The sequence below is a fragment of the Castor canadensis genome, chromosome 6 (assembly GCF_047511655.1).
Source record: "Castor canadensis chromosome 6, mCasCan1.hap1v2, whole genome shotgun sequence".
In the NCBI taxonomy this organism is placed as follows: domain Eukaryota; kingdom Metazoa; phylum Chordata; class Mammalia; order Rodentia; family Castoridae; genus Castor; species Castor canadensis.
This window is the reverse complement of record NC_133391.1, coordinates 117,264,476-117,336,564: the sequence shown is the minus strand read 5'-3', so window position 1 is coordinate 117,336,564 and position 72,089 is coordinate 117,264,476. Positions and strand designations below refer to the sequence as shown.

General features: G+C 42.5%; 1 protein-coding gene across 1 annotated transcript; it reads right to left on the bottom strand.

The window, feature by feature from the left end:
• Positions 1-59,000: 59,000 nt before the first annotated feature.
• On the bottom strand, positions 59,001-70,975 carry Enc1 (ectodermal-neural cortex 1). The gene is made up of 3 exons (XM_020155170.2): positions 70,579-70,975; positions 65,387-67,201; positions 59,001-61,572 (listed from the first exon to the last, which is right to left on the bottom strand). Exon 2 carries the CDS (start codon positions 67,186-67,188, stop codon positions 65,419-65,421), a length of 1,770 nt encoding a protein of 589 aa, XP_020010759.1. The 5' UTR covers positions 67,189-67,201; positions 70,579-70,975; the 3' UTR covers positions 59,001-61,572; positions 65,387-65,418.
• Between the last annotated feature and the right edge of the window lie 1,114 nt (positions 70,976-72,089).

The following is a 72,089-nucleotide window of genomic DNA, read 5'->3' as shown; positions in this document are numbered from 1 at the left end:
CCCTCGATACCCGGCAGAAACTATTTTGCCCTTATCCCTAATTTTGTTGAAGAGAGAGTATAAGCAATAATAGGAAGGAACAAGGGTTTTTGCTGGTTGAGATAAGGATAGCTATACAGGGAGTTGACTCACATTAATTTCCTGTGCGTGTGTGTTACCTTCTATGTTAATTCTTTTTGATCTAACCTTTTCTCTAGTTCCTGGTCCCCTTTTCCTATTGGCCTCAGTTGCTTTTAAGGTATCTGCTTTAGTTTCTCTGCGTTGAGGACAACAAATGCTAGCTAATTTTTTAGGTATCTTACCTATCCTCATATCTCCCTTGTGTGCTCTCGATTTTATCATGTGCTCAAAGTCCAGTCCCCTTGTGTTTGCCCTTGATCTAATGTCCGCATATGAGGGAGAATGTACAATTTTTGGTCTTTTGGGCCAGGCTAACCTCACTCAGAATGATGTTCTCCAATTCCATCCATTTACCAGCGAATGATAACATTTCATTCTTCTTCATGGCTGCATAAAATTCCATTGTGTATAAATACCACATTTTCTTGATCCATTCGTCAGTAGTGGGGCATCCTGGCTGTTTCCATAACTTGGCTATTGTGAATAGTGCTGCAATAAACATGGGTGTGCAGGTGCCTCTGGAGTAACCTGTGTCACAGTCTTTTGAGTATATCCCCAAGAGTGGTATTGCTGGATCAAATGATAGATCAATGTCTAGCTTTTTAAGTGGCTTTCAAATTTTTTTCCAGAGTGGTTGTACTAGTCTACATTCCCACCAACAGTGTAAGAGGGTTCCTTTTTCCCCGAATTCTCGTCAACACCTGTTGGTGGTGGTGTTGCTAATGATGGCTATTCTAACAGGGGTGAGGTGGAATCTTAGTGTGGTTTTAATTTGCATTTCCTTTATTGCTTGAGATGGTGAGCATTTTTGAATGGGGAATTTTAAAGGCCTGTGTTTGCAATAAGATCCATGATTTGGCTTCAGTCAGGCCAATTGTTCCTTGCTGCTGCTGCAAGTACAAAGTGCAATTCAGATAAATGTGAACTGATATTGAATAAATATATATTTGGCATCAGTTATATCTGATTAGCCCAGTCATACATAGTACAGCTAATGCTATCATGTGCCATAACCAAGAATCTGGCATAGTCTCACCTAATAAGGTGTTGCATTCTTTACCTAGAGGATTTTTTCTAAAAAGAATTCTATTAAAAGTATGATTTACCTCCTTACCAAAGAGGAAGCACTCAAATCACTGCCTTGCCCAGGGCTGTTCAACTTTGGCTCTTCCATTTAGAAAGCAAGAGTTTTGAGACCTCCTTTTGCAATGCCCTGTTTAATATGCCCATGTGGAAATTCTCTGGCATCATTGAGAAGGGCTCATTTTCTTCCCCATGCTCCTCTCACCCAATGTAGCTGTTCCCTCTGACTTCCTTATTTCAAGTCAAATAGGTTTCCTTTATAGAACCTTAAAAAGCCTTCAGTATCATAATTTATGTTGTGAAGCTCCAGAAGAGAGGAATGGACTAGCATGCTCTCCAAGTGTTTGTCCATGACACCCTTTTCTTCTTCTATGAATCAACTCTTGGAACAGGTGTGCTGAGCTATACATTATGGGGAAATAGTCAACAAGCCTGGACACTCATAATCGAGTTCAAGTTCTTCTTACCTTTAGTCATTGCCAAGTCTGTCTCATCTCTCCACTCTTTTCTCCCTTTCATTTCTACCACCAACATTCCACCTAAGAATCCCCCTAGTCCCATCCCCACCCCCCACCCTCCAGCTAGAGCATTTGCCTCATTCATTCATTCTTCAATCCAGAAATCACTTACCAATGATTGTGCTGTGCACTAGGGAAGCAATGGTGAATAAAGAGCTGTGGTTCCTGTCTTCATTCTTCACATTGCCTCAGTCCCATAAGCAAGGCGGAAAAAAACATATATCAAAGAATCTCTCAAAAAGTGTAAAATGACAAGTGCGATCAGTGCCACAAAAGAGAGGGGCGTGGTCCCATGTGGCTCTCTGGGGTGGCTCCTGAGGAGTAAACTGAAAGCTGAGAGATCATAGGAAATAATTAGGCAGGTGGTAGGGGGAAGTTCACAGGACTTGCAAGCTAGAGCAAGGCAGAAGTGACCTGGGAAGGAAGACTGAAAGATGGCTATGGTAGAGATGAACAAAAGGGCTAAAGTTGAACTTGGAACCTTGAAAGCCTGGTGAGAATTTTTATCTTTAGCTTTTAAGATTGGGAGTGATTTATCACCATTCCTATTTTGAAAAGAGAGCTTTGTTTGCCCTGTCACCAACATGGGGCTCTAGAGAGGCAAAGATGGATACAGAGACCACACAGAGGTCATTATAGCAAGTATCTAGGGGAACAATAATGGATGCCTGGACCAGAGAGGGTGATGGTTATGGAGAAATGTGGACAGGTTCTAACGGTACTTAAGAGTTAAGAGCAACAGGACACTATATTAGGTTATCTGTGGCTTGGTCTCATCCTCACAAGAGATGTTAGATTCCTTAAAGACAGAAGTTTGTATCTAGCTTATTTCTTGGTTCCTCACAGCTAATTGCAGCTCCTGATTCTGGTGGGAGAAGCCATTACACTTGTTGAACTGATTTACATCAAATGTTTGCATACACAGAGCAGAGTATGGGAAATCCAATTCAAATCAGTACAAAACGAAGATGCAAAAAGGAGTCGGGACAAGTCCCACCCTGCCAGACAGTCCCTAAGGAGGGCAGGTTGAGTTGGGCACTACTGAAGAGCATGTCTGGGCTTAGCATGGGGACACAAAGGCAGCTCTGTCTCTGCCTGCCTTCCACCTGGTGGCACAGGTGCAGAACCGCTCTGTGTCAGGAATAGCATTGCATGATCATTTTCTTAACAGATTAGGGAGAGAGCCACACCTTTATGGGACCATGTGATTCCACCTTAAAGAGAGAGAGGCTTGGGGGCCTTATTTCAAATTAGTATTTTATAACAAAGAACAATTGCTGGGTTGCTTCCTGTGGCAATTATTGCTGTTAGATGTCAATGGCTGTGCCCAAAAATTGGAGAAAATAAACAAATGAACCTAAAAACAATAGTGTAAAGAGGCTTTGATTAATCGTTGCAGTTAAGCACTCTGTGCAGACTTCCAAATGAAATATCATAGTGACCCACTTCTCTTATGCAGACTGGAAGTAAAAAGACATTTGGCCCCAGCAATAAATAGAATTGACTTCTGTCAGAAATGCTAAAGACAGTTCTAGACTTGGGGTCCATCCTGGCCATTTTTTTCCCATTGCTGAAGTAATTCTATACCCACACAAAAGCCTCCTTGTCCTCACTTGTCTCTTCCTTCACTCTAAGAATCAGTGTTCTTCCCAAATCTTTGTGACTGACGCCATACCATAATTACAATCCCATCTGAAAGTTTTCCAGAGTGCAGTGGGTCCAACCTAAGTGACAAGACTCATAAATAGGAAAAGTTTTTTTTTTTTTTTTTAAACATACCATGTTGTAAACAGTTGCAATGCTTTGTAAGATCAGACAGTACAGGCTCAGGGATGGTTTGGGGGCTGTGAAATAGTAACTGGTCTTGGTGTGAGAGGAAGAAAAGAGGACGCCTGAGGGGAATTGCTAAGTCAGGAAGTTAGGGCTTTTCTTTTTCTTTTGCTCTACATTTTCATTAATTTGCTGTGTGGGGATCTGCAGAGGTCAGAGGCCTAATTATACCTATGGACACCACATAATAGCAGCATTGACAAGGTGCTCAGTGACCCAACAGGGAACCCCTCCCCACCAGCCGGAAAGTTCCCAAGCTAGTCAAGTCAAAAAGTCCATGGGCTATGAATGACATTATGGAATTATGGCTGGGAATTTTTAGGTGTGATAACGATATTGTAGATGTGTTAGAGAGAGAGAAGGCTATACCTCTTACTGATGCACACCACCATATTTACAGATGAAATCACAGGATGTCTGGGGTGTCCTCAAGATAATCCAGTTAGGGGAGAAGGGTGGGAAAATACTCAAAGCACCATCTCCTGTGTTGATAATTGAGGGGTAGTGGAGGGATGGGGGTTCAGTATACCATACTCTAGTTATATGTATGTGTTTGACATTTTCCATAATAAAATTTTTCAAAATACCACGGGAGGTTTTTTTTTTCCTTTTCCAGATAACCCTAAGAAATCCAGAATTTTGTCACCCAGAAATCTCTTTCCTTGAAGGCAAGAAGCCGATCTAAATGTGCTGTTACATATGCTCTTTGTGTATCTTAAACATTAAATGTCAAACTCTGCCTCCAAAGGAGGAAGGGGACGGACGCTAAGTGGAGACTCTTCCTCTATAAAAGTAAGGGTCACATCAACATTTTTTTCCTCACTGCTAATTGCATATGCTACAAGGCCTGCCAGAGATTAGCCAACTGATTCGTTTCAGAAGAATTTTTTAAAATTCTACTACTGTCATCATTGAGCACAAGGTACTATGGATAATCAACTCTAAACAAATAAAATAAAAATCTGGTTCCAAATTTTATGTTCAAAATAAAACTTGTATACACAATACTCCTCAAAAAAAAAAAAATCTTCCCCTGTTTGGGGCTCCGTTAAGGAATTCTTCAGCCCAGGACTCTGGCCCTGGGAAGCTCCTTAGAAGACCCACTTCTCAGTCCCCTTTGTGTCCTTTCCAGAAAGAGGCTGAAATCACTTTTCTGGAATTTTCCTCCTACCCTCCACCCTCTGGTTTCTTCTATAGGACAACATTCTCCCTCCCTCCATGAGGATGGAACTCGGGGCCTCCATTTAAGCCACACACTCAGCTCTTTCATTATTATTTTGTTTCTGAGATAGGGTCTCAGTAACTTTGTCTGGACTGAGTAGCTGGGATTACAGACGTAGACCATGATGCCTGGCTAGGACAACCTCTTTTATAGCCTCTTACTGCCACTGTTTAACCCCTGTCTGCTGAGAGGTTGTCACCAATCAAATCAAGCAAGATCAAAAAGCATTTTCTTAGCACCATCTGTGCACCAAGAATTTCTCTGTTTCTAGAAGAAGACAGAGAAGAGAGAAAAAGATAAAAGAGGAAGGAAGGAAGAAAAGTAGGAAGGAAGAAAGGAGGGAGGGAAATAGATGAAAGGGGTGAGGAAAGAAAAATAGGGAGGGGAAGGAAGGAGGAAAACAAGAAAAAAAGAAAGGAAGGAAAGAAGGAAGGAAGAAAGAGAGAGCAAGAAGAGAGAAAGAGAGAGAGGACTTCCATATCTGCTCACATGAGAAGATTTTTTTCACAGAAAATACCTTCTTCTGGTTGGCTAATACAGAAACTCCAAGAGAAAAGGAACAATGCCCCCCAAGTTTAAAGTTCTTCTTTCCTTTTCCTCTTCTCCATCTCCTGAAGCCACATGGCCTATACCTGGACCCACAATGGAGGTGCTAATGATTAAGTCGGCTCAGCAGGTGACGAGATAGTTCTAAAAGCCCCTTTGTAAAGTCAGCTAGGGTCATTTGTCCACATCAGATGCAGAGGGAAGCTCTGCAACCACCTCCAGTCCCCTATAACGCATTCCCAAATGGTCCAGACTCCACAATTTATCAAGAAAAATGGACCGTTACCTGGTAAAGTCCTTCCTGAACAATGGGTCCAGATGTGGACTTGAAAAATGTCCCTGTGTGTGTTTCATTTTCAAAGTGTGTGGTGAAGAGACTTAGGCATGACTTATTTGTTGGTTGGATATGTGGTGGAGTAGAGGAAAAGGGGCAGAAATTATAGGACAATTTAAAACATAACAGATTTTGCTTGGCACTCCATGCCGGGAACTTGAAATCAAATACAGTAGCAAAGTCATCTGTCAAGGGTAACTTGCTCTGATGTCCAAGAGAACCTCCTTAAAAACCTATAAGTCATGGAAGTAAGAAATAAATGGTATTTTCATACTTCCATTCTTCATGACTTGGGGATATGAGATGCAAGGAATGAGATCTTGGGTTGTAAATCATAATGACTGGCTGTTAAACCAGAGACAGACAAGGCCCCTGGGTTCGTCTGTATGTTGGGCTTTGCGCATTTCCAGTTTTCTCTCTTCCCACTCCCTCTCACCTCCCCACTGCTCCACACCCCCACCCCCCAGGCTTGTTATTCTTCTTCATTTATCTTGGTGAGGATGACATAATGGGAAATTGTTAAGGCTTGAAGGAATCACAAAGAAATGGCCAACTGAAAGATTAAATGTGGCCCTGCTCCCCTTTTTGGGCTTGTCATAAAACTTATGATAAATAGGGGGTGGGAGTTGGGAGGAGGAATTGAATCAAATTGTCCAGTTTCTTTCTCATGCTGAAAAAATATGCTTACTCATAGACATAAAATGATGGCGATGATGGTAGTGACGATGGTGATGATGATGCGTATGAGTGTTAAAGAGGGGCTGTCTGGGGAAGCCTGTAGGATGGGGGAAAGGAAAGGGTAGTGGGGGTTGAAGAGGATCAAAGTACATTATATACATACATTCATATAGATTTATACACATATATTTGTGAAGATAGCATGATGAAAGCCACCATACAGTTTGCACAAGGGCGGGGAGGACAGGGTGAGGGCTAAGGGAATAAAGCAGAGGGGTGAATGTGTGCGAAGTGCGCTGTACGTGTGAGTGGAAGTACCTCAGTGTACCTCCCTGGACTGTTGATGTACGCTAACGAAAATTATTATTAAAATCTTAAGGTATCTGTGAATAATGGGCTCCTCATTTTTCTTTGTTTGTTTGGTTGGTTTTTTTGTAGACCTGCATAAAAGAACCTCTATGAAAACAAAAGAGCAACCACTTTCACAAAAAATACCTCAGGGTGCCATATAACAGCACACTACCATACTACTTATGTAATAACATGCTACTTATATTTATAAGACAGAAGGCATCACAATTGTCAATTCAAAAACATTTTTAAAATACTTACTAGAAAACAATTCACCCATGTATGAAGTGTATATACATGCATTCTGCTGTATCCTAAATTTTTATGACAAATATTACTTTATGATCAGAAGGGCTCATTGTTAAAATAAGAAAAATACAACAGTTTGCTTGCTTATTTGTTTGTTTGGTTGGTTTGTAAAACTGTCTTGATGGTGGTATCAGCTTGGAAGGTCTTTGACTACATGATGGCACAATAAAAAAAGGTAAATTCCAGTTTGTTTATGTTTTCCATACCTAAAAAAAAACAGGTTCATATAACAAAAGAAAAACAAAGAATTGGCTTTATGCTACATAAGCCAGCACAAATGCAGTCTTATTTAGTGAAGTGTGTGTGTGTGTGTGTTTCCATGCGTGCACATGTGCATGGATACACACATATGTAAATGTGTGCATTTGCATGTGTGTGTAGATGTGTACATTAGAGCACTGAGGAGACAAATAAGATGTTGCATCATAGCCCAGTGTTGTGGTACACGTCTATAATCCCAGCACTCAGAAGAATTCAAGGCCAGCCTGAATTACAGTGAGACCTTGTCTCAAAAAAAAAAAAAAAAAAGTTGCATTACCCTTACTGAGGCTCTGGCTTTTTCCAACTCATGCGGCAGGAGCGCATGATGCCCTGGGCTCAAAGCTTCCACGATGTTCTAGAGGATGTGCCCCTGGGGACTGCCAGTGTGCATCTCTTCTCCACTCCGTTCTGGACATGATCAAGTGCAGAGTCCAGCAGGAGCTGGGGCAGGATGGAAGAGTAAGCCTCACTTCCCACAGTGTAGGAGGGCACATTGCCATTCCACCTCCCAGGGGCACAAGAAGAGATGGCTGATTCCATCTGAAACCCTCTCTTTGCAGAAGGAAAAAAAAAATGTCATTTTAGTCAGGAAACTGACACTTTGATTTGTATAGGTTCTGGCAGGAAACCGGCAAGTTTTTATAAATGAACAGTGGATGCTGTGGCCCTTAAAGTGACCCACAGTTATCAGTCATTCACAGCCTCCATGTCCAAATGTGGCATACCCCATGGGCAGGAGCCCTGCAGAAATTTTATTTTTATGTGTGATTATTCAGGTCCTCTGAGAATAGCAAGAAGGCAAAGGGAGCCAAATCATGGATGGAAAGATATGGAGGTAAATTAGGATACAAATGAACCTGAAGCACAAGCTGGTAGATGTATGCAGGGTCACTCTCCAACTTCAGTCTATAGAATTAGAGTCTCCAGTCGCCCCCCCCACCCCATTACACACCCCTCCCGGGAACAGAGTAGCCCCAGGCCCATAGATGACCAGTTCTTTCCTCAAGATCAGGAAGATTCCAGCTACCCATTTTTCCTATGTCTCAAGTCAAACAGCAAAGCCAGCTTTCCTTCTCTCCTTGCTCTGATTGCTATCCACATCATACTCACTAAGATCACAAGGGATTGGCTAGTAATCTTAAACTCTGGTTTATTACTTTGGAGATGCACACAATGGCCAAGATGACTAGACTTTCCATGTCAACCTTGCACTCCTTCTAGTCCCAACGAGAAAAATCAAAATAACAGGACAAGCTTGCTTAATGAGGAAAATTGTTGCCAGAGAGTTGGACTTGAGGAATGTTTTTACCAAGATATTATAGCTTGGGAAATTGCCTTTCTCCTCTAAAGAAATGCACCTGCTACATGGACCAGCTTGGTTTCTCATTCCCTTGCATTTACAGCCTAGAGAACTTCAGGTCCATCCAGATCATCATGCTGAAGAAAGAGTGATTTGGGGATTTGGGGATTTGAGGCAAGAGTGTAGGGAACTCTAATCATGACAATGGTTAAGAGTCCATTCATTGGATGAAGAACCAGATTCCACCACTTACCAGCCCCATGACCTTGATCTAGCAAAATATCCTCTCTAAGTATAAGTTTCTTTACCTATAAAATGGATAATAAAGTCGCTGGGAGTTTAAATGAGCTATGAGCTACAAAACAATACACAGTGCCTGGCCTATAGCATGTGTTCAATACATGTGAGCTATTATAATCATTATATTTTTCATCTGCTGTCTTGATTTTGCCATTTCTATCATAAACACTCTCCAGCTTGCTTTGGATTTCTCTATTATGCAATGAACCATGTGTTTAAAAAAATGGATCCCACTGAACCTCTACACAATCAGAAATTTCCTTACCAAAAGTAAAAACAATTTTAATAGCCAGTTGGAAAAGAAAGAAGGGATGTACCTTAACACAGTATGGCTGGTGCCTGGGGACTTGGGTGTCTCACCTGGTGGCATGGGGACACAGGCTACTATCCTCTGAATAGAGCCTCCCAGAACCTGGGACCCTCCATCTTCTCAACCTCTATTAGCTTCTGAGAAGATTACATGTGATTTAAATCCACCATTGTCTGGTCTTCAGCCACCTCTGTCAACTAGAGCAGGGAAAGCCAAGCTTTCCCAGGCAATTTTGGAACTATTCCTTCAGGTATCTCTGTGTGCTGTTTGCTGTCTTTACTGTTTAGTGTCCAAGACCCTGTAAGCCATACGCTCCTAGGACAGGACTATTTTGAATAATGACATACACTTCAGCTGCAGAGGAGCACAAATTCACCCCTGAACGGGACTCAGGAGGAAATGATTATGAAAATAGAAACAGAAACCAGAATCTTTCTTTATCACAAGCAAAATGGAAACACCTTAGCCAACATGTAACTTATTACTGCCTTTCCCTTGGTCTCATAAAAATAAAAGTCTACATCACATGGAACCCTATAAATTATAAAAAGTACAATTTTTATGTTTTTATGTATCAGTTTGAACAATAAATTTAAATTAAAAAATAAAACTCTTCACACCTTTCTATCCAAAAATTCTGCTTACAAAGTTAGTATTGTAAGTATATTCATTATAGTGTTGTAGCTAATGATATATCAGAAATCTAAGTAAACTATAATAAATTATGACATATATACATTTTTACATATCATCTAGGAATTATAACATAGACTCTCATGTAGTGACTTGGAAAAACCTCTGAGATGTATTCAGGGAGAAAAAAATCAAGTCACTAAGCAAATACAACCCTATTTATGTTAAAATATGTACATACATGCACATGACAAAAATATGAAATATTCTTTATGTATATAACTATTTATAGATGTAAATGCATAGGAAAAAAAGATAGGAGTTGCCCTGGTTTGCAGGAGAGAGGCAAATGGAACAACTTGGCAGGGGGTTTTCATTTTCCTGTATTATTGGAATATTTTACAAGAACAATGTATTGTGTGTTACTGGAATATTTAAATGTGAGTTTATTTTTTAACTCAATCAGTAGGAAATTTCACGAACGATATCATCTCACTTAAATGAAAGTAGCATGTCTAGTCACAGCAAGTCATTGACGGCAGGAGAATTTTCTTGACATTTACCAGCCATCTCAACAATAAAAGACCATTTTGTTTGGCACAGAAGAAGAGCCTGAGGCAAAGGTTAGGCGAATCAGCAGACTACACATTTTAATGAAATTAGGCTTAACCATGTGGTTAAATTAACGATAACCCATCACCTGTTGAGAGCCACAAATTATTTACTAAATTTGAACCTACCTACCATACAGGCAAAGATTAATTTGCCAAGCCCAGCAGTGAATCAACCCAAATCACTGCTTCCCCACTAACAGTGCCTTAGTGGATAATTTTCCAGTTCTTTTACATTTATAAAATGGAAGCAAAGAACATAAGTCACCTCTCCCACAGCAGGGTAGCCAACTTGCAGTACAGGAAGATGAACAATTCACATAAGGTTTTCATAAACTCAGAACTGTTCATTCAATATCCTGTTGTGGAGCACAATAAAAGTATGATTGAGGCTATAAACACAGAGATAACTGTTGAATTACAAAGTTTATATCGATCAACTTATTTTTCAGCCACTCAAGCTGCAAATGCACATATATTTTCAAAGATAACTCTTCTTGAAAAATAAGATGATAAAGAGGCATTCTGTATGGAGTTCACAATGAAGTTTGAAAGACAATGGAAGCTTTGCTACTACCACCACCACCACCACCACCACCATTCCTCTCTCCCACAAAGAGCAGAGGGATGAAGAGGCATCAGTTCTATGGTGAGTAGTCTGCTTCTGAAACTCATTTCCCTAGGACATTGAGAAAGCTTGAGGGAATTCAAAAGACACATGGGCACCATTTCTTTTATTGTTTCCAAAGCATTTTAACCTCTATTATGTGGTTCCTACAACCACCCTGAAGAATAACTAAGCAAATAACGGTGTTCCCATTGCACAGATGTAGAAATTATGAGAACAAATCTGAATTCAAGATTACACAGCTAAACACTGACAGAACCAGGGCTCTCTCTGGTTCTGAGATTGGTTGACTCCACATCAAATGCTTAAGTAAAATATCAATTTCCTAATTAGAAGAGATACGTAATTCTCCTTATTGAATCAGGTCTTATACAAATGATCTCCTGCCAAGGGTGGGCCTTCAGAGGTCTCTATCCTGGACTGCCTGTGGCTGTCTTTTGCAGGCCAGTCTTCTGCTGCAGCTTCAAGTTGTATTTTTGAAAAACTGTTATTACCCCCCTGCAATGTTGCTACCAAAATCATTTCAGGGTCAAAACTTGTGGGCATCAGAAGCACATTAGAGAATGGGTGCGATCTGCTTTCTTATTTTAAGACCTAGATATTGGGGCTGGGTATGGTGGTGTACATCTGTAATCTGTAAAAGAGGAAATGAGATTGAGATTCAAGGACAGCTTGGACAAAGCTAACTTTAGGAGCTTTGTCCTAAAGAGCCTAAAGATATGAGACCCTATCTAGAAAACAAACTAAAAGCAAGAGCTAAGGTATGGCTCAAGTGGCAGAGCACTTGCCTAGCAAGCATAAGGCCCTGAGTGCAAACCCCAGCACTGCCAAAAAAGAAAACAAACAACTGGGCACAGTAAGTCTCTGAGTAAGTAGTAACTTGCTTTACCTATTAGCTTTTCAAACTTTCCCACCAAGGTGATAACCTACTTTCCTAGACGTGGGAAATGGCAGCTTCCTGACATTTGAGAGGACTGTAGAATCTGGTGACATCACTCTTTATCTTATTCGGTGGTTGCTTCTCCTCCCCTTGCACAAAATGACTCAAGGCTGTTATTACAGGATCAATGACCTGAAGATATGGGAGTAAAACTCCCCTAGAGAATTCAATTTAAGAGACTTGGAGCTTCCCAGGAATCTGAAAGAATAGGCCTTTAGGTTTTCATGGCCAGCTAGAGTCGGTGAAAAGGTCAGGAATAAAAGGTTATTGACCCCGGAAACTTTCTTGAGAGGAAGGGGGCCTCTGGATTGCAGCCCCTGGGTCCCTCCAACTCAGGGATCACAAAGGAGCTTGCAGGTCACTAACTCTAGAGAAAATAAAAGTGGGGAAATGACTGCAAAATCGACTCCACATTTTATTTGATTTTTATTGGAGTAAGTTAGTAGGTGATGCTCTGCTTTCAGAAAGAACATACGAGCTTGGAACAAGTTGTATCCATTTGCCTTGGGTTTTATATCCTACATTTATGTTCTTTTAATAATTCCTGCATTGGGACCTCTTGAGGTTCCCACAGTTCAGTTCCAAGGAAGAAAAGCACTGTGTATCTTGCTGGTTTGCTATTATCCCCTAAAAAACAACTCCCATTGACCTGTACCTAGAAAACATAGCAAACATAAAATCCTTGCTTTGATCAAGACAAAATGCCAGTCATCCGAAACTGCATTTGACAGAGTGGATGTGCAATAGGAAGTGAACTAGCAAACTCGGCCATGTAAATTGGAGAAAAGGAAAAAAAAAGAGAGAGAAAAAGAGTTCACTGATCAAAAAGCCATCACAGCCACTAAGATTAACTGTCTCCAGACATGACACTGGACACCCTTTTGGAAAGTTTAGCTTGTAGAAAGTGCAGTTGTTTATCTCCTAAGCATGTTTGAAAAGTACCACCTCTCAGAGTAATCAGGAGACTGTGAAAAATGCCACTTTCCCTCAGAGTTACAACCTGGGGTTGTGGCAACCAGTTCTTGGCAATTTATTACCAAGCCTGAGCCATTAACATGCAGCTTCACACACTTATTGGAGTTTGACACTGGTTGAGCTTGTTTTTCTGGTCCCCTGGGGCAAAAAACAAGCAATAGCCAAGAGTAATTTCACATTTTAAAATGTTCTTTCTTCTCCCAAACCTCTTCGCAACCATAATGGAATATGTGAGCACATATTCAGAAAAGGGACAGAAAAGAGATTGGACACAGCTCAGCAGCCAGCACTTCACCTTGGAACAATGGAGCCATTGGTCATGGACAGGTGACCACTAATGACTGTACTGAGACCAGAGAATGACTGAATGCCCAGGCCTCTCAGCAGCCGTTAAGTGGAAATGACTTGGGAATAAGTTAGACCTCAATCCGGTTACTCTTGAAGTTATCTTGGTCTGCCAGTCTCAAACCTCTTACACTCGCCTATGCCTTTGGATGGCTTCTGCTTTGTGGCCCATGTCCGAATCCACGATGCTCCCTTCAAGACTAGAAAAACCAAAGGGAAGAAGTAAATATATGGCTTTTATAGCACTACATCAATGTATAACATTCATATAGATATAATTCCCACATCAGCTCATCTAGAAAACTTCATGAGACAAGTCATTATTATAAGCGCTCATATCATTCTTCCTCCCCCTTTATAGTCTTAAAAAGAAGTAGCTTTTAGGCAGACAGGGTGCTGCACATCTGTAGTCCCAGCTACTCCTGTGGCTGAGTCAGGAGGCTCATTTGAGCTCAGCAGTTGGGCTGTAGCCTGGGCAACATAGCAAGACTTTTTCTCAAAAAAAAAGTTGATATTAATCATATTTTTCTGGTGAACAATAGTTTCTTTAAACCGCATTGAAACTGGGCCACATGGGGTCCCAATTATAACTAGGTTGTCCTTGAAACCAGTGGTGGCAAAAGAAATTTCAGCTAGGATCCTGAAGTGGTGGCTGATTAGGGCCTTTTTTAGCAAAGACCACTTTTGCCAACATTGATCTACCGATGAGAATAACATCTACATAACCACTATCCCTTGATGTACTTGAAAGCACAAGGTAGACCAGACCGGCAATGACCATATCATTACACTGTTGAAGTGTTCAATCAACTGGATGGCTGCCTCTGAGTAAGCAAGGGTCTCGATGATTAATGGGGATTTTCATTTTATCTGAACACTGTTGGCCAGGGAGGGATGGTCATTGGATCTTTCAAGTGTCAAAACTCTGGTAGGTCTGGTGCAAGGCATGTTGATCATCCCAGCAGAGAAATCATCATCCATCTAATATAGATGATGGAGACGGCGTTCCAAGCACTCCCCAAGTACAGCACCTTGGCATTTGAGAAAACAGCAGAGGCAGGAAGTCTCCTCTCACCTTCTGCCTCAACCTCCTCTCCCAAAGCAAGGCATCTGAGAGGTGTTCACCCTGTACCTGGAAGAAAATCCTAATCTCAGAAGATGCAAGGGTACAAAGAAGAATCTGAATAACCAGGCCTTTCTAAATTCCCCTCAGCTTGTTACCACTACATTATATACTTTGTCCAACCATACTTCTGCACAACTATCCATTTCTTCATCAAACTTAGCATGAAAGTACACAGGTTCCCATTTTTTTGGTCTACATTTTGTAAGGCTCTCATGTCACTTGAAACTTAAATGAGTTTGTATGCTTTTCTTTTGTTATTCTGTCTTTTGTTGTGGGTCCTATTCTTTGGGCGTTGAATGTCCCCCAAAGGGCATGTGTTACCAACTTGGCCCCCCAAGTAATTTGGAGGTGGTGAAGCCATTGAGAGGAAGAGTTTGTGGGACAACCTTAAGTCATTGGGGGTGAACCCTAAAGGGAATAATGGGACCCTAGCCCTTTCCTCTATTTTGTTTTTTCAATTTGCTTCCTGTCCATAAGGGGAGCAATTTTGCCACATGCTCCTGCCATGTTGTGCTGCCTTGCCAGAGCACCAAAACAATGGGGTCAGCTGATCAGAGACTGGAACCTCCAAAACTTGAGCTAAAATAAACCTTTTCCCTTTATTAGTTGATTAACCCAAGTATTTTGTCATAGTGATGAAAAGCCAATCTAGGGGCCTCAGCCATGAGCCTACCAATGGGAAGAAATTATTTTCCCCCCAAACTGGGATGGGTACTTTGGACAAACGGGTGGCCTTATAATACAAATCACAGTATTCAAGATACATGGCAAACTCAGACTCAGACAAGAGTCAAGAAGATGTTTTTGACACCTTGAGTAAATTTTATTTTAGTAAATGACTTTTAACATCCTCTTCTCCACAGGACAGAATTATTTTTAGTAATAATCATGAAATAAACCTAACAATAGTGGCCAGAAAACAAATACAAGCAGTGAAAACTTTCTTTTACTAAACTGCCTATGTATAATCATGCTTGTAAATAAATAAAATAGCAAATAATAAAATACAGGACTAAAGGTATAGTTCAGTGGTAGAATACTTACTGAGTATGCATGAGACCCTATGTTTGGTCCCCAGCACTGCAAAAATTAAACTAAAATAAAATATCTATTAAAGAACAGCAAAGGAAAAATTAACATATTAATATTTTCTAATTTACATTCTTTTTTTTTTTTTGAAGACAGAAAAAAAACTGAAACCTACATATTGGTCTGTTTCAGTAATGAATCTTTTTTTTTGACATGTTTGCTGCCACTTAGCAGTATCAGTAATGAATCTTGCTGTTCATATTGTGTTTCACTGTTTACAATCCTAAAACACATAAAAATTCCAAGTGATCACGTTTCTCCATGTTTATGACCACTATGGTATCACTTTTATGTTAAACCCACTGTTTAAATGCAAAAATATCTGGTACCACAGAGGTAAAGACACAAACTTGCACCCTAGATGATTCTAAATCATTACAAATATTACCTGTGTTGGAGGCCAACTATATGACTAAAAGTCCTCAGAATTAAATTGCATGAAAAGTACAATATGTATTAAAGAACAATAATACAATATACACACTGCAAATTTACCTTTAAGCTTAGTATAATTATTAAAAATCAATTGCTTAAGACTTAGACCCACAGAAGTTGTTTGTTTAAGTAAATAGTTCATCACTGACTTTGTTCACAATGGCCAACCTATGGTGATGGTAAAAGACAGACTAACGTTTGCATTTCTTTCATTATTCCTTTTTCAATTCTCTACAAACAATAGACCTCCTTATTTCTGGCATGTGAAGAAAATGGCTCCCATCATCCTCTCCTTAAAATACAGCTCTTCAGCCTCCTTCTGGGCCTAAATTGTCTATTTGATGAAGGGAGCAGAGCAGCAGGAATCTCCAAGTAGCTTCAAGATGTAGTTGACCTCAGAAACTGGATGTGCACAATAGGAATTGGGAAGGTGACAGTTCATGGGGACTCAAAGCTCTCTTCACTTCTCTGCTCATGAGAATTGGGTGTTCAATGTAGTCCAGATGGTTCACAACCAACAGAGTAGGTCAGGACTCTGGTGACAGCTCTTTGATCTCTCCAATGAGTGTAATGAGTGTGTGTGTGTGTGGTGGGGGGGGGGTGACAGGCAGGTGCCAGTGTGGAATGTCCTTCTAGCAGGGTAGTATCATATCAAATGATGACTGAAACCTATCAAAGTTCTTCCAATCAATCAAGCATACTCACATTATTCCAAAATTGTGGTTATTTTATGAAGTAAATGTTAATTCTGGAAAGACTTCATCTTGTCTTTTTCACAAAATGACTTAAAGAAAGGAAAAGGATAAATAAAACGATGTGAAGGAAAATCATTTCTTTTGCTTCCTTTCCTTGAGTTTCTGGTGGCCACTTTTGAAAAACATTCACAGATTTCCCAAGTGATGATGTAATTATAGTGCTTCAAAAATTACATGCTCAGCAGGTGCCTGGGCAGCAGACCTTGATTTTTCATTATTATAACTATCATTTATGGGGCATTAACTATGTCCCAGCACTGGGTTAAGTGACATCTATAAAAGTAATAATAATAATCGGTCTTTCGGTGAGCTTTACAAATAGATAGTTCCCCATCACAAATAAGAACAACAAGCAGGCAGAGAATAGTTTGAAGGAATTAGTCATCGTCCCAGCTATAGTTATAATCACATCAAGTATGTCAGAGTCAGGAAATACCACGAGGTTAAGAAGATTACAAAGGACGAAGATGACTGTAATTACTTGCCTTTAAGTGACTAGTATAATAGGATCACATAATTCATTTCCATTACTTAAGTTCCTGGCTTAGTCTCTTTGCGTACTACAAGTCAGGAGTGACTGCTCCACTTCCCTTTTGGCTAGTCCAAGATCACTGTGGAGGCATGGGGCATGACTTTCAATGGCTCTCTTGCCACACTGCCCTCTGTGACATCAAAGACTGGAATAGGACAAGTGTCTGATTTCTCTGGGGTGTGGAGAACTTTAGGGAACACTTCAAAACACAGTTGTTTTTCCAATGATGATGAACTTATACAGGATCCTGCAATAGGAAGAACACAGGATTTGGCAACAGATCTGAGTTTAAGTCTTCGCTTATATCTCACTGAGTTTGGATCTTAGTGAGGTCACAGCCTCTCAGGTTTTCTGTGAAATAGGGATAACAATACTATCCTCCCTGTCTGTAAGGGCACTTGTGAAAATGACATGAGATGATGCAAATAAGCCAGGCATCTGTGGCTTGAGTCTGTAATCCTAGCTACTAGGGAGGCAGAGATCACAAGGATCAAAGTTCAAAGCCAGCCCAGGCAAACAATTCATGAGACTCTATCTCAAAAAAAAACCCAACACAAAACAGAGCTGGTGGAGTGGCTCAAGTGATAGAGTGCCTGCCAGGCAAGTGTGAAGCCCTGAGTTGAAGTCCTAGTACTGCCAAAAAAAAAAATAGATGCATATAAAAAGGTAGTTGAGATAGGCCACAGGGGCTATAAAAGAAAGGTCACCATCCTCACATGTATTCTACCTGACACTCCAAACACATGCCAATGAACACCATCTGAGGATGGAGGGCAATAGACAACGTCACATTTAAAACTTAAATTTGCAAGGCACGGCTGTGCACACCTATAATCCCAACTACTTTGGAGGCGGGGCAGGAGGATCACAAACTTAAGGCCAGCTTGGGCAGACTTAATGAGACTTTATCACAAAGTAAAATGTTAAAGAAGTATTGGGATCAGAAGTGGGAATCATGGTTAGGGGTAAAGCTCAATGGTAGAGTGTTTGTGAAGGGAAGGAGGGAGAGAGGAAGGGAAGGAAGAAACTTAAGTTCAAAATATACTTAATTGTAAAAAATGATTTCAGACAAAGCAAATCTTGATTTTTTTTTTTGTTTTGAAATTGTCATTTATGAGAAACGATTTAGTCACTTTGCTGTCATACAATCTGTTTTTAATCTTTCTCTCATATCCCACTGGACCAAACACAGAAACTGGGAGAAGCTGGGCAAGCAGTAGAAGGCTGGACCAGATGCGTGCTTTGTCTCAGACCCACAGCGCACAGATCTGAGGGCAGAGGTGTAGGAGGGAAAGAAAGGGAGAAAGAACAAGAAAGAGGGTATTTCTAGCCTAAGAAAACAGCAGGACATGGGCTCAGGACCTTGTATTCTAGACAGGCATCATCAGTTCAATGTCTGTCTGAGCCCGCCATCTTTGCAGCCTCAACACTACAGCTCTGTGAGCAGAGACCAATCAGAAAGCCCACCCTTGGGCCACAGGACTTGGTGCACTTTGCACAGTCCCAGGTCTGCAGGGCAATACCAATATCAAAAGAGCGTGTTTGCATAAGTTGTGGCAAGGCTGGCTTCACAAGGAGAGATATTTGCTTAAAACCAAAGCTTATTAGATCGATTAGGAAGTGATTTGCAAACCCTGTCAACCACTCAGGCTCTCATTGTTTTGATGTTTGTGTGCTTTGGTGGTTTGTGTTCATTTGCTTGTGTGATTGGAGGGGGGCAAGCTATACTGCTTAAGTATGGGAAGGGTCTCTCATTAGACAATTCCAAATAACTATTTCAAGTAATGGATTATTTCAAATAGTTTAAGATAAGATGAATCTTTGATTTGAAAGGAATAGGCCATCAGTCAAACTTCTGCTTGCAGGACTTTTGACCCTGTCCACATTTTCTGATTTTCACTTCGATACCATAAAAATTATCTTGCTTGGAAATACATGTTATACAAGGGGAAAATAAGTCAGGAGATCATCAAACATGGATTCTCTGTCAGTATTTGGTCAATACACACCCCAGGAGCCAAACAGAGTTGTGTACATCCTGGGAGCAAGATTTTGGCTTCCCTCAACCTCCTCACCTTCTTCATCAGGGGAAGAGAGAGCTACACACTACAAAAGAGCCTGGAGACCACTAAGGCTAAACTCAGCACCCACCTCTGGGGAGAGTCCTGCTGAACACTTCGAAGAAAAGCACAGCCTCGATCTTGTCCCAGAGTACCTGTGTTTGCACACAGCCCACTAGCTGTTACCCTCAGGCAAGTTCTCAGTCTTTCAAAACCTCAGCTTCTCCCTCTGTAAAATGGGGTTAATCGTAGTACCTACTTCATGATGTAGTTGTGGGAGCCACTAGTTTTTGCATGGAAAGTAATTAAGACAATGCCTAGGTTATTGCAAATGCTCAATAGCCATTAGCAATTATTATTTTAAAAATACACTACTCAACAATTTTTTTAAAATCCTTTCTCTGCCTAATCTCTCCAATCAAAGAGCAGTAATAAAGAAAAGGACTTCTGTGTTCACAGAAACATTGAGCATGTAGGTGTAATCCTAAAACTCAGGATGACAGAAGTAAACCCAGACGAAATAGCCTTGTTAGGGCAGATACTGCAAGGAGGACATACAACCCTGGATTTTCCCACTCTGGGCTCTGATACTGACTTTCAATGTCTTGGAAGATCTACCACATCAGGCATCTCCATACAAAATGACCTCAGAGTTCTTTTAACTCCTGACCTTATGAAGACAGCAAAAGATTTTGTTAGAAACAAAAGAGCACACACTCTATTGGAATTATGTACAGTTTGCTTTGTATGGTATGTATGATGTGTGTGTGTGTGTGTGTGTGTGTGTGTGTGTAAAATAAACAAAAGACACACAACTGCTTTTGATCTCAGTTTTAATTTCCCTTTAGCACAAAACCAATAGTGAATGCATCCCTCATGTTGAAGGGTACTGGTCTAGATATAAGGCCCCTTCATGTTTCCCAAGCCCTTTGTGACAATGGCTTCCCTGCTGTGCACGGCCTGCTTCAGGGTCACATTCCCAACCACATACAGTTCTTGGTCTTTGCTGCTTGTTAGGCCCAGAAGTGGCGCAGTGTTAAGAGTTTCTACTCCCAATAAACACTCTGTCTTACTGTATTGTTCAGCAAAGTGAAGGCCGTGTGTGTGTGTGTGTGTGTGTGTGTGTGTGTGTGTGTGTGTGTGTGTATTACTTAAACCTGCTTAGAGGGAGCTAAACATGGATCTCTCATTGTGCAAAAATATGGGTGCCTTGATACTTCCTTTGGAGCTCTCTTGAAGACCCTTTTGGCACAGGAGTGAGATGTTGCTGGTTCATTTTAGGGGGCCCAATATTGTATGAATGGCTTGCATTTCAGGCAAAATCTTTCATAGCCCTTTCCTTTCCAAGCTTATTGCAAGAAGAAAACCTTTCCTAGATCCTTGCTCCAGATTCTCAGCTGGAACCAGATCACACCCAAGCTTTCCCAAGAACCTCTGTGAAGCCCAAGCCTCCCAGTTTTGAAAACCCTTGACTTTAAGGGTCTCCCAGCCTCAGATTTCACTAATGTGGGAAGCAGGTGGGTTAATTTGATTAAGAAGCAATATTAGTGTAGAGATTTGACTACCTGCCCTGAGCAAGTTTGCCACTAAAGACATCAAAATTTAAGCTCCAGGCCTGGGGGTGTGGTTCAAGTAGTAGAGTGCTTTTCTAGCAAGTGTGAGACCCTGAGTTCAATCCCCAAATAAACAACAAAGAAAAAAAGACTGGGGGTGTAGCTCAGTGGTATATCACTTGCCTACCATGTGCAAGGCACTGAGTTTGATCCCCAGCACTGCAAAAAAAACAAAATCTGCACTCCACCCTTGAGCTTAAAGCCATAAAACAAATGCCAGGCTCATCCCCATTTTCTCTAGTAGGATCTGCATGTGTTTCTGCATAAATAATTCCCACAAAGCCTATGTGGCAGAATTGTGAATAAACTAGCTTTTGGGGTAACATGAAGGTACTTAAAGCAAAGGACCCATGCTCTAGAAAAATTATACTTCATAAAATTGGCATGAAACTTTGGAAAAATATGCATTCCTCCCTCTGACCTCTACATCCCACCTTTGGACTCCAGGATCTGTGGGACTTGGGTTAGAAGTGGGAATCAGGGTTGGGGACATAAAGAAAGTATTTACCAGCCAAGGGAGGAAGACAACTAACCTCCTCCTGTCCTCCAGGTGAGTCTGCACACTGTTTTTGTACTTGGTTGATTTTCCATGGAAACCAACTATGAAAAAACTCAGCTCAAGTAGCAATAGGTGTGCAGAGCCAGGAGTTTGGGGGGAAGCACCACTGCAAAAACCTGTAGTACAGGTCACCTCCATGATCCTTCTCAGGATCCTTTTTGGACTGGAAAGCTGGAACCTCAGCCATCCCCTGCCCAGAGCAAAGGCTTAAGCCACCGTCCCTGGAAACTTTCACTTTCAGATTACCACCAAATCAATTGCATTCTTATGAGGCATGACCTACTCTGTCTCCAGTTTGCAACTAGGTACTATGGGAATTGGGACATTTCCCGAAAATGTGTAAGACAGGTCTTGAATCTCAAGTAGTAGATTAAAATCTCCTTGGTGGCTACAAAGCAAATACTCATCATTTTCAAAACAAAAGCAAAACTGTGGTCAGATGTTCATCCTGGTCTAAGTCCAGGATGAAGTCTAAGTCCAGAGTGAATTGTACAGGCAAGTTTGCGACATGAGCTGAGGGCTGATAAACCTTCCAGAGGTGGGACGTCAGCTGGGCTTACTTTATGTTCCTTGTAACTAGTGTCCTCAAAGAACACTTTCCTCTGCCCCGCCTCCACCTTAATCCTCTGGTATTCACCACTCAAATATTGTCTTAGTAACCTGTTACTGATTAACATTAACCAGTCAAACAGGATAGCATTGATGCCACCGCTGGAACTCACATCTCTAGCTCTGGGCTGCTGTCAGACCCTCACAGAGTTTCAAGGTCAAAAGGGACTTTAGAGGTCACCAAGTCCAAACCTCCTTTCATTGCTAGGAAACAAACATCTGATGACGAAGACATGTTCTGCAAACTTCCTGGGAGGGCAAACCTGGCAGCTGTGGATGTCTGATCGAAAGGACCAGCCTTGTCCCTATCATCTCAGGAACTGTCAGAACATAAAACACACCTGAACAGACACAAGTAACACCCAGTCACCTCAGAGATTTGGGCCACCATAATGCCAAATTCTATAAGGACAGCTGCATATTGAGTTGTGCCTTAAACCAAGCCAAACACCAGAGCAGCAGCCATCAAGCATAAATCTCTCTCTCTTTCTCTCTCTCTCTTTCTCTTTTTTTTTTTTTTTTTGGATTGGGTTTGATTTTAGTTTTTGTTTGTGTTTTGTTTTTCTTCACTTTTTTTTAAATTATTGTTGTGCTGGGGGTACATTGTGACATTGACAAAAGTTCTTACAATATATCATAATTGATTTCACCCCCTCCATCATTCTCCTTTATCCCCCTCCCCCATTCCTGTAATAGTTTCAACAGGTCTTGTTTTTCCATTTACATCCATGTGTATACAGTATTTTCACCATGGTCACCTTCCCACACCCTTTCCCCACCTCTTCCCCTCCCCCCACCAGTACCAACCCCTGTTCTGCCCTCCTGTTCTCCATTTTTGTAAAAAAAAAAAAAGACATTTTTGTTTGTTTAAGATAGATATACATTGGTTTCCTTGCATCATTTCCATGTATATATGTATTATAACTTGAATTGGTTCAAGTCTATTTTTCTCCTTCCTACATTAGTCCCCTTTTTATGGTGATTTCAACAGGTTTCAAGCCTAAATCTCATAAGATGGAGGTGTGGCAGTCTGTATCCAACTTAAAACTCCTTGAGGGTGAGAATCAGTTTGTGCCTCTCTAAGACCTACATCATGCTGGGTACTCACTACACAGCTTAGTGGGACTTTGTTGAACTAGACAGAATTGCATGAACTGAATTGTACTGGATGATACAGAATTCATTATCTCGAGAGACCTATGAATCACAGGAAATGTGACAGTAGCTGGAAAGGAATATAAGGAAGAATACAGCTACCTTCCTCCCTCCCCAGCCACCTCAGGATCTTCGGTCCTGATAAAGACATTGATTCCATCTGGAAATAATATTATAATAGCCCACAATATATTAAGACCTTTATCTATGGCATGCACTGTGCTAAATTCCTTATAAGGAATCCTCACAGCAATCCCCGAGGTAGGTTCTCTGTGATCCCCAACTTGTAGGTGACAAAATAGAGACTTAGAATAAATTAAGCTATGATCAGTAAGACCAGAGATGGCATTGGATTTCATGGAATAAGCAGAAATTAGTGAGTTTCAAAGATTAAGTAGGACTTTGACAACAATAGTTAAGTAGAAATAGGGAAGAAATGTGAGAGTACATTGCCAGTGGGATAGGAAGACCAGCACAGAGTGATATCACAAAACCTAGATAAGGTGAGACTTCATTTAGAGGCTGCAGCAGAGTTGCAAAGGCAGGAGGGAGGCAAATTAGATGAAGATGTTGATGGAGTGGCTCAAGTGGTAGAGTGCCTGCCTAGAAAGACTGAGGCCCTGAGTTCAAACCCCAGTACCACCAAAAAAAAATCTGAAAAAAAAAAAAACATAGATGAGAACTGTACTTTTCATGGAATTTGGCAAACAAGAAATCAGAATGGACCATGATGGGAGCAATCACAAGTGGGTTTTCTATGATACTACAATGGTAGACACATGTATTGTACATTCTCCCAAACTCATAGAATGTGCAACACCAAGAATGAACCCTAATGTGAACTATGGACATTGGGTGATGATGGACACCTTATCATATCATAGAAAATAATTTCATTGCCCAAAAAATCCTCTATGGTACACCTATTTTCAAGAAAAAAATGAGTCTTGTATTTTTACTTTTTTTTTTTATCTCAACCAGCAAAAACCCTTGTTCCTTCCTATTATGGCTTATACTCTCTCTACAACAAAACTAGAAATAAGGGCAAAATAGTTTCTGCTGGGTATTGGGGGGGAGTGGGTGGTAAGGGAGGGGGTGGGGGCAGGGGGGAGAAATGAACCAAGCCTCGTATGCACATATGAATAATAAAAGAAAAAAGAAAAATGGCAAGACAAGAAAACTTAGAGAATTTCAGCCTGTTAGGCCAGTGCCCTACCACTTACTACCTGACCCACACCCCCATCCCTTTCTGCTTTAGTTTATTTTTTAGATAGGGCCTCACACTCTTGCTGGGGCCTTCCTCAGACTGAGATGTTCCTGCCTCCACCTTCTGAGTTGCAGGGATTACAGGTGTGCAGCTATACAGCTTGCAATTCAGCTTATTTTTGCTTTTGTTGTTCATTTGGTTGATTGAGGGGGTTGTTTGTTTGGGTTTGGTTGTTTGCTTGTTTGTTTGTTTCGATGATACTGAGGTTTGAACCTAGGGCCTCGTACTTGCTAAGAAGGCATTCTACCATTTGTGCTATACCCCCAGCCTTCAGCTTGGTTTTCAGATAGAGTCTTGCTAACTTTTTTGCCTGGGCTGGCCTTGAACCATGGTCCTCCTCTTTCCAAGAGTGTGCATTCTGTGTCAGGCTCTATACTAGGTGATTTGATGCTTATTCCATCATTTAAAAGTCTCAGATGCTCAACTGGCTACGGAAGGTGAGATAACAGCCAGATGCCATCTGGTCCCAGTTCTGTGAGGCCAGAGTTCAGGGCATTCAAGGTACATGTGCTCAAGAACCCTGACAAAGCAGGCAACCCATTACCACCTGCCCGTGGAAAGTTCAGCATGGTGGTCTGTCACCCATTAGGCAACTTTAAGTCAGGTGACTTCATCACAAAACAATATCTTCTTTTCTTTCATCTTGCAGGAGAATAAAAATACAACAAAGTACCGTAAGGGTATTTTGGTTAAGCACCTATGATATGTGAGGCTGTATCAGTTTGCTTTTAAAATCCACCGCCAAGAGCAAACATTTAGCATTTCTCATGATACTGTGTCATGAGGTAAAAACAAGAATTGAGTACAAGGACAGTGGTGGCATAAAGATGCTCTGAGGTAGCTATTTCTGCTTGAGGAGTTCAGGAAAGGATCTCAAAAGAAGCATTTGATAGATGCTTCAGACCCAAGATGGAAGTTCGTTAGTGCTCAGGAAATCATACCCCAGAGTATGGACACTCTGATAGACTGATCGCTTGCAATTAATGGCAACTAGAAGCCTTGGAAGTTGCTTTAGCATCAACATCTCTCTAACCACTTGTTTTTCCCTAACCCCCCAGGCTCAGAGAGGGGATTCTCTTGAAATTATCTCATCTACCTAAAGTCTGGACTCAACAAAAGGAACACAATTGCCTTCCCATCTCCTTCTGAGATTCTCTCAACCAAGAAAGATTTAGCCCATATCACAGGATAGAACACCGAGGAATGTCACAAGAGACTATTTGTTCTTCTGCCCACCCAACTTCCAGAATCATTTACAAATCTTTGTCTGTTCTTTGGACAAAATTCAAAATTATTGGCTATTCTTTAAAATTACCTACATTCCTCTTTTCCCTCTCCTCTCTCAAGAAGAGGATGTAAGTCTCTGTATCTCACTGGGTTATTGAGTAATCACCTTCCCATGATGCCCTCATGCATGTTAATGAGTTGCTAGCCCTTTGCTCCTGTTAACCTGTCTACTGTCAGTTCATTTCAGTAAACATGTAGAAGATGGGGGGACTCAGCCTTACAAGTTTACCAGGCAAAGAAGGACAGCAGGTGTTCTTAGAAAAGAAAATAGTGGGTCAAATGCAGAGCAATGTGAAACAACACAGAGGATTTTAGGAATAGTCCAGAAATTAGTGTGAGTAGAGTACACTCTGGGAGCCAGTGTATAACAAAAGAAAGGGTGGGAAATGGGAAAGTCCAACCTTGATGGATGGTAAACCCCATTAAGGAGTCTGAATTGTACGTCAATAGCAACAGGGAGCTTAGAAAGGCTTTTAAGTATGGACCTGCCTGACCTAGTTTATCCTAAAAGATGGCTCTGGTAATTCGTGGGGAGAGACTGGTTTGGAGCATGGCACTCAGAGGGGAGGGAGCTTGTGAGGGAGAGGATTAGGTCAGAACAAGCAAGAAAAGGACTGACCAGGTAAGGCAATGACACTGGAGAAGAAGGAGACATTTCTGAGGACAATTTTGAAGTAGATTTGACAATTAGATGCTAAAAGTCAGAAGTGAAAGAGAAAAATATGAACAGTATTACCAGTAACTAGGAGAAGATACAGGAAGAGGAAAGCAAAGTCCAAATTAATACTCCAGGTCCAGAAAAGGGCCACATCTCTCCTCACCCATCATCAGGGTCACAGTTGTCATTCCTATAACAAAAGACAGGTTGACAAAAGAGAAGCATAGGGGATTTATTTGATCAAAGTTTTACCTGACTCGGGACTCTTCAGAAATGAAGACCCAAAGACTCAGGGGATTAGGGGAGGGTTGAACTCAGGGCCTCACACTTGTTGGTCAGGCACTCTTATCACTTGAGCCACTCCACCAGCCAAGGACTGTCCATTTTATGCTTAGATTCTATGAAGGAAGGACAGCCATGGGAACATGTGATTGGATGAAATGGGTATGACCCAATGATAACAGGTTGAAAGGAGAGACCCGGCAAGGCCTCCCTGTTTGGATTTCTATTGGCCTATCTGTGTGGCATCCATCCTCTTGCATGAGCAGGGCCCTTCTGATAAAAGACCTACTCTCAGACAAGTCAAAGACTCCAACCTCCCCATCTTCCTCATCCCCCACTCCCATCCCTGCAACCTGTACTGGGGATGGAACTCATGGCCTTGTGCTTATTAGGCAAGTGCTCCATGACTTGAGCCTCCAGTCTTTTGGTTTTAGTATGTTTTTCACATACAGTCTCTCGATAACTTTTCCCAGACTGGCCTCAGACCATGATCCTCCTGTTTCTACCTCCTGAGATGCTGGGGTCATAGATATGATATATTATATTACATTATATTAATTATATGATATTATGTTATATCATATTATATTATATTAATTATATTATTATAGATATAGATATTATAGAACTCTGCCCCAGAGACTTTCTTTATAAGGCAGCTCTTACCCAGAAAAGAGAAGAAGATTAGGACAATATTTCTACCTTGAATGCTTGGCAACAGAGAAGAGAAGTTCTAGCTTCCATGGCCCACCTTAGGGAACATGAATTCTACTTTGTACAGTGTACCTTGGGGGAGGAAAGGGAGCAGGAAACAGGAGGTCAGAGAGATCTTGCCCTGAGCCCTGTCCTTTAGTCAAACTACTCAGCATGCCAAGTTGTCATACTTTGGGGTGTGTTTTCTGAACCCTAGCAATGATGGTGAATTTGTGGTGCCTCTGGGACAATCTGGAGAAGCTGTTCCAGCTAATGGGTGGTTACAACCATTACTTTGGAGCTGAAAAAGAAAGTTTGGGGTGTGTTTATTTGCAAGTTGTCAGCATATGTAGATATTAAAAAGAATAGATCTTAATCATGGATTATCCCAGCTGGCAAAAAAATAAGAAAAAAAGCCATTTCTTTTTTAAAAACGAACAATCATTTTCAAATTCTTTTCTCTCCCAACAAAAGAATTAGCCAAGGTTTTTGTTTCAAGACTAAACAAAAAGGGGGAAGCAGGCGGCTTTCTACATGAATGCAGTGGGTAATTCATGAAGCTCTGAAAAATACAGCTGCAGTTTTACCAATAATATCCTGCGCCTGTGTAAACAGTACCATATTCTCTGAAGCTTTTCCCCCTTCAAAAAGGTAAACTTTCCAACACCACTGAGTAGAGGCAGAACAAGTATTCACGCCCCAAGCTCTTTGTGGGTAAGACCACATTCCTCATGTTCAATATCTGAAGAGGCTTCAGCTACGAAGTGAAGGCTGAATGAATGGTTACTGTTATGCTGGAGAGCTGGGCTAGGAGCAGGTTAAGAGTGAGTAGCCAAATCTAGCAAGCTGTGATTACTTTTGTAGCTGATAAAGATTGAGTTGAGAAGGAAGATGGACCAGCCACAGACTTCTCAACATATCATTTCCATACTTTGTCAGAACAGTTTGCTCCTCTTTGAGGAATATTTTGCTCCTCCAACAAAACCAGAAAAATTACATTTGCCACCAAGTAAATTGAGAGAACTGGAGATTCAACCCCCTCTCAGAGAGTCACAATAGTGAAGGAACTTGTTTACACCCAGTTGATTTGGCCAAGGAAGCTTCTTTTCATGGAGATCTTATTAAGGTTTTAGGAAACACCAAGGTACGTTTGGGGACACTCTCCAGGACATCTAGCCCCCAGGCTGTTCCTACAGCCTCCTACTGCCAATCACATTCCAATCACTGCTAATTTGGCATTTGTTAAAAAAAAAAAAAAAAAAATAGAGGCCACACATTGTCCCATTCCACAAACCTGGGGACACCATATCAGCTCTGGGCAGTCCCTTCCAATTTAAATTCTGATTTTGAGTGGTCAAAACAGCTGCCTCCCCTCCCCCAAACCCACTTTGCTCTGAGAGGGCTTCCTACTACAGAGGAAATCCACTATTTCCTGCAAAGCCGCCCTGGGCCAAAGGAGGTTTTGGTGTAAGGGGCCTTTGACCTGAGGGACTGGGGGGCCTATCTTTGGGATTTTTCCAGGGCAGAGGAAAAACTCCTCTTAGAAAAGATTCTTTGTCCTTGAGCAATGCACCTCTAGGGAAAATCCAAAAATGAACACAGTTAGATTTTTGTAGCCTTTTTTATTTTCTATTCTGTTCTATATATTAAGTAAATGAAAAACACTCTTCTCCTTCCTTCTCTTTACTTCCTTTCTCTTTTTCTCTCCCCCCACACCAAAAAAAAATCCACTTCAGGAAAAGTAAAAATGTTTATGATAGCATTTTCCTGTCAGATATCAAATCCTTTTTTTAACTCAGGCAGTGCAACATTTGCATCTGCTTTTAAGGATTCTTTTTTACTTCCTTGACCAGAGACGTTTCCTTTTTAGTAAAATGTCAGACACTAAAATCTGCATGTAACTTCTGATGGTTATGTTATACCTTTGAACTTAAGAAAAATGGGGAGACGGAAGGAATTGGAAAAGGGGTGCAAACTGGCATCATAGACCAGTCATGACAATAAATAAATAAGCAAGTCAACCACTGCGTTGACCTCACTAGGATATTCCTAAGTGCTGGGAAGATGGGAAAAGAGAAGTAGAGGGAGAGAGGGATGTCTGAGCGAATGAGAGAATGGGCCTGTGATGGGGGAGGGGGAATATAATGCTACATAAAAAGCTGACTTTTCATTTTCACTCAATATATAAAATACTTAGAGTATTGTTTCATTCCCTCATATGTATAGTGGATACAAGAAATAACCTTTCCTTGTTTTTCTGGGATCTTCGGTTTGTTTCTTCAGCTAAGACTAGATTGCTGAGACCAAAACACTACCTCCCAGGCCAGCATGGCTAACCCAACCCATGGGAGACTCCGGAAGAGGAAGGGAAGTTGACTGAAGTTACTATAATGCACAGACAAGTACAGTCATCCCTTGGTAACTGTGGGAGATTGGGTCCAAACTCTGCCGATGCTCAAATCCCTTACATAAAATGGCATGGTATTTGCATATAACCTATGCACATAAGCTTTAAATCATCCCTAGATTACTTATAATACCTAATACAATGAAAATGCTATGTAAGCAATTGTTACACTGTTTTGTTTAGGGAATGATGACAAGAAAAAGAGTTTGTACATATTTAATACAGATGCAAGTTTTTCCCCAAATATTTTCAATCCATGGTTGGCTGAATCTATGAAGGCAGAACCCAAGAATACAGAGGACTGGGTATATATAGGGTTTATGTCGCTGAGGATTGCACTCAGCTGCAAGTAACCAGGTACATGGCTTAAATCAAAAGGAAGAAATCTAGAGGGAGACAGCTGCTTGTTTCAGTTTAGGACCTCGTCAATTCAGGCTGACGTTTACAATTTTTATAGCCTTTCCCTATAGTTGTAAGATGATTGTCTGTGCTGTAGGCGTCACATCTACATCCAAGAGGAAGGAAGTGGGACCAGTGATGCCTTTTCCTTTCATTAGGAAAAAGAAATGTTTTCACAAAGTCAGCAAGGCCACATTCTGCTCATCACTGAACTCGATCACTTACAGTTGAGCTCCATTGTAGGTGAGTTAATGGTATGCAATAACTTTGTTCTCATTTAAAAGAAAAACTTTTAAATTAGTTTAATTTTTTTTTTCCAGGACCACTAAGGTCATCCAGAACCCTTCAAGTTTCTTTGGTTTACATCAAAGTCCTATCTAATTTGCTCCCAAGAGGAAACCTACTACAATAGTAAAGCTGTATATTTCCACAGGGATTTTCCCTAAACTGTTAATGAGTTGTGACTTCCTTATATGTACAGGCAGACAAGACTGGTGCACTCCAAGCAGGTAGACAGAATTTGAACCAGATGGTTCAAGGAAAGGGAACCGGATTAGCAGATCATTTCAAACACCTCCATGTGTTGACTGAAATCCATAAGGGGAATGACAAAACATGTACCTTATTTTCTCAACAAACTCTGCACCATATTGAATATTAAATGTTAAGTTGAATGAGGACTAGAGCAAGCCTTGCTTTTTCTTTCCTTGTCACTAGAACCATAGCCTAGTTTTGCTTCATTAACGTATGTACACAGAGAGAAAGAAAAGGAAAATATAGAGGGGGGAGGAACACGACTTGCAGCATTGAGGGACCCTGTGTTAATGAATCCCATAGCATTTGCATGAATTGGAGGTGGCAAGAGTGTGTCTAATTTCTATGAGTTCCTGTATAAAAAGACGTCCCATTTTGCTTGATTTTCTAATTTCAACAATAAACCGTTGGAACCTCTCATCCTCACTCTTAAGTCAACTTCATTAAAAACGACTCTGATGCAAATTAAGGCATTTTCTAGCACTCAGCACCTCCCCTGCCCTCATACCCAGCTTAATTAAAGCCAAATTTGGTAGTAGGGTAAACTGGTATTTACAAGTCAGGAGAAAATCTGGTTCCAGTAATTAAAGGGATTTTCTAAATCTTGTCCTCCATGTCAGAACACTCATTTTAATAGTTAATTAAAGACTTTTTTTTTTAACCATCCTTTGAAAGAAACTTGAAAAAGAGAGATTAGGGACCTGCCACAAAGACATGACTGACAACAGAGACACAAATTCTTTGTAAGGTCCTTTAGAGGAGGCCACAGTCTTCCTATACCTTGGGCGTGCAAGCTTTTCTTGTTCTTTCTTTCTCGCAGTCTTTCTTTTCTTTCTTTCTTCATTTCTTTCTTTCTCTTTTTCTTCCTTCCTTCCTTCCTTCTTTTCTTCCTTCCTTCCTTCCTTCCTCCCTTCCTTCCAACAAAAGGAGATAGTTGTTTTTCTTTGTATTGCTGGGGGTAGCCCTGCAAATTTCACCAGCACAAGCTAGCTTGCAAGTCACTCACTCCCCATGCCACTGCAGTCAGGAAGCACTGATGTCTTGTTACTGTGCTTTTCTTAGCTGTGGCTGATGCCAAAGAGCCAAAGTCCTTAGGCAGACCCTTCCCACCCCCTTTCCTTCCACAAGGAAATGGGTTTAAACTATGTAGGATGACCAACCAAGCCACATCTAACCAGCCCCGTGCTAAGTGGTAGGAGGAGACACAAGTGGATACAGCAGAGACTTTGCTGTTCAGGACTTGAAGGTAATTAAGAAAAAGAGTATGTGCGCATATGCTAATGCACAGCGCACAGACATGGAAGGTAGATGAGGGGTACAAAGCAAGGACTTCACAAGAATGAGGGACAGAGAGTGGTTCCCTACTAAGGAGGAGAAGCAGAAGTCAGCTGAATACCAGACAGCAAAGGCACCTGGCAGGAAAGAGCAGGGCAGTGCCTTCAGGAACGTCTGTGAATGTTGAGGCTGCAGCAAAGAGCTCCTGGGGAGTGAGGGGGAAAGAGAAGGCCTGAGGTCAGCAAAGGCCCAGGACTGAGGGGCTTTCCTCCTGACTGACAAGTTTGTTTCATAGAGAAGAAAGGTTTGGGGGAATGGAAGTAACTAGGTGGGGCACTTAGGGAAGAAATCCATTCTGGCTGGGCACAGCAGCTCACAAATGTAATCCTAGCTACTCTGGGATCAGGAGGATCCAGACTGAAGGCCAGATCCCACCTCAACCAGTGAAAACTGGGTTCATTGGTGTGCACCTGTCATCCCAGCTCTGAGGCGAGCATAAATAGGAGGATGGAGGTCCAGGATGGCCAGGCATAAATGCAAGACCCTATTAGAAAAATACCTAAGGCAAAAAGGGCTGGGGGTGTGGCTCAAATGGTAGAGCACCTGCCTCGAAAGTACAAGGTCCTGAGTTCAAATTCTAGTATCAACAAAAAGAAAGAAAGAAAAAGAAACTTGTTCAGATGGTACTGATCCAGCCAGTGGCTGGAGCACCCAAAAGTGAGCTGGGGGTCCACATGTACCAGAGGGTACACATGCCAAGTGGATTGATTGCTAGACCCTTAACTTTTTTTCCTAGATGGGGTTTCAAGCTAAACTTTGCCTCCTGCCTTCACCTCTAGAGTAGCTGGGATTAGAGGTGTGCACCACCACAACCAGCTAGACCTTACCCTCCATATGGCCCTTTTCTGAAACTGCCTGAAATCCTTCATTACGCTTGAAAAAGAAAACCACCCCCTCCAACCACCCTACATCTTCCTGTGGTGGACTGATTCATGGAAGCACTTCAAACCCATGGGCTTCCTGTCTTTCTCAGTTCTCTTTGCCAAGATGAAGCCTGGCCTTTGGGGAAGTTCTGAATTCAGAATCATTGATGCAGTATCAATTAGTAACTGATGGATGAATGTTCCCAAAAGAGAATGTTTCCTAGAATTACCAAAATCTCACAGGTAAAAATGCTACTTCAATTCTTTCCGGCTCAAACAGCATTTCAGATAGGTACTTAAAGTCCGTATTTTCACATTCATCATAAAATAATTCAATTATAATCAGTTCTTGTTTTACTTCAAATTATGTTTGATATTTTCTACCTCCTATTAACAAAAATTGAACTTTTTAAAATCCCCAATGAAAAATTTGAGATGTTAACTTAAATATTTACAAGAGAGTGCCTGAGCAGATAAGTTTTAAGAAACAATTTCCTCCATAGGACATTAGTAGGAGTTTGGCAGAGGGAGATGGTTTCTATAGTCAGGTAAGTTTGAAAACCACTGAGCTAAAATTGACCAGGCAGATCCTTTAATATGCTAATGGATATTGAGTTTCTCAGGAGAGGATTGCTATACTATTTAATTCCTCTCAAATGTTTAGAAGGGTGGCATAGCGGGGGAAACTGAGTGTTCCACACCTTCCCTAAATAATCTCCATCACCACCACGCCCTCCTGTCACCTCCATAAAATACAAACTGAACAAATACAGTGTCTTCCTAGAAACATGAGCTTCATGCTCATACAAGCTCACAGCAACCATTTGGGTGCAATTGGCAATTGAGATGTCTTCACAGAGAAAAACTTTGGAGCCATGGTTCAAATCCACCCTGATTATACCTATACACATACAGGAGGAGGAGACAATTAAAGCCAGACCCCCAAAATGTCTTGTGCTCCCCTTATAATGTCCATATGTGCAAACTGGACATTCTTCCCAATAAATGGATCTGAGAATTTGCCTCAGTTGTTAACATCATTTTGTATGAATATGTGCAGCTTCTGTTCATAGAATTCTTAGATCACTCGTGATTTGAGCATTATTAGTGGCACAGTCTTCATACCACAAAAGTGTGTAGAGAGAAGTCATTTGGCTAGCGGTGTGGACCAGAAGTTGAGCCAAACCTCCCCACGATGGCCTCTTCCTATTCCATCAGTTCATGCTCAGATGGACTCCTGAACCCTGCATCTTTCTCCACCCTGGCCCAAAATGCTTACAAGCAATGCCTTTACCCTTCTTGCACAAGATTCTAAAAGGATTTGGTGTCTACATTATGCCCCCAAGCCCCTCGCATTTAGTTAACTCTCTGGGGGGAAGAAGATAGCTTTCCCATTGCAAAATTAAAATTTCTTTATTTGCTATCATTTTTCACAAGATAACCTACTGATTGAATGAATCTTTGACTTTTCAATTGAGTAGTTTGCCTTTGTGTCTGGCGGTGACCCATGTCATTGTGCAGATAGAAAGGCCATCTGGCACGAACTGCTCTGCCAGATAAGAAAGAATGCTGGTATTCTTACAGCACTGATGCACCTAATGAACTATGCTGAATGCTCCAAAATGAAAGCTTCTCCAACAAAAAATGTGCTTCAGAGGCAAGCCTCCTATCTCCCTGTCACATCCGTGCTTTCTCTGTGTGATGGCGAATGATTCTGACACAGCTTCCATTGCCCTGAGAGTCCCCAAAGAGCAATGTAAAGGGTTTGGATAATTCTCTTAGGCAGGGCAAGCAACCTATAATTTCAGAAATGAAATGGAAGTCCTTTTGCAAAAGGTAATGCAATTGCCTACAAACTTTCTGTATTAAGATACATCATTACATTATTTTGTAATTACATATTTTCAAGCCGTTTGTTTCACTTGCTTGACCAAGTAATCCTCAAAGGCATGACTGTGTATCTTAACTTCATATCCCCAACAGCCAGCATGGAGAGAGATACAAAATAGCCACTCAATAAATGTTTGTTAAATGACTAAATGAAATGCTGAATGAATGAATTCAGAATTTGAATCTCTGTCTTCTTCTGAATGCAGTAGTTTGGTAAATCTGAAAGTCATCCTAAAAATGTCTTTTGGTCAAACTGGTTACAGTGGCCTAATTGTAACAGCAGTGTGACAGGCAACAATTACATTTATAGGTCTTGGAAATTTGCTCTGCCCTATATTTTCTGAATTATTTGACAAAAATGTATAGTCCATTTAACTCTTGAGCTATTCCAGGTTTAGTTACACCTTGTTTATACCTTGATATTTAACTTCTGAATTTTCCAGATACTAAAAACTCTACTTCTAATGATGACTGCCATTAAATTTGTATTTCTTCCCTATTTCTCTCCTTTGCCACTTTTAAAACATACCAATACTTCCTGCCTTTACTGTCTGATATTGTTCTAATTAAATTCTTCTTTGGAAAAAAAATGATTTTTTTTCTTTTTTTTTTTTGGAAATACTAGGGTTTGAACTCGAGGCCTCACACTTGCTAGGCAGGTGCGCTACTGCTTTGAGCCACACACCCATCCCATTTTTGCTTTAGTTACTTTTCAGGTAGGGTCTCTTGTTTTTGCCTAGGGCCACTCTCAGACCATGATCCTCCTACCTACAGCCTCCCATGTAGCTCATATGACAGGCACACACCACCACACCTGGCTAATTGAGATGGGCTCTTTGCCCAGGCTTGCCTTGAACGGATCCTCCTGATCTTCACCTCCTAAGTAACTGACAGCCATGAGCCACCAATCTCTGGTTTGTTTTTTTTTTTTCTTCCTCTTCTTCTTCTTAATTTCTTTTCTGTAATTTACTTCAAGGCCTCAGTTCTAAAGCAGTCTCTGGCCCTTGGATTTACCCCGAGATCCTAGAGCCAATTCCTCAGCTGGACTGCCTGGCCACTGCCTCTAAAACATTCCTAGAATTGCCTTGCTAAGACCTAAAACCACATGTACACCTTCATCTCAATCTGCCTCCACTTCCAGTCTTCCAATGTATGGTCCTAATACCTTGCTATGGTTTGCAGGTCTACAGATTCTGGCTCTCAAGGTCTCACTTCCATGGTTAACTTTAGACTAACACCCATCTTTGACTCTGATATTAGTCTTCAAATTATTTCATCTGAGTCCGTGATCACATGTGGAGACCTGTGTCTTATTTTTCTTCTGACTCTACTACTGACATGATAAAAAGCTGGAGACAAGGTATTGAACTTGACTCTAAGTATAAAGCAGGGATTTTTAAATACTTGGCATATATCCTGCTTTGGCGTGCATCTCTAAGGATGAAAGAGTCTATAACCAGAGTAAAGAATTTATTATTATGGATCTCTGTTAGCAGTGCTATAATTTTATTGACCATGGTAATGGAGTTTATAATAACATAAAGAAATGCATTAGCAGTCGGGGAAGACTCAGATGGGCTCTGCTATCACCGTCCTTAAGAGCGATCTATCCACAGTACTCCCTCCCTTCTCTGAGCCCTACCAGATTTTTTTTTTTTTAAAGAATTAAACTGCCCAGCAATTAATTGTTCTCTCACATTTGTTCTGGGCTGCCTTTGTCCCTAATGAGACCCATGGAAACAAGGCCCATGCTTTCCTTGCACCTGACCTTCTGAGATACCAGCTCCAAGGCAGGGCATGTGAAAAGCTCCCAAGAACACTTTCTGATTGGAAATATAACTTCATCCCAAATATCATAATGAATAAAGACTGGCTTATGACTTCTAATGAGACTGCAAATTTGAAAAGTCACTAAATTCAATGGCTTACTTTCCCAAGTGCTCACCAGTGACACCTGCAGCCTTATCCTCAATCTTCCACCCTGTGCCCCTTAAGCTGGTCTCCAGCTCGCAGCTTATGCAGAAGCAGGGCTCTGCAGCTCACCCACCTTTCCTGGCCAAGCCCTCTCCTGGCCACTTCCTCATTTTTGTAAGTCAAACCCTGAAAGGGCCCAATTAATTAGAGGCAATTGACTCAGTATGCATGAAGACCCCTCCCCACCCCCACCCCCACACTGCTCACCTGTGGTCCTCCTGCCTCTAGTCTCTGCTGCTAATGGAGGAGAAATTCACACTTGTGAAGCATCTGCGGTCAAGGATGCCTACTAGGTGCCTTGCAGTGTGTACGTGTGTGTGTTTATCCCTCCCAAAATCTCTCTCCTCTCCTTTTTTCCCTCCCTTTTCCCCTCTTCCCCTTCTCTCTGCTCAAGGTAGGTTTGGAGAAGTGTCGAGCTGGTAATGTGTAACAACCAGTCAACATAGGAAGTCTTTCTCCAGATTTGCCTGGTGTGATTAGTACCACCATGGCAGGTTGCAAGTTGTGAACCTGTCAGTGCTGCAGGAGGAGGTGAACAGCCACGGGCATAATCCCTCCAGAGAGCAAGGCTCTGATTTGGGGTGATGCTAGGCAGTTCTGCAACTCAAAACGTTCTTTCCACAAAGTTTTGGAGAAATCCTTCCATAATAAGTACAAATGTGGCTGCTTCTTTTCTTTTCCTTCTCCTTCTTCTCCTCCTCCTTTTTTATTTTTTTAAAATCTCGCTTTTAAAAGGGTTGCCTCAGCTTGGGAGGGAATTTTCTCCAGTTTCTTCATTCAAAGAATGCAGGGTCATTTTAACGAAAGGCACTTAATAAGAAATAAATGATACCTTGAGACCATTCATGCAAAGGACTTCCTAACAATGTCTGGAAGTGCCAACAAGCTCATAAGCTTGTAAATTTCCTTTTCTTTCTCAGTGTGGAGGTGAGATCTAATTTGAAAGATTAAAATCTTTGTGTGATTACAGTAGATGGTAATTGCTTAGCTCTGTAGTTACATACTCGATAGTGACTAAGTGCAAAGAATTACAAGGTGATTTGTGCAGGTAAGATGAATTCCAAGAATTTTGCCCTTACAAAAGGCAAGGAAATGGAGGTGGCAGAATGACAGATGTGCTAAATGGAATAATTTGTTGTGAACTTCAGGAAAGACAGACCTTGGGAGTCTCCGGATTCACATACAGGACAAGCCACGGAAAACCTTCCCTGCACTTTTTAAGTTGTATTAAACTTTATTTACAGGAAAAAAGCACTATTTAGTAGATATCTAAGGAGTATTTAGATACTCATGGAGAAGGTCCAAACGTCTGCTATTCTCCTAGTAGAGGAATCCCCCAAAGTATTGTTCATTACTCTCAAGCACAAAGGGCAAGTCCAGTGGATTTGAACTTGGTGCTAGAGAAAGGACACGAGAACACACGTGTGCACATGCAGGTGAGCAGAGGGTGCAGACTAAAATTTAAAATTTCAAGAAGAAAGGAGAATGAAGAAGCTTTTAGTAGTTTTGTTTCCAACAGTGCTTGGTTTTGTGCCAACAGTTCTTTCTCTGCCTTAGATCACACCGGAAAATTCATTCATTAAACAAATATTTATTCAGCACCCAGCTCATACCGGGCTTCTGTACTAGGTACTAGGACATGATGATAAACAAGAGAGATAAGGTCCCTGCTCTCATGGAGCTCAGAGTCCAGCAGGGAAGAGAGGTTTCAAATAAGTGCTAAGTACAAGTTGGGGGAAGGAGGGCGGGGTGGCCTGCAGGTGTAAGAGCTTACCTGGTCTGGGAGTCAGGGACAGCAGCTAACAGGAAGTGACTTAATTTGTGACCTGTCGACCTATAAGGATGCATAAGCAGATTAGTTAGGAGAAGGGAATTGGGTTTCCCAAAGCACTGCCCTTCAGTCCCTTTCACTCTCCAAACATGGACAGTACTGAGCTCATTGGTACCCTCGATAAGATTCCTGTAATTTTTCCAACTGTGACTTCTCATGTCACTGCTAGCTGTAGACATAATTTTAGGCGAGCAGGAAATGTCGAATGTAATGAAACTGTTTTTATGGGAACAAGCCAGAAAACTTAGTACTCAGAATGGCCCAGGAGTGAGTGACTCGTTCTAGCATCCCTCTGGAGAGATCCAAAGATCTGGTATCCCAAGCAAAGCAAAGGGGACACAGGGGCAGGCCAAAAGAAGGGGCTGGTAGAAGGAACTGAGTCCAACTGAGCTCACACAGCACTGGCTAAAAGGTGGTTCGGTGATGTTTGGTAAATAAAACCATTTCAGGCAACCAAAAAGGATACAAAGTGGCAAATGTGACTAGGTCATTGTCAATTTTATACCTCATGCTTATGTAATGATTCAGCTTAAACCAGGCCAACATCTAGATTTTTTGAAAAATTCACCCATTTCTCTTAACAGCAAGAATTTTCATCTCACCTCAGAATACAATCCTCACCATTTCTTTATTTACTTATCCTATCTTACAATCTTAAGCTATTACTGAGAGTTTTAAATTTCATAATTGGTGTCAGCTTTCAGCCACTGTCTTGCATACCTGAGATGATCAACTTATAAAGAGAAAAGGGTTATTTTTGCTCACGTTATTAGAGGTTTTAGTCCATGATCAAGCAGCACTGTTGCTTTAGGCCTCTGGTGGGGGAACCATACAGCAATGGTGGGAGCATGAGGTGGAGTAAGACCACTCACTTCTTAAAACAGGAAGAGTAAGGGGTTGGAATGCCACTGTCTCCTTCAAGGGCACATCCTATGACCTAACTTTCTCCCTGACTCCCCACCTCTTAAAAGTTCCACCATCTCTCAAAAGTGCCACCCTGGGAGACCAACATTTTACTATGTGGAATATTGAGGGGACATCCTAGATCCAAATGATAGCACAGTTTTGAAAATAGGATTTACTTTTTTGTTGTTGGCTTTTTTGGGGGGGGTGGGGTGTTGGTACTAGGATTTGAACTCAGGGCTTCATATTTGCGAAGCAGGTACACTACCACTTGAGCTATACCTCCAGTCCATTTTGCTCTAGTTATTTTGTTTTTCTGGTTTTTTTTTTTTTGGTGGTACTAGGGTTTGAACTCAGGCCTCATGCTTCCTAGGCAGGCACTCTACTACTACTTGAGCCACTCCACCAACCCTTTTTTGTGTTAGGTATTTTTGAGTTAGGGTCTCATGGACTATTTCCCTGGGCTGGCCTCAAACTGCAATTTTCTTGATCTCTGCCTCCCAAGTAGCTAGGATTATAGACCTGAGCCACTGGCACCTGCTCAGCCTTCCTTTCAACCAGATATTTTTATCAACTACTGGGAATAGTTCCTTCATAAGGATTCTTGGAAGTTGCACAACTGGGTCAAAGGTTTAAACCTTTTAAAGATTTCTAAAGTTTATAGTTCAAAGTGTATTTTGAAACAGTACATCAATTTATTCTCCCAATGACAATTGCAGTAGCTCATGTGTGTCACACCCTTGCCAGGGCACTTGCTTGAGCTCCTCAACCTTTGCTAATTTGTAGCCAAAAAGATGGTCTCTTGTCTACATTTGCATTTCTGTGAGACCAGCCATCTTCTCATGCATTTTACTTTTATTTCCTCTTTGATATTCACAGTCTTTCCCATTTTTAGTTGGTTATCTTCCATACTTTTAAAATTGTTTTGCTCAATTTTTGCCTTAAAAATTTTAACATACAGAATTATTACATTTTTATGTCACTCCTGACCTATGGTTATAAAAGATAATATAACTTAAATTTGAGATGCTATTTAAACACAATTCATTTATTTCAGATTAATTCAAATATTAAAAGGCTAACTCTACAGTGTACCTTTTTACTAGATGTATTATCTTTTCTTGTGCTCTTATAGTTTGCCTCCTTAATTTTATGTACATGAGCATATATAAATATAAGGAAATACATATATATATGTTTATACATAATGCATACAATGTGCAGGTAGACATTTTTAAAAAGAAGATAAAATTTAATTTACTCTCTCTTATTTCAGTCACCAGTTCAATAAAATAAAATTATTTGGCCTAGTTACAAGTCTCAGTTGTAGTTATAGGGCTCAATTTTTTTTGACAGTACTAGGGTTTGAACTCAAAGCCTGTACTTGCAAGGAAAGTGCTCCACTTGAGCCACACCTCCAGCCCTTTTTAGCTTTCAGTTATTTTTCACATAATTTCTCACAATTTTTACCTCAGTCAGCCTCCAACCACAATCCTATCTATGATTCACTCCTGGCTGGAATTACAGATGTGAGTACCACACCCAGTTTATTTGTTAAGATGGAAGTCTTGCTTACTTCTTGCCTAGGCTGGCCTCAAACCTCCTGATTTCTGCCTCCTGAGTAACTGGGATTGTAGGGGTGAGCCACCATGCCTGGCCTCTAATATTCTTGTCCATAAAAGCACAGAAAATTAAGAATTGAATGTAAAGTAAAAAAAATACTAAGTATCTGTCTGCATTTATCCATTTTCCCAAAAACCTAAGCATGAATCTAAAAACAGAAATTCAAAGGAAGTTTTGAAATATGCACAATTGTCCCTTTGATATTTTCAGGGGATTGGCTCCAGGACCCCCATGAATACCATAACTTTCAGAAGCTCAGGCCTCATATAAATGATGACATAATAATTTGCATGTAACCTATGCAAATCTCCTTGTATATTTTAAGTAATCTCTAGATTACTTGGGGGCATTGTGGCTCAAGTGATAGAGTACCTGCCTAGCAAGTGTAGGACCCAAGTTCAAACCCCTGTACCACTAAGAAATAAAGAATGCTTTAAAAAGGACCTGAACTAGATTACTTAAAACACTAATTATTATACTCTATATCTGCCATCTTTTGGACCTCAAATATCCTCCAAAAACCCATGTGTTAAGCCTTGTCCCAATCCTGCATCTCTATTGGAAGGTGGTGAAACCATTAGGAGGTAGGGCCTAGAGGCAGGAAGTTAGGTCATTGGAAGTATTCCCTTGGAAGAGACATTGGGACCCCAGTCACTGTAAGGAGAGCAGCTTTGCTCATCTGTGTGCTCCCACCATGATGTACTGCCTCACTACAACCCCAAAAGAAATGGAGTCCATGAACCACGGACTGAAACATCCAAAACTGAGCATGTGTGTGTGTGACCTCATGCATACTAGGCAAGTGCCTAGTATACATGAGCACCTGCCTCCCAGGCACAACACCCTGAGTTCAAACCAAGTACTAAAAAAAAAAAAAAAGTATATCACAATTCAGAGCATTGTCACACTGTGTTCCTTTCAGTGGACAATGCCTCTTATGTCAATATACATCTGATCAAAAATTCTAAAACACTCATCTTCTGAGGTGGAATCAGCAACATGATCGATTTTTCATTTTAAAAACCCTCTTGGGCATCTCAGCAACAACGAACTAATGTCTTTAGTAGATCAATAATTTTTTACTCTAATCACCAGAAGAGACCCAGTGCATCAGAAAAGTCACGAGCAAAACATTAAAAGATGTGCCAGCTGTTTCTGGCAGCCTGTTGAAGAAGGGACAGAGCAAACCAATAAGAAATGCTTCCCATACGTTGGGAAATGAGTGGTAATGGAAGATATTCACAAAGACTAACCCTTGTCTGTGTTATTCAGTTGTGCAGATAAATCACCCTCATCTCCTTCCATTGACCCCTCTCTGTTGGAATCACTCTAAGGCTCAGGTGGGTGCTCTGAGTCACGATCCCTTATGCAGATGGACTAATCACTGCTCAGTTTTGCCTGCACCTCCACTTTAAGATCAAATCCTAACCCCTGAATTACTGTGAAACATTCTATGTAAAAGAATGCACCTTAGAGTTTTGTCCATCTTTTGGTGAGAATGGGGTTTGAACTCAGGGCTTTGACACTTGCGAAGCGGGCACTCTTCCACTTGAACCACACCTCCAGTCCAATTTACTCTGGTTATTTTGGAGATGGTGTTCTCGAAACCTACTTGCCCAGGCTGACCTTGAACCATGATCCTCCCAATCCCAGCCTCCAAGTACCTAAGATTACAGGTGTGAGCCACCAATGCCCAACTTTGTCTTGCATCAGTTTAGAAACCTCTCCCCTTCTCTAATTCCATCTCCTTGGTTCTTGGTTCCTTTCAGGTGGGTTACTTTCCCTGTGTTTGCTGGAGCCCAACTGTCTTTGGGAAAGGAAGACACAGAATCTGGCCCATGACTGTGGCTCAAATCAAGTTCATGTGGCTCAAATTGAGCTTGTGAGAACTCTGCCAGTAAGTAACCAGGTCGAGAGGTTTATTTCCCCCAGGGGTCTTCTATCTCTTGAAATCCAACCACGTGTGACTCAGTTGGCTGTTTGTTATTCAGGCATGCAGATAAAATACACACATCTCTTTAGCACTGGCTCTTCTGAATGGAAATTGCTCAGCTATGGAAAGCTGAGTAACCTTTGCCACAACAAGAAGCAGGCAAGCAGACAGTCCTACACGGTAAAGGGAGCTTAAGGTGCTCCGAGTCCATCACTGATGTCAGTCATCGATAAACCCCACTGTGGACTTGACCATGTACTTGAGGTCAAACACTTCAGAATTGCATCCCCAGACCTTATGGCAAAGCCAGGGAGAAAAATACTCAAGTCTGTGGAGCCTCAGGTGTGACCTTGTCCTTGATTGTGTGGCTGTGTGGTCTCAACTACCTTGTTAAAATAGTGACCTCACAGAAGTTAGCACGCTGCTTGCTTCAAAAATTCTGGAAGCAACAATTCTGTATGGAAAATGACCTAAGCTAGAAGGAGCTTAGTTCTCAAAGGAAGGGTTATTGTGCCCTGGAGAAGCGTGGAATTTTGTGGCAGTTTTTCTGATTGTCACACTGCTTGGGAGTCATCGTTAGTGTTTAGTGCATGGGGCTAGTAAATACCTTATGAGATATGGTCCTCATGGCAGAGAATCTCCTCAGATTCTGTCCAAATTTCAAGTGTTAAGACAATCTTGTCAGTGAAAACCCTATTATTATTATCTGAGCCTACTACTTAACTCCACTTAACATAAAAGTAAAGAATTTTTTCACAGCTTTAGTAGATGCTCTCTTTCAAGAAGACAACCACTTTTATTCGTCATTTTACCAAGAATGATCACCACTGTCACTGTGCATATCCAATGACAACATATCAGTCTGTGTTTGTAACTGTCACAAACATGTATAGATACAAACGTATTTTCTTAGCGCTTACTTCAAAATGTCAAGTCCAGAGTGTTGAAATATTCAGTTGAATATTATCTTGCTTCTCATAAGCACAAACCAATCCATTATCAATAATTGTATCAGACTATTTCATAAGATCTTTTCCTTTAGTCATACCAAAAATGTGCATGCTTTTATTACAAAATGACTTTCCTTCTGTTTTTCTTTTCTTTCACAGTTTGTGCTGGGCCTCATGTGCCCAACCCAGATCCACCTCAGAACTTTAGCTGCCGGGAGTGTTGACCGCAGGCAGCCTTCAACTGAGGGCCACTACCTCCTTGCTGCTATCTCCAGAGAGCTGTGACTTCCAAGGTCCTGCACCTGCTCCACTCTAGGAGCTGCTTTCATCCACTAACCACTCACTGGTGGACATTAAGGCTCCAGTAGGCACAGTTCTGCAAGATTGCTCCCACTCCAGGTCCCTCTGGGATCTGTTGAGTCATCTGTGGGTCACAACCCATCTCTTTCTGCCTATTCCTGCCTCCTGTTCCCTCCTGCAGGCGATGATCCTAAGAAGGTCCCCTAAAATGCCATCTCATGTTCTGTTTCCTGGGGAACCTGACCTGTGTGTGACACAACTAAAACAAGTATAATGGTTTTTGGACACTGGATGTAACATTATGTAGCAATTTAAATTTAAGATAGCAACAGGGGCATTAGAAAATATTTGCAATAAAATAAGAAGCACCAAGTCTCAGAGGCAGAGGACCACTGCTCCGGGTGAATTCTTCAGGGTCCCTCAACCTTAGCATCCTTTCTCCTTTTGGGTAGGAGTACTGCATTTGTGAGATACTGAAATTAACCAAGACTCAAAATAATACCTTATGTAACTGTTTTGCAAGAACTTGCATAAAATAAGTGGTCCTGTGCTGTTCCACAGTACATCAGAAGTTTTTTTTCCAGATAATCCACCCACTGTGCAATGTGCCCCTGGGGAAGTAATTGCTATATGTGATGTAGCCAGAAAAAGCCATCAAACTGTGCCTGGAAAGCAGTGCTTTTCTCTCAATAGACATGAGGCAGGCCTTGTATCAAAATGTCCACAGGTGTCTTTAGCTCTCTTTGAGGAACACTAAGTGCCTAAGAAGATAATAAACTGACTCAATAATACCAGGCATTTTGTTCTTTGAAAATTTTTAGACGACATAGAGTTTTAATTAATTAATTAATTTATTTATTTGCAGTACTGAGAATTGAAGTTAGGGCTTCACACTTGCTAGGCAACTACTCTACCACTTGAGCCACTCCTCCAGTCTTTTTGCTTTCAGTTTGTTTTTCAGATAGGGTCTCCTGCTTTTGCCTGAGCTGATCTCAGTCCGCCATCCTTCTGCCTCTGCCTCCTAAGTATCTGGGATTATAGTTGTGCACCACCACATCCAGCCCTAATTTCATTCTTAATATTATAGATTGCAATTCTCCTTCAACTGTCAACTGAAAAAGATCCACAAAGCCAGGGTATTGCTGAAGAGTGCATGATCATATGTTTGAGTGTCTATGTGTGTATGTTTGTGTGTATATGCTCCAAGTGCCTTTGTGGAAGAGAATACTTGCTGGCCCAAAGGACAGTAGAGAAAAAGAATCCGAAAACAAGACCAATGAGTACTAAGTTCTAACTTTCTGATGAGGCTGCCTTCATTCAACGGTTCTAAACCCTTTGAAGGTAATTTAATTTCCCCTTTTGCCAGAAAAGTGTTCTTTTATACTCAGTAAAGCTGGATTGAGGGTTACTTACCTGGCTTTGAGATTCCATTCAAACTGATCACTGATATAATATTTCAGTGTGCCATAGGTCACCAACTACCTTGGTCCTTGGACATTTGATACAGCTGGGTGTCTGAGAGTTTGCACCCAGCTCCTCAGTGCTGACACCTTGCCTCCAGGCATTTGGGTATGACAGAGGCTGAGTCAGGCAGCATCTCTTCCATAACTCCTGCACCTGTGTTACTGGAGTGCTGCTCAGAGTTCCCATCTCTGGTTCCTCCCAGGGGTGTGGTGAGGGTCAAGACAATAATGCTTTCAAGTACGAGGACATTCCAGATTAAAGACACTAGAGAACTGAATATATTCTGCTTCCAGTGACATAGGCGTATGCAATTGCAAGCTAGAACAATAAAAATAAGCCAGGTGTACCATCTACAGACAGCAGCAATGCCATTTGTCTTACTCTCATGACTGAGTCTGCCTCTATGTAGAAAGAAGCCCTAGACCCCAAGAGAGAAGTGCTTTCCTCCCTCAACTTTCATCAATAAACAAATGTGTACCATTCTATCCCCCGGGCACTAGGTTCGAGGCTAAAAATAGAGTTCATAATAAATGGCAAATGTTCGTCACGCCATCTGTAGTTCAAAGCGAGCTTTTATAAATCTTAAGATTGCTTTTAAAGACAGGAAGGCTATGCATATTAAACTGATGCAGTGTATGTTTACTGTCTTACTGAGATAAACCCTCTCTGGAAAAAGGTATCCCAAATTTGAAACAATATTTTTATTTATCAGCTTTTATACATGAGCTGTGTGTGTGTGTACATGGTGCTGGGGATGGAACCCAGGACCTTGCCCATGCTAGACAAGTGTTCTACCACTGATCTATACCTCAAGCCTATAAGGCATCCTTAAAAATGGGCACCAGTTGTAATTGTAGAAGTGCATTTATAATAATATTGAGACATACTCTGATTAGAAATCCAGCTTGCTATGGTTTTGCATAAGGCCTCCAAAGGCCTATATGTTATGGGCTTGGTCCCCAGTCTTTGGTGTATTGGGAGATGGTGGAACTTTTAGGAAGTGGGGCCTAGTGGCAGGAAGTTAAGTCATTGGGGGAATGTGTCCTTAAAAGGGACACGGGAACCCAGCCCCTTCCTCTTTCTCTTTTCTCCCCACCTGCCATGAGATGCACAGCTTTCCTCTCCCCATGCTCCCCATGATGTTGTGCTTCACCATAGGCCCAGAGGACGTGGAGTCAAGGAACCAAGGCTAAAACCCTGAGCCACAGTAGATCTTTCCTCCTTATATGTTCCTTGTCTCAGGTAATTGTTATAATAACAGAAAGCTGACTAACTCACAGTCACCTGATAGAGGAAGTATTTATTAGTAACGAAGACTAAATTTCCTTTCCCCAAAATAAAAGAGACAAACTTAAAAAAAAAAAAAAAAGCCAAGCACTGGTGGCTCACACCTGTAATCCTTGCTACTCAGGAGGCAGAGATCAGGAGGGTCACAGTTTGAAGCCAGCCCTGGACAAATAGTTCCTGAGACCATATTTCAAAAAAGAAAAAACCTATTTAAAAAAGGGCTGGCGGAGTGGCTCAAGAGGTAAGAACGCCTGCCTAGTGAGTGTGAGGCCCTGAGTTCAAACCCCAGTGGCAAAAAAAAAAAAACCTATGAAGTTTACTTCTAGTTCTGTTTTGATCCAAACAGAATATCATTTCTGAAATGCTCTCAGAACAAACTCACCAAGTCAGAAGTCTACAGCCTTTGAACCATGGACAACTCATGCAAACACTAGCCCCTGAGTACTGGAGTGTGGAAAGGGGTAGAAAGAATTCCCAACGCCAACTATCAAAAAGAAGAAATAAACTCAAAATCACTGAAATGCCCTCCACTGGCACCTGTCACCCTACCCCCAATACACACATGAGCACACAAATTTGAACCATCCACCCATAAAAACAGGGCACTGGTACTGAAATTATCAAAGCTAAGTTTGAAACAGAGAAATTCCCTCTCCTCATTCCTTGTTGTGCAGCACCTGCGTGAACTGCTGGGGGGAGCCCTAAGAATCTTCAAGGCTGCCCTGACCCCAAACCAATTAAGTCAGAACCTGGATGGGGGAGAGCAGGAGACTGAAGCCAGGCACCAGACTGCAAAGTTCTGCAGGCAATTCTAAAGATGCACTGGACATCTGAAAACCTTCCAGTACTAAGAATCGCTGCTTACACAGAGCGGTTCTGTCCAACTCCACGGGCCGAGTATTGGTTGCGGGTCGGTGACTTTCATGGAGTGAGTTAATCAGGTTTTTCAGTCAGTTCAAATAACACTTCTGGGGAACTCACAGACTTCCTGGGTATAAAGGTTTGATTGAGAATTTACCTTGATTATTTATTTACTTATTTGTTTATAGGCAGTGTCTCACTATATAGGCCAGGTAGTCCTTAAACTCATGATCCTCAAGCCTCAACCATCTGAGTTCTAGGATTATAGGTGATTTTTTTTTTTAAGTAAGTAGCTTTAAAAATTAGCTCCTAGAAAAATGCAGGGGACGAACCAAACCAGGGTATAATATATGTATATATGGAAACATCACAACAAAAACCCTCTGTATCACCTACTAATACAAATGTTTTTTTAAATTACCCTAGTAGCAAGCTAACATGCTGGCATCATTTTTTTATTTGGGCTCTTAGTGCATTTTTCTGTACCCACCGACCATAGGTGACACACAAAGACCCAAACCTTGCCTTCAAAAAATACTTGCACAAATTCCTTGAAAAATATTCCCGTGTAGCGTTAAATAGTGAGATGAGTACTTACTACTATTTAAATCCACGTCGTTTTATGCACCTCGTTCTAAAGGGAACAGCCCAAGTTACTTAGATATTTTAGTTTTGTTTAAAAGAAGATGGAAATTATATTTATCAGGCTGAAACGTGGAAATGCTCCCATCAACTTTTTCTGGGTAGAAATAACTTATTCATCATCATCTGTCATTGCTCCTTCAGTTAGAGTCTAAGGATGAATTTGCCACAAAGCACATGGCTCGCAGTGACTCTATTTTAACTCTTCAGTAATATTTCAACTGGATGAAGGACAGTAGGTTATTAGGTTTAATTTTATCTCCTTTTTACATTTCAACAGAAGGAGCAGGTGCTTAGTGGAAGTAGTCTAATAAGACTTGAGACTTTTAGACTTATTAGATTTATCTAATAAGTCTCAAGCCTCAAATAACTTTATGTGATTAAAAAGGGAGACCCCAAACATTTTTTCTTCTTTTTCTTCTGTGACTAATGTTTCTTCTTCCTAAAGACTTGTAAGTGAATCATAGAGACAAACAGCTAACAACTGGAAACAATGTGTCAGCTTTTTAATGAGCTTTAATTGTCACCACAGAAAATGCAGCACAGGCTGAGTGTTCAAGGTCAACTATAAACCCTGGACTACTAATCAGTTCTGATCCCATGATGTCAGGAGAGCTTTGTCTTTGGAGTAAACAGAAGATCCAGAGAAAACTGGCTTGAAGCACCAAAAGGGAACTTTGCTGGAGACTGGACCCCTGTCCCTCTGGCTGGATTGGGTGAGGCAGGCTGGGTTAGGGATTGTCTGGGACTGCTCCCCCTCTTGTCTCAAGGGCTCCTCCCCCTAGCTCACAGGTGAGAGAAGCCAGGTGATGATGTAATGTCTCCCACCTCCATCAAGATGGCCTAAAAACGAAGTACCAAGAGACCCTCGCCCTTCTTCTTCTTCCCTTCCTTCACCAGGCAGAACCTCACCCCATCCACGTGCTCTGCTTGGATTCTTCCACTTGGAGCAAAAAGACCTAGATCTTCTGAGAGCAATGATGGCCAATAACAGGGCCCTGTCCAGGCTATTTTCAGTCATTTCCTACTCTCTAGGAGTTAGACCAGGGGAACCTCAGGCAAGACAGGAACTTCAGCCTTCAATGCCTGGTGGCTCACACTGTTCAGGTCCTGGAAGATGGTGTCAGTTTGTAGTCTTCTCAAAGGCATTGTCCATTGCATAGCTTCTGAAACTATAGATGAGAAAGAGGTAACTGAACTCAGGAAAAGACCCTTGCAAGGGCTCAGCATTCGAAGTAAACTGAAGGGGATCACAATGAGCTGCTGCAGCCTCCAGGGCAGGAAGGTCCTTGAAGAGACTTTCAATAGACATATTTTTTCCCTGGATAACCTTATAGCAATTTAAAAAGGAAGGAGAAAAAAGTAGTTCAGTGTGCTCTGTATCTATTTCATACCAATGTTCAAAGGCCTTCATTGGAAAAGCTTGAAAAGAGATGCAATCATCAGGCTTTTAAAACCCTCAGAAAGTGCTGGGCCACGATGCCATATAGAACCACGGGATTTTTAAATGCACAGTAAATGGCTCCCAAATCCTTTTATTGAAAACCCCCAAATGAAAAGAGTCATTTCTTTTCAAAGAAAGCAAGACTACTTCCTCCTCAGAGAATAAGCTGTGAGAGCTAGTAAGGCATTAGCGAATAGCCCATCTAAGCTACAAAGAAAAATAATGGTTTGGTTTTGTTAACATGGAGAAGTGTCATTACCTTTAAAGCTTTGTTATAGATTGCTACGGGATGATTGCCACTGCTTTTAACCAGTGTTCTAATTGGAAATTAGCTCATTTATGGGGCAGAGTTAGGAAGAGGTTTTGCCCAGGTGACTTGTAACAAAATGAAATAAGCAGATGTTATGCATCCTGAAATTACTGCCAAGTTTTTATGAGTTGGTAGATGCTGAGTTGTTCTGAAAATTCTGCCTGAAATTGCAGCTTAGTTGTGAACAGAGCAATCATATCAGGATGCTCAGGAAGACTGTGCCAAATGTTCGGAAGTTTTTAAAAACATTTAGTCATCACTTCAAATATAAAAGAGAAAGTGAAGAAACAATTCCTCTGGAAGTGAAATGCTCAAAGCTGGATCACTGGAATGGTCTAAACTCCTCTGACACTTTCCCTCATCTGCCCTACACCTGCCCTGCTCACACAGGAAATCCTAGGGCCACCAGGTGAGAGGATGGAAGGGATGATTTCAGTCTTAGTCTTCAGTGGCAGCTGTATTGTACTTAGTTTGTATCCTCCAAGGAACAGATGCCAGGACAGGATTCGACGAGCAAGATATTGAAAAGAAACGTGAACAATGAAGGGAAGAGGGCCAGGAGAGATAGGGAGATCTGATCGCTGTGAAGGAGAGGGAAGAATAAAAAACACTTCTGAACACTGATGCTTCCCAGATGGTAGTGGGGCTCTTGTGCGGGGCAGGTGCTACCCCATCTCCTCTACTTGTCCCTTACCTTCTTGCAGTTTCTATGGCTAATTTGCAGAGACTTGTGCTTTGCCTGTCATACACTCTGATGCCTCCCCCGGCCTGTGAACAACAGCTAAACCCAAAGAGAGGAGAGATAGATAGATTTCCCCTGATCCTCTTTCTTTGGACCCCCAATGAGGACTAACTCCTGGCTTCTGGTCTCCAGGAATATACAGCAGCTCCATCCCACCTCAAGAGTGCACCTTTCCTTTCTGGTCCTGAGCTAGGCAAGCATCCTCAGAGACAGAAGGGGAGGCATCATGGCTGTCCCTTGTTCTCAGAGGTGGGAGAAGATCTGCTAATAACAGCCCACCCCCAGCCTTGAGTCCTTCACTGAACAATGAACACAGAATAGCAGCACACCATCAGTGCCCACCCAATGACTCCAGGGTCCTCTGCCTTTGGCTGTTGCTCAGGGAAGGGAAGGAAAGCTGTGAGTGCTGCTCAGGAGGCTGTACAAGCTTCACAGCTCTAGACCCATCCTCCCACAACATTCTCTCTGGCTTGCTAGACTTGAAAAGCCCCCAACAGCACCTACACCCCTCACTGGGCGTCTGTAGCCTACCCCCTCCCCACCCTCAGTGATCAGTCCCAAGGCTGAAAGATGCCTCTTCAAGGAGCCCTGGCCTACTACAGGCCAGCAAGGCCAACGACTGTCATCCAAGAGAAAGGCCTGTTTCCCTCAGCTATTTTTAAGCAGCGCATGTAGAACTCTCTGAGAGAGATGTTCACCCCAGTTTGCCTCATTTCTTTGGAAATTTCCACATTTCTTCCTGCAGTGATCATTTCTTCCTAATTTTTTTCTCTAACAACTAAACAAATGAAGAAATAAATTTCTAGTCATATAGGAACCTTTGTACAAACCCATATCGCCAGGGAAGGCAGTATTCTGTCCCAAGGAAGCACCTGAAAAGGAAAACAAAAATATGTGGAAGCAACTAAATTCCAAACACTAAATATTGTGAAAGGAAAAATCTGCAGAAATAAAAATTTTCCACTGGGAGTGCCAATATTCATATCTAGATATTGGCTAGTGGCATTAACTTGTGAGTTGGTTCTGACAATGTGAGCTGTAAGCTGGGTCCCTGGTTAGCCATCAAGAGTCTATGTCTTTTCCTTTTTTTTTTTTTTTTCAGTGCTGAGGTCTTGTGCATATAAGGCAAATGCTCTACCACTGAGCTACACCCCAGCCTATGCTGCATTGCTTGAGACTCCACTAGTGCTGAAGTCCCAGGACCAGGAATTCAGGAATGGAGGTGTTAAGAGACAGGAAAATAGCCAGACACTGGTGGCTCACACCTGTAATCCTAGCTACACAGGAGGATTGTGGTTCAAAGCCAGCCCAGGCAAATAGTTCATGAGACCCTATCTTGAAAAACACCATCATAAGGGAGGGGGCAGGGGGAAGGGAGGAGAAATGATGCAAACATTGTATGCACATATGAATAAAATAAAAATTAAAAAAAAAAGAAAGAAAAAAGCCATCACAAAAAGGGCTGGCAGGGTGGCTCAAGGTGTAGGCCCTGAGTTCAAACTCCAGTACCGCCAAAAAAAAAAAAAAAGGGAAAATAATTAAAGTGTGTCTTCCTATCTCACCCAGTCACTCAACACTTCTGACATTCAACTCATGTGTGTTTTCCCTACACATTAATCAAGCAATACTGCAGGTTCTCCAGTGGACCCCAGCGAGGCATCCTCTAATAATTCAGTTATGACACTGTCTACCTGGATTTAGCAGCAGATCCCATAGGTTAGGACAAGACTGCCCCTATTTTTTTTTCGTCTTCTTCTTCTTCTTCTTCTTCTCCCTCTCCCTCTCCCTCCCCCTCCCCCTCCCCCTCTCCCTCCCCCTCTCCCTCTCCCTCTCCCTTCCCCTCTCCCTCTTGTTCTTCCTTTCTTTCTTTCTTTCCTTCCTTCTTTCCTTTCTTCTTTCTTTCTTATCTTTTTTTTTTTAATAGTGTTTCACTAACTTTGCTCAGGCTGGCCTTGAACTTATATCCTCCTGCCTCTGCTTCCTAAGTAACTGGGATTATAGGCATGCACAACCACAGTCAGCTAAGGTGACATACCCCCACTTCAGATACTAAGCTCAAAAACAAGTGGGGCTTGTGCTTCTGTCCAACTGGTTATAAATCAGGGTTCTGTGACCCCCTCCTCATGTTTGATAATTTGCTAGAGAGGCTCACAGAATTCTGAGAAACCCTTGACTTAGGTTTACCGGCTTTTCATAAAGGATATTACAGAGGATACAGATGCACAGCCAGATGGACGAGATTGCATAAGGCAGGACCATGGGCACAGTGCTCCCACACCATCTCTGGGGTGCACTGCCTCCAAAAACCTCCATGTGTCCAGCTTTCTGGATGCTCTCTAGACCCAGTCCCTTTGGGTTTGGGTTTTATGGAAGCTTCATTACGTAGGAATGCTTGATTACCTCATTGGCCTTTGGTGATCAGAATCCTCCCGTCCCCGGAAGTTGGGGAGTGGAGCTGAAAGTTCTACCTTTCTAATCATGTCTTGTTCTTTCTGGAAGCTACCTAGGGTCCCCAGCCAGGAGTCAGCTCATTAGCATCCAAAAGATATTCTTCATTTCAGAGATCCCAAGGATTTGGGAGGAAGACCAACTATGTATTTTATAAGATCACAGGGAGAAAGTTTTCTCCCTTTATAGTACACGGAGCCAACTCAAGGTGACACATAGACACATATACAAATTTACCGCATGCTATCGTAGATTAGATAATTTAGCATCATTACGTGGAAAGACTTCTGTTCCCAATGTTCTTGTGGTGTTTTTTTTGTTTGGTTTTGGTCCTTTTTGTGTGTGTGATACTGGCAATTGAACCCAGGGCGTTGTACTTGCTAGGCAAGCCCTCTGTCACTTACACTGTGTCCCTAGCAACTCTCTCCCCCACCCTCCTTTTTTCTCTAAACAAACAATTCTTTAGCATAGTTTTAGATTCACAGCAAAATTGAAGGAATTTACAGACATACAATCTCCCCCTCTGTCAACATCTGGCCCCCACTGTGGTATATTTGTTACAAAGTACAAAGTACCACATTGACACATCATTATCACCCGAAGTCCAGAGTTGACATTAGGTTTCACACTGGTTGTCAGTACATTCTATGGGCATTGACAAATGTACTGCCCGTGGAGCCACCATTATGGTATCAGGTGGGGTGGCTTCCCTACCCTAAAAGTTGTCTATGCTCTGCCTCCTCCCTTCTTCCCTAGCCCTAACATTTTGAAGTGGAATTTTGCATTTCTGGGTTTCCTCCCTCACCTACAGGCCTCTTCATCCCTAGAGTTTCTCTAGTCCCCCTTAGTGTCTGAGCCCCAGTCCCACCTTCCCACCCACCAGATTGACTTGATTCATATGAATGTGTGAATGACTAATAGACCTCAAAAATGCACTTTAGGTATTCCCATTTTGAACAGGGTACTGATTGATTGATTGCCACTCCCCTCTTCTCTTAAATCAAAGGACTCTTAGAAAGTACCAGAAAAACATGCAAAGAGAACTGCTAGCTACCAGACACATTCCCCAAGGGGATCTTCTGCTTTTCTTTTTTTCTCCCTTCCTACACTTAGAAATATATCAGTGATTTCCAAAATTCCAAGACTTGTTCTCCCAGAATGATTCTCCTGGCAGCAATGCCCCCAGCAGTAGTATCTGGGGGTGGCTGAGTGGACAGGAGTACCTGTAATTTTTGAGCTTGCATTTGGATTAACTAGAACCTCAGAGGGAGAAGAAGACATTTTGGTTTGCACTTTGCAGGTGGCTAGCCTCCCATCTACCAAGAGGCTTTTCTCTTCTTTCTGGTTACAGTATTAGCATACCTAATGAGAAAAAAATCCTCTCAGCCTGTCTAGGATAGCCAATAAACCACCCAACATTATGGCAGAAGTGGCAGTAAAATAACTTCGTAACAAAACAAATCATCTGATAACACAAGAAAAGAATTAGTGACAGACTTGCTGAAATTCCAACTGCTTCTCTTCCCTGCAGTCCCCCATCTTTTCAGAGATAAAGATTATGGTTGCCAAGGAAACAGGACTAGCGAGAGAAAGACAGAAACTTTGTCTCATTTGGTTTCACTGGACTCAACAAGCAAGCTGGGCTGTAAGCAGAGCTGGACAAGATTATGGTAGATTTATAATTTACTTAGTCAAATTGCTTTTAATTCCTAGTCATGCCTCAATGTACATTTTTTCCCCCTCTGAAAGTCAGGTCTTATACCTAGTTGTCCCATGTCTGACAAATCACAGAGCTTTAAAATCCATTGTCTATGATTAAATTCAAATGCAGGACAGATGGCTTAGTCTGAGTATGTGTCAGACAGGCAAAGCACTTAAGATTTGCAGCAGGCAAGACCAGGAATTAGCTGTTAAGTTTTTGCATTTATTCATACATTCGTGTGCACCATGTATATGGCTGCAAAACTTATTTAAGTGTTTGTACTTTATTCAAAATATTCCTAAACAAAGCCACTGCTCTCCTTTTACCAAACCAGATGCCTTTATCTCAACCCCATTAATTCAAAATCTATTTTTCTCCTGCTATATGTGTTATATACATTTGCTCAGACTTTCAGGATAGAAACACAAACTTCTGAACCTCCAGCTTCCCTTGAACCCACAATTTGATCACCACTTCATTTTTTGTGAACCTATTAATTGAAATATTTAATTATTTTATTGAACAAACATTTGTCTGTGGAAATAAACAAAGACCAACCAAATGAGAACAAGCAAAGGCTATTTATTCAGAGTTTGCTATAGCAAAAGAGTCAGCCACTGTCGGTAGCGTGTTGGCAGAGACTCAAAGGAAGACAGAGGGGGAAAGCTTTACTGTGGGGACAGAGGGAAGGCTTTGGGTTGATTAGAGCCTGCTGGCATGGGGAAGCTGCAGGTGGCCAACTGGAAGTGGGGCATCGTACGGTGATTAGTTAGGAATACGTATTTGGCTATCTTTGGTTGGTCCTAAATTGGAAGCAAGGATAAAATTAGTGAAGCTGTCAGTTACTAGTCAAGTTCCTAGGCGTCTGAGGCTAATTTTATGGGGGTTGTTTTTTGGGGGTTTCTAGACATAGTGGTCTGACTTCCTCCAAGTGCACCTTACAGATAGCATGCTGACTTCCTGGGCTGGTAACTGTAGATAATGGGTTGGTTTCCTGGGCTGGATACTGCAGCTCATGGGTTGAGTTCTTTTCAGTGTATGATCAGGACATGATCCAATCCTCAGTCAATACACACTTTACAAATAGAAAAGTATGAAAGTATGAGTGTCAATCTCAATGAGTTTCCAATAGTACCCAGGAGCCACCATTTACATTGCCTACAGCCTTATCCTTATGAATGGGTTGTCAAGGAGTATTTTGTCTCAGCATAGACTCCTTTTGCTTCTTCAGTCCTTCTGCCTGGGAAGGCTCCCTGGCTGCAGGCCTCCTGACCATCTTACCACAAGTCTAGTCTTCCAGACAAGATGGACCCAGGCAGAGCCAGGTCCCCAGTCAGGCTCAGCACCATGAGTCACCCACACTCCACATTCCAGGAACTGGAGGACAGCCCAGAGAACACACCTGGAAATCCTGCTCCACCAGCCCTTCAGCAAGTTATATAATCTCTCCAAAGCCTTCTTCATCTATCAAATGTTAGGGTTACCATGAGGATGAATCAGGGCAATACACATGTAAGCCCTTTGTGTAGTCTCTGGCACAGAATGAGCACTCTTTTTTTAGCATAGTAGGGATTGAACTAGGCAGGTGTTCTACCACTTAAGCCACACTCCCAAGCCTTGTGCTGTGAATTATTTTTCAGATAGGGCCTTACACCTTTGCCTGGCAGGCCTCAGACCTTGATGTTTCTTTTTCCACCTCCCAAGTAGCTGGTATTACAGACCTCCATGTCTGTCCTCAGATTTACATTTATTTATTTCTCCCGACAGTGCTTTTTAATGACGGTTGAGCATGAGTGAAATTTAAAAAAAATTTTTTTTAAATAAGTAAAGTGACTGCTGAAAATTACTGAGGACCCACTATGTGCTGGTCATTAGCTTGGTGTTTTCCCTTAAATTTATTGTTATTAAATCTTGTTATTTGAGGATATTAGTCACACTTACTTTACAGATAAAGGAACTAAGGTCAGAGATGCTTCCAAAAAGAATCTTTGTACTTACCTAAGGTTCTTGTGAGGGCCATGGTGATGGTTGTCAAGCAAGTCCTTAGCAACCTCCCAGGCTTACCATGGACCTTCCACAAGTGGGGTCATTTGCACGGTGGTAGGTAATTCCACCCATGACAGCGGATAATCTGGGTAGTGGTCAGTTCTTCTGTTTTCCTTACTAATAAAATCACATAATTGTGTGTTGTGGCAATGGGTCCTCTCCCTCATTGATTTGAGGAAGCTCATGTGACCTAGTTCTGACCAATGAGAGGTAAATGTAAGTCTCCCAGGTGAGCCTATTGTGTGAACTATTGGTACCCCAAGAAAGAGAGAGGGCTTCCTCTGCACTCACTTTGACTCCCTAGAAAGCAAATGTGATTCTGTGAGATATAGTTGCCATCCTGGGAGCACGAAGATTAAGAGCTCCAGCCCTGACAGCCTATGTTGGTACTGTTCCAGCCCAGGACTACTAACTTCCAAATGGTTTCACCACTGTGGCTAGACTGGTAATGACATGCTGCCAACTGTCATCCCAACTATAGTGTTTGGGCTGATGTGAATGTCTGAATGAAGTGGAAATTCAAACTGGAATCCATCTACATGTCCCAACTGAGGTGGTAAAGACAAAGAACTCGGGACAATGAAAGGTCTGTCCACAATCACCCCAACAGGAGTCATTCTCCACCCATCTAAGGATTAACATCAAGACTTTCTGAAGGGTTGGGTGGGTGGGGCACAGCTGTAATTCCAGCTTCTCGGGAAGGTGGAGATTGGATTGAGGTCAGAGGTTGGCCCAGGGCAAAAACTCAAGACCTTATTGGGAAAATAAGCAAAGCAAAAAAAGAACAAGGGGACATGGCTTCAGTGGTAGAGTACCTGCCTAGCAATTTCAAGGCCCTGAATTCAAAGCCCAGTACCCAACCCCAAAATATCCAAGACTTTCTGAGAGACCAGTCCCACCCACAGACTCCTTCTCTGTCATTTGGTATCATCCACAGGGGTTCCACGAGGTGTGAGTACTGTGCTGGTGGAAACTGAAGACTCAACACTTGTCCCAAATGCTTGGCTCTGGCCCCAGCCTCACCCAGCATGGAGATGAATAATCCTGTCTAACACAGGCATCTGCTTGGGTATCTTGGTCAAAGTCCAACAGCTGGAATTTCTTGTGCCTACTTGTGAGTCCTAGAGTTCCAATTAGGTACCATTTATTTTCTAGCCAGGAAAGATTATGCCTAACACCACTCTGCATACTAAAACAATTGATAAAGGAGCATCTCAGTGTGACAGGAAGCCTCTCACCAAGCCAGTTGAAGCAGCTGTCAACTTGGAAACAACCAAGTATGCCTGCAGGGTCACAGTTGTGTTCACTGTGCTCTTACAGAGAAATAATACACATATATTTTTATTTTAAATGGTTTCTAAAGCAGGTATCAGAAGAAGATAAAGAAATGAACTCCTGTCCCTATCTCCCAGCTTCTATCCAAATATGACCCCATGAAAACTACAAAGACCAAATCCCCTCTAATATAAAGTATGCTGTCATAATATGACATATGACTTTTCATATTCCAAGTTAAGACTGACGAATAAATGAAGCATCTTGCTTTGCTTAAAGTGATAGTCTAAAGGCAGAAAAAGTATTTTAACAAAACATGGGAAAAAGCTCAGTGAGAAAATATTTGAAATGACCCTCTTTTTGATTAAATGAAAAAAGGTCTAAAATTATGTAATATTCAAATAAAGACCAAGACACACACAATGAGGAGAAAATCTCGAATAATTTATTGACCTTCAGTTTCACATTGTGAAAAAAAAAAATAACAGTTTTACAAAACCTCAAAAATGTCATAGTAGCAAATACATACAAACACGAACGTTTTACTAACTTATGCAGAGTTTTGTATGTGAACCACATATTAAACTGTGAAGAGAAGGATATTATGCAGCTATAATCACTCTTATTCAGACAGGTGTCAAGCCCAGAGAAAAGGGGCTACACAATTATACCAGAAGTGGAAGGCTGCCCTTTGTTATCCGTTTCTATAGCAACCAGCTCACAAAATAAGAAGAACCTTCTCTGTCTTATGCCAGGGTTTTTGTGTGTACTGTGCTGTGAATTGTATTTGCTTCAAAGTGTGGGACGTTTCACAGGGTGAGAATGGTCAAGTAGCAAGCCCAAATGCCTACATCAATTCAAAGAGGTGGGAGTCCAGAAAGTTCCCTGCAGGCTGGGGGCCCACCCTTACGTTGGCTCCCTCTGGCTCACACACAGTAATTAATAGAGAATTCAAGGACAGGCCACAACTTTGAAACAGCTGCAGAAAATTTTTCCTGCTTTCAGAAGCCACGCAGTGACACACACTTCTCCAGCCAGATTTGCATCACAAACTACAGAGCTGTGACTACTACAAGGTACCGACACCGACCATGCTGCCAGAGTACAATTAGACCTATGCACTGCTCAGAACACATCTAGGAACTAGGGACTGAGTGCTGGAAAGCACTGTGATGCTTTTATCCAAAGGATCTTTTATTTCATTTTGGTCCAACTACAGCCCACTTACTCATGGCACAGACTGACATATACAATTAGTCTACAGTACTAAGTGGAGAGAAATGTTAAGGATTTATCTGTCATTTAACAATGCAAACACACTCACAATGTAAAAGCTGTTTATCAGTCTTAAACCCTATTTTCTAAAATACAGCACTGTGAGAAACAGGAGCCAAAGCAGATCGAGTTGCAAACTACAGTCTTCCCCAGACACCCGAGGAAGTGAGGAAGCACCTAAGGAACACTAATACTACCACAGCACAGCACGTGTTTAGTAAACAAGCAAGAATGTATTCACAACTGATTCCCAACAGGACAGAAAATCTCTTCATAGGGCCACTGTTTACCATTCTTTGGCATTTTGTGGTCAAATGTATCACTTTTGACTACCAAAGAGTTTTTTCAACATTTACCTAGAGCACTAAAGTGTACATTGTACCAACATGCATCTTTTCCTCACGATCTTCTAGCACTTGCTAAATCATACAGCAAAAACAGAGAGCAGTGAGTCCAGGTCAAGCAGGTGTGATCTGTGAATTAATTTGTGTCTGAGATAGTTTCATTTTTCCCATTAACTGTGGTTATGGCAAAGCATTTGCACAGGATAATAAATACATAAATAAATAAACTTTGGACAATGTCTTTACCTGTGCCCTATATACACAGAACTATGCTATAGATTTTCCAGGATTTCAGGATATTACACAAAGCAAAAAAAACAATTTGGTCCATTCCAAACACCTAGAGCTGAGACTAAAGTTAGGTAAATTAAGAGAAGGAGGACAGACAGAAGAATCCTCCTCTCATCCCATCAGCCATCAGCATGACCAGACCCCATGAAACCCCAGTAAAAGTGGCGAGTCTATGAAAAGTGACCTTCATGGTTTCTCTGCCTCTGGGATGTAATTTAACTTTCTGTTTTGTAATCCTTCCCAATCTTGACATTTCAAAAACCCACCCCACCCTCCAGTTATACTCCAAACTGTAACCCTAAAATGTTCATCTTTGTGCAACAAAGCACATCTCAACAGCCACAAAATGTGCAAAACATACAACCATTCACGCACGTCCATACACGTGAAGACAACTGTAAGCATTGTTTCAGCATGCAGGCCTCGAACAATAAATAGCTAAATCTATAACGAACTTCTTAACAGCCAAGGGAAAGTTTAAAGTCACTTATAAATAGAAAAGAACATCAACCTAAAGGCTACCAACAATGTCCCCATTGTTCACAGGCGTTCCTGGGGAAGGGGGGAGGCACAACCCCTTGGAGATTAAGGGAAAAGTCCAGCAGTCCTCTTTCTTCAGCCAGCCCAGCCAGCTTCCCTCCTGACCCACACTTGGGCTTTCTTTGAGTCTCCAACAGCAGCTGGTGTGGAGGCTTCATGCTCACTCCTCAGACAGAGGTGACAACCATTTCAAATTTTACACATAAATGGTGGAGCCCATGGAAATCAAACGCTGAATGTGGTACAGCAAGGGAAAAGGTCCAGCTTTTCTCTCCCTTTGAGGGGCTGATTAACGCTGACATTAATCCACAATTACAAGACAAGGACTAGATCACAGGTTCATTCATATTTAAACCATGTGCTACTTGCAATGAAATCCCACCCACCCCCACCCCCATCCTTCATTCGAGTCCAGTTAGAGAATATTGACAAGGTGCAGCGGATGGTATGCAAGTCTTGTACAACTTCTTTTTTTCTTTCTCTTCATTCAACATGGCCTCTCCAAAGCAGAAATCTCATATTGTCTCACCAACTGATGGAATGAGCTAAAGTAGAAGGAAAAGAAAAAACAAAACCAAAAGGCATGAAAGATTTGTGATGCCATGATTTTAAGATGTTAGTAACTGCAAAATTTAAAGAAAAAAACACAAAACTTCAGGACAGAGCTAAGCAATATTGCTTCTAAAGATCTTAATTACATGTTCAGTAGGAACTGTGCGAATACTTTTAAAAGTACTTGTCTTAAATGTGCTCACATGTGCACAGTGTGACTCAAATTCAAACCTATAGACTTAGATGTTATTATGAGTTGGCATCTCCTCTTTCCCACATTCATAAAATTTCTGGTTACACTGAGTCACTAATGTAAAGCAATCACTAGAGGGGAGGTTCAAAAAGAGATTCCTGAGCAAACTCTCTTTGACCATTGGTAAAGGATTCCAAATTAAATTTATTCACCATATAGAAGGCAGACATATTAATCCTCTTATTTAAATGCATCTCCAATACTCTCTATGGCAGAAATCAGTCTCGCTTCCTTTCACTTGACAACACTTGAGGCCTTGATAGCCCAAGGATGGAGCTTACTCTCAGAGTCCCTTAGTCTACACTCAGGAGCCAGTGCAGTATGTGAGTGCTATTATCAACAGAATCCACAACATTAAGTGTGACTCTAACCCCAACTCCCATTGCCTTACTTCTGATTTCATACAGGGGAATTTTTGCAGAGGGCTTTTAAAACACTCACCCCGATCTGTTCAGAAAGCATGCTTCCAGCCCTAGTTTAGAATCTGTGTCTCTACTGCTCCAACTCTAAGTACTGACAAGGGAAATTCTAGAGGGGCCACTCATTGATTGCACTGAATTCTTCTCCTGCGCTTTTATGTGTGCAGAAGTCTGATTCATTTCCTAGTTGTTTCTTTAGGCCATTTCTTAACAGTGATTCAAGCCTTCAAGGCATTCCTTAGACTAAGGTATCATCCCACAACCCCACCTCCTTGTAACCTGTATATCCACATTAGGCCCAATGAATGTATCTTGTAATAATATAAAATTTCAAGACATTGCATGCTCACACAAAAAGGGGAGAAAATTTAAGAGAAAAAATAAAGCAAATGGATATCCAAATGCCCTCGGGTTGGTACCATGGGGCACCATGAAAATAGGGGATAATCAAAGTAATTTCCTTATTGTCCCTCCCACCCACTGACAAGAGCAGCAGGGGAGTTAAAATCTCCTTGGTGGCTGAGCTTTCAGACCAGGGGAGGTTTTTGTTGACCCTGGATTAATTCAGTTAGCACCTTACATTTGGAGAACAGAGGGATACAGGCTTCCGCACTTTTATGATTGAGGCCTACAGGGCACTGCTTTAAGTCACTCCATCCAGCGTACATGTTTTAGCACTATCTTGTGAGTAGTAAACTTTAGAAATTTAAGCCAACATTCTTCCTATAGGAAACTGACAGAGTGCCTTTGATCAGGCACTCATGTCGCCCTTTAAAAGCAGCAAACCTGGCCCTAACAGAACCCAGTTTTTAAGTGCTTGACTCTCCCTGGTGGCACCAAAGGCGAAGTGGCTGTTGTATCACTATAACCCAGCACTTTATTTGTTCTGTGTTCCAGGGATGAGAAGCATCCAACACGCAGGATAAGGTGAATTCAAGTGTTTGCCAACATACTCCGGCCTCAAAAAGGAGGAACCAAAAATGAAGAATAAAGATGACAGATAATAGTCAAAGAACTCTGATTTCCCCACCATATACAAGGCTAACTTCATAGTTGGAGCTCAGAGCAAGGTCCTTTCCTGAAGACAGGAAAGAAAACTGTGAGTAATAAACATTCAACCTATGCCAGACACTGAGCTAAATATTTTCACCCCTACTCTTATCCCCAATTTGACAATTCACCCAAGTCTGATCTCACCCAAGATAGATCTCATCTGATAGAGGAGTAGCCTTAAGTCCAAAAAGATCTAGAACTTAGAGCTTAGGACCAGAACACATATGTAGTCTCTTTCCCCTTCTGGATATCATTATCTTGCTCCAAGGGCCAGCAGGTCCACCAATGGCCACTTTTGGTGTTCCAACATACCATCACTAGCAATTTTCACGGCTCTTCTGTGCAAATCTAGTCAGTTCTGGACTAACACCTAATTTAGGGTGCTGTTAATTGGTGCTTTTGCCTACAAGGTTCTTTAAGCCTGCTTGGGAGTTGAGTCACACATTCGTATCTCAAATGAAATAACCACTTTCAGAGCATTTGTTTATTCAGGATTACTGAGATGCCAGCAAGGCTGCAAAAACCAGTTTGGTATGGGACACTGTCAGCCCAGTTGCTCCCAGAGGAGAATTCTGACTGCTCAGCACTCCTTTGGAAGAGAGTTTCATTTCAAGGAAACACTGCATTACTAGGAATTCTGCTAACTGTAACAGGATGCAGGAGGTAGATAAAGGGGTGGGGGGGAGAAACACTGATGAAATGTGAAAGTTAGGCCAATTTTAATGATGTCTGTAAAGAAGCTCTAAGAGATAGGGAAAGAAAAGACCAGTAAGATGAAGCCTTTCTAAAAAAAAAAAAAAAAAAAAAAAGATGAAGCCTTTCTTAGTTTAGCTTACAGCTACCCTTGTCCCCCCACCCCCCTGCTTTTTTCCTTTTGAAGTGCCCTTCAAAGATATGAAAGATCCTAAGGAAAACAGAGTCAAAGTTTCCAAGTAATGAGTTAATCCATTGTACTTCCCCCAAAGCACAGTTATTTTCTTCTCTTATTATTAGTAATAAGCACATGAATCACCAAAACAAATCTGCTACACTTACACATGCTTAGGAGATTCTTGGGTCCAATCCTGAGAACACTTAGCAGTGGCGAAGCAGCTATGAGTGTGCAAACCTAAACTGTGTAGGCCTATTCATTATTAGAGCCAAGAGTATAATATACTTTCATGTACACAGAACCACCATTATGTACTGAGATAGATGACAAAGAAAACAACTTTTGTTAGTCTCAACAATAGGGTCAGCCTGACGGATTAACTCTGAAAGGAAGCCAGTAGGGTCGTGCAGGTGATTCCATGCATCTGTACATCAAACCAAGAACTATGTAGATGCAACCTTTTACAAGGACAGGCCTAGAATCCCCTCTAAAATTAATAAATGCCCTAAAAAGGGGCTGTGTTTTGAGGGAAAAAAATGAAATATGCTAATAAAAATTTTGGAGAAAATAAACAAAGAATGAACTTAAGCAATGAATTTTTTAAACTCCATTCAGTCCAGTAAGGATTTGAGGAAGCAAAAGTGAGTATCGAGTAAGTATCTCCTGGGATGATACCAGTATGAAGCTCAAGTTATTAGGTGGAGTGCTCGAGTGCTTGTGCTCTGGACCAATCTACTGCTTAGTAAGTTCTATGACCTCAGGCAACTCACTTAGTCTCTGTGTGCATCATGTTTGTTCATCTACACAGTGAGGAAGTAATAATACCCTACAGGGTTGGTGTGAGGACCAAATGGGACCATCCATGTGAAATACACAGCACTGCTCCAGGCACAGGTGAGCCCTCGAGAAACCCGAGCTGGCATCATTAACAGAGGCCTGCAGCTCTCAACCTGACTGAATACGATGAGCAGCACTGGCAAAGGCTGGCAGATTCTGAGGCTCAGTGATGGCTGCGAAGCACTGGCTGATGTTGGGGGTGTAAGCTGTGGTCGACACGAGTGGTTAAGTCCTAGGGGTATGACATCTCTTGTTTTTACAGTTTTTGTAGTATTTCTGTGTAGGTTATATGGATGCTGTCTCACTCTACATTCTGAACTTAGACAACGAGCCTAATGAAATACATACTTACATTTCCAGCTAAACCTTCTTACCTCATGCTTACTCGCTTTAGGACACACTGCATTTAAGAAGGCAGATGTTTCCAGGTGCTGACAAACGCAGTGGGAATCAGCGAGTACGGGACTGTGGTTATGCTGTTCCACACATCAAGGGTTGGGTCATAGCAGTCCAAAGTCTTGCATCGCTGGATGCCGAAGTACCCTCCCACTACGTAGAGTTTGTTTCCAGAAGCCACAGCATGACAACTCATGCGCTTCGCTGTCACATCTCCTACCTTGGTCCACTGGTAAGTCTCACTGTTAAACTTATAAGCAGAGCAGGCAGAGAACTCTGTATCTCCCCCCATAATAAAAATCTGGTTCCCCAGCACAGCTGCTGCTGTGTAACGCCAGGGCTGGGGACAGGTGGCCGGGACTGTCCACCTGTTTTCACACTGATCATAACACTGAACCTTGGGGAGCTTGTCATGGCTAACACTGGTACCTCCGAAAGCAAACAACTTGAGTTTGGCACTCACTACAGCGGCATTGCTGACACCTTCTCTGAGTGGGGCCACCATGGTCCATTTGTTGGTTGTGGGGTCATAATGTTCTACTTGCTTTAGTGAGACGGAAGGGGAAGCAGGGAGACAGCCAGTTGCAGCCGTGTGCCCTCCAACCACATACAAGCAGTGCTTCAGTTCAGCAGAGCCATGGCCAAACCTGGCCACCAGCATGGGGGCAGCTTTGGACCACTCCTCATGCAGGGTATCATAAACCCAGACATCTTTTGAGACGCCATTTTCGGACCCCCGCCCCCCGGTAATGTATACTTTACAGCCAATTGCACATGCACTGAACTCTTTTCTCGGGCTGGGAATGTCGGCCTTGGGGATGATTTCTTTGGCCTTCTGGTCTACCAGATATAGCTTGTCACACATGAAAGTCTGCCCTCCCAGAAGGAAGAGAGCATGGCCCGTTTTCCGAGGCCGGGCACAGAGACTGGTCACCACACCATCATTCTGCAGGATTTTCAGTTTGCACCTGATAGCTTCTTCCACGATCTCCTTACTCTTTCTCTGCTTGGTGATGAGTTCTTCCATGGCCACGTTCTCCATGAGATAGATGGCTGGCAGGAGTGCCAGCCTCACTGTCTGCAACAGTTCCGGGAGGTAGCAGTAGCGCTTCTTCAGGTCATAACTGATCCAGTTAATTGCAGACTCATACACGAGCCTTTCATCTTCTGTCTCCAGCTCTTCACTGGACAGGAGCTGCACGACCATGTCCTGGGGCAGCTGGAGGAAATCTTCGTTCTTCCGGATGGTTTGGAAGTTACTGAGACACATTCTCCAGGACAGTTCGTACAGCTTGGTGCACTGGTGCGCATCAGACAGCAGGAGCATGCCCAAGCAGTTGGTCGGATGCAGGTTCTTCTCCAGGAATTCTGCACATGCATCCCGGATGTCTTGAAACTCCAGCATGTCACCGGCTTCCAGGAGCGATTCTGCATTTTCTTCATTGATGATGACCCGGGAGGAGTACGCATAATCAAGAAGCAGCTCCAAGACCTCTGGGTGGATGGAATTGTCGAAGTTGACTTCACTGTCCTGGCTCTCTTTCAGGCCGCCACTGAACATGGCTTCAAAGTAGCGGCTGCACGCGGCTAGCACTGCTCGGTGGCAGGGGAAGGTCCGATTTCCAGCATGGAGAAGGACATCGGTGAACAGGCGCTGCTGGCGCAAGAGGTTCAAGTGCGTGAGGACGCTGTCTGCATAGGAGGACTTATGAAACAAATAGATGTTAATGGAGCCGCTGCTGGCCCTGGACTTGCGGTTCTCATGCACGCTGACTGACATTTTGTTTCCACTCCTAAAAAACAAAACAACAGGAATGCACCTAGTACTCCCAGAAGCAAAAGAAAAGCAACATTTTCCACTAAGAAAACAGAACACTTTGTTGTTAGCCCTGCTGCCTACTGCTCTGGATAGGGTATGACCATTCCAGAACAAAGCCAGAGACAACTACCTGGAAGGAAACAGTTTGGTTTTGTTTAAAAAAAAAAAAATCCCTGCTTAAAAGCAGGTTCATCTTGGAAAACCCGACTACCAACTTATAGGATATTGAAGGCCGTGAGATTCTTTTGTCAGTCAGCAAAAGCCAAACGGAGCAGGTCTCATTCTCACAGCTCCCTGTGCCAGTCCAGCTGATTCATTGCAGGCCACTTAAAATGCCAAGCCTCCTGCTCTCGTAACGCCAGGATGAACCCTGGCTTTAATGCCCTATGCAACATAAAGCCATGTGTAAAACAAACACCTACTAATTAATTCCATTAAGAATTCTTTTGGTAAGATCCAAACTGCATCTACAGCAAATGTCCAACTTCTGGACAGACCTTTATTTACATGTTAACAGATCATTTCTAACCAGACAGCTCTACCCCTAGAGTTCTAATTGTACCCCAATTTTAAACATTACCATCTACTGATCAACTAGCTGCAGAGAAAGCACAGAATGGATTCTGGCCACAATCACTGCCCACCTTTCTGGCTCTTGGAAGCTTCCAAAATGAGGATTTGATACATAAAAGAATATTTTGAGTAGCATGCACATGCTGTTTTTCCATTCTTCCTGCTCTATACCAGTTCTTGGAAAACCAGTCACAAGAACAAAGGATGCATTCACCCATCTTTTGATTAAGTAGTGTACCACCAGGATTCTTTTTGTGTACCTGCAAATGCTGGCATCTGCAGACAGGGAGTTCAAAATGCAAACGCTGCTTTATTTAAATTCACAAACACAGAGGGGCACAAGGGATATGTGTGTGTACATGCCGTAAATGGATATGTATTTTGCTAGCCATTGTTAATTTAATTTAAAGTCACCCTAGAATTATTTGCTGACAGAAGTGTTTCCCTAAGTATCTAAATTTAAATGACATCAGAATTTAATGCTACCTTTTGGCTTTCTGCCATAAGGAAACTGTAAGATAAAGATCTGGGAAATGTCTATTATCCATCTTCAAAAATTGAAGCCCCCTCTACCTTACACCTCTGTTACTTCAAAGAAAGAAGGACCTCAAGAACCTGCCTGAGCAGGGATTCCTGAAGCTGTTTATCCCCACAGGGTGGGCTGTGTAGTTGATTACAGTATCTGTTTCACACAGTCCTCACAGCACAGCTGAAACTTGTGTTTTTTCCTTCAACCATTCAAGTATTTATTTTTCATTTATATTCCAGGAATTGTTAACAAATGCAAATGATTTACCAGATTCAGGGGCTAGAATACTAAACTGTACTTTCCCAGCCAGCTGGGAAAGATAGCACAGAAAACAACAAGGTAGGCATCTGACATGTCTTGGACACTCAGACCACATATCATTAGGTGATATAACTTGTTTTCCTTTAATGTTGGAATGTTGCTTTTGGTTAGAAGTAAACATGACTTAGTGGAACAAAATACGCAACAAAGTCTTAGAGCTCCCACCCTGAAGTCACAGTGTGGGGGGCATGTGAAAAGGGTGAGGACCAAGCATCACTCCGCTCCAAGCTAAGCCTGGTCCTTCTAGTCCATTTTAACCATGCCCAAAGCTCTGGACAATGACCCACAGGAGCCTCTATGAACTGTGAATTGTTCAGACACGCAGTGGCATCTTCCGCTCTCCACACTGTGGATGCCATTTGAATGAGTACATTCAATCTGAAGTATTTTGAGGAAGAGTCTAAGCCCAATGCTCAAGACTCTCTAAATACTTCTAGAAAGCTGTCTCCTCTCAGGCTAAGAGGAAAGGCAGCTCTGAATGAAGCACAGGAGCCCTGCAACCAGGCACCCAGTGTCAGAGTCCTTTGCACTGAGCTGGAACCAAGCTGGACGCAGACATGTGTCCCCAAACATGAGACTCAGGGCAGTGTAAAACAACATTCACAACCAGGTGTACACTTAAGAAAACAGTTTGTCTAGAAGACCTTAGGATACAGGATGAATGCATTTCCCTCAGTCCTGTGTTTATGCTGCTGTATGTTCCAGGCTGGCCTAGAAAGCCAGAAGAACCTACTCTGTCATCCTGGATACCATCCAATTGAAAAAGCATGTCACCATCAGCATCTAACATTCCTGCAGCAATGTATGATTAAAATAAAGGTAACCTGAAGACTCACGGGAAACACCTTGATTTCTGGTTTAGAATTATGTAAACATCAAAATATTCACAAAAACCCATTTATGCTGTCACTAAATACACCTTCAACATAAATCATTCTTCCCGGCATTTTTTAAGCCCCCAGAGACGTAATATTTACATGCCAAGGTTGTGGCCAAGAAAATACACACATATACTTAACCTGCATCTACAAAGAACACAGAGAAAAGGGCTGCTATTACTGCGAACTTCAAAAGAGCTTCTGGTTACAGTAACTTCGGCTCACTTACTGCTCCTTACCAGGCTCTTTGCCGCCAATACTTGGTGCACCTCAAGTCTCTCCAGGTTTTAATCCTGATCTCAACCCTATCAAAGGAGAAACTAGGCAGATGTTCTCCCGCATTTACACTATTTACACAATGAACGTTGTAAGGTTCCTGTTCAAAAAACAGTTTTTGCCATATAGACCTCTGTGACAATTGCAACGCTGTTTAAGACGCTGGTCATGCCTGTGAGGGCGACATCAAATTGCATGTGGAACAAGTTCAATGTTTCATCTCCATCCCGCCCACCGATTCCTGTCCTTTGAAATTAATAGTGTTACTCTAAAAGCAAAGGCTTGCACGAGAAGAAACTAGTTTTTCAGAAACCAGTTTTCATTCATTCCCCACAGGCGTCTGGCCCTAATGAACTGCCCGCACGAAGGGGGGCGGAGTGGGGGGGGGGTGTCCTGCGCGCGGTAGCCACTGTCTCCGTAGCCGGGTAGGATGCAACGTGAGCCAACCATCAGGTGCGCGCTGGGCCCCGGAGATGGCGGGGAGCCGGGCTGACGGTATCCCCGACTTGGCTCCTCGCGGTCCCCGGGACTTGCCCGGGCGTTGCGCGGTGGAGGGGACGCCGTGCGGCCACTCCAGAGAGATCGGGCTCCGCTTACTGTGCGAGGGCAGGAGTGGGCACCTTGGTCTCCGCCCCATGATCAGCTATCCCCCTGGCCTAAGTCGGGGCTCCCGGCTGCTGGGTGCACCCTCGGCCCAGGCGATCACACCCCGACAGCCCAAGCCCTGAAACCCGCGGCGCCCGCAACAGGTCCGGGGCAGTGGGGAAAACTTACAGCAGTGGCCACTGGCCTCGGCGCACAACCGGCTGGGTGCCTGCCTCGGTCACGGGCGGGGAGGCGACGAAGCGGGCGTCTCAGACCCAGGAAGCGGCGGCGACAAACCTAGAGAAACGAGCGTGCATGGAGCGACAGGCGGAGAGGGGACCGCGCCCGGGGACTCCACACCGCGGACCTTGCGCCCTGGACCAGCGGAGCGTCTCCCGGAGCGCGCCTCGGGAGGGGAGAGTGAGCCTGCGGCCGCTGCCGCCGCAAAAGAAGGCGGGCTGTGCACTCGGGGGAGGGAGCTGGGAAGCGCAGTGCGCGCCGGCAGCCGCCTGGCGTCAGGACCCGGTCTCCGCAGCGCCACCGCCGCACCGCCTCCTCTCTGGCTGCTGGAGCAGACTGCGCCCAGCCGCCGAGCGCCGGGCTATAAGCGGCGCGGGCAGGAGGGGAGGAGAAGACAGGGAGGGGAGGGGAGGGGGCGCGTATGCAAAGAGACTTACACCGGGGGAGGGGGGAGCACATTAGCGCGGCCGGCCGAGGGGAGGAAGGGGGGGAGGAAGGGAGGGAGGAAGGAGGGGGAAGGGGTGCAGAGGAGCTGGGGAAGAGCGTGTCGGGGGAGTTAATCGCGTGCGGAAGCGGGGGAGGGTGCGGGGAGTGCGCGGAGACAAAGCGGACACACCATCTCAGCCTCTAGCAGCTGCAACCCTCCAGGACAGTGTATAAAATAAGTTTCCCCAGGTTGGGGGTCTGTGGCCTCTCTGAGCCAACCTAGCTAGTGGATGGCCCCGGAGATTGGGGACCCACCGCAGAGGAGGGTAGCCCGAGGCTATGCGCTCCGGGTGCCAGAACCTTTGAGATGCTCAGGAAAAGGTGGCCAGGAGCAAGCTGGGTGTCTGCGGCACGCGCCCTGGGCGCGCACAGCCAGCGCGCTGGGTGGGACACCAGAGGGAGACAGTGGCAAGGGAAAGGGCACAAGTCTGGACACTCTGAGGACACTAGCAAGTCAGGACATAAGGTTTCTCTCCGGCAGGGGCCAGACAGACTCGGGTCCCAGACATGTCGCCTGTGTCTACCCTCCCCACCTACGGCGAGTGCAGCGCGGGTTGCGGGATTCTGCCCCACGCTGGGCAGGAGCAGCAGTAACCCCCTCGCGGTCCTGCCTGCGCGCACCACGTGCTTCGCAACCAATCGCCGCGGCCGCTTGATTCAAAGCGAACTCCTCAAAGGAGTGGCCGCCTCTCGATAGCTATGAAGTCTCAATCACCCTCCCAGCCCCGGCCCTCCCTGGTTTTTATGGCTTGGTGGTGGTGGGAGTTGAGTCAAGAAATGACCCAGCACACCACACACGTTTATTGCCAGGCAGAACGGAAAAAAGCCATTGGAAAACCAATCTCGCGTGGTGATCACTATTTATGAATTTCATTTTTTGACCTTTGCGCTAAGGGTTTGTCTTCGCACTGAGAGCTGAAACGCCTGTTTGGTTTTGATTTGGTATTTTGGATAAAGTCTACGGATGAACTGTG

Bases quoted from the DNA above. Each gene is read 5' to 3' on its own strand.
- Enc1 (XM_020155170.2), bottom strand. From the start codon at position 67,188: ATGTCAGTCAGCGTGCATGAGAACCGCAAGTCCAGGGCCAGCAGCGGC.